General features: G+C 40.1%; 5 protein-coding genes across 6 annotated transcripts; 3 read left to right on the plus strand and 2 right to left on the minus strand.

Moving 5' to 3' along the window:
- Positions 1–20570: 20570 nt before the first annotated feature.
- LOC310998641 (2-oxoglutarate receptor 1-like) lies at positions 20571–21734 on the plus strand (the record flags this gene model as incomplete). Its single annotated transcript, XM_083988800.1, has 3 exons — positions 20571–20771; positions 20914–21101; positions 21218–21734. The coding sequence occupies 3 exons, from the start codon at positions 20571–20573 to the stop codon at positions 21732–21734; spliced, it is 906 nt and encodes a 301-aa protein (XP_083844926.1).
- Positions 21735–33811: 12077 nt separating this feature from the next.
- On the plus strand, positions 33812–34871 carry LOC310998642 (G-protein coupled receptor 4-like; the record flags this gene model as incomplete). The annotated part of the gene is made up of 4 exons (XM_083988801.1): positions 33812–34003; positions 34121–34308; positions 34389–34752; positions 34860–34871. 4 exons carry the CDS (start codon positions 33812–33814, stop codon positions 34869–34871), a joined length of 756 nt encoding a protein of 251 aa, XP_083844927.1.
- A 1294-nt stretch (positions 34872–36165) lies between these two features.
- Positions 36166–37366, minus strand: LOC310998644 (gonadotropin subunit beta-2-like; the record flags this gene model as incomplete). The annotated part of the gene is made up of 2 exons (XM_083988803.1): positions 36166–36399; positions 37166–37366. The coding sequence occupies 2 exons, from the start codon at positions 37364–37366 to the stop codon at positions 36166–36168; spliced, it is 435 nt and encodes a 144-aa protein (XP_083844929.1).
- A 4618-nt stretch (positions 37367–41984) lies between these two features.
- Positions 41985–45218, plus strand: cox20 (cytochrome c oxidase assembly factor COX20). Of its 2 annotated transcripts, XM_083988480.1 has the most exons (5): positions 41985–42020; positions 42118–42158; positions 43019–43133; positions 43784–43847; positions 43953–45218. In XM_083988480.1, the coding sequence occupies exons 2-5, from the start codon at positions 42126–42128 to the stop codon at positions 44095–44097; spliced, it is 357 nt and encodes a 118-aa protein (XP_083844606.1). In that variant the 5' UTR covers positions 41985–42020; positions 42118–42125; the 3' UTR covers positions 44098–45218. The 2 variants fall into 2 exon arrangements, with proteins under 2 accessions (XP_083844606.1, XP_083844605.1); XM_083988479.1 differs by having other exon boundaries at positions 41988–42158.
- Positions 45219–48314: 3096 nt separating this feature from the next.
- LOC310998061 (high-affinity choline transporter 1-like) lies at positions 48315–60202 on the minus strand. Its single transcript, XM_083987944.1, has 8 exons — positions 59937–60202; positions 58467–58580; positions 56819–56974; positions 55465–55613; positions 54971–55114; positions 53486–53639; positions 52677–52894; positions 48315–51559 (listed from the first exon to the last, which is right to left on the minus strand). The coding sequence occupies exons 1-8, from the start codon at positions 60118–60120 to the stop codon at positions 51017–51019; spliced, it is 1662 nt and encodes a 553-aa protein (XP_083844070.1). The 5' UTR covers positions 60121–60202; the 3' UTR covers positions 48315–51016.
- Between the last annotated feature and the right edge of the window lie 4367 nt (positions 60203–64569).

Raw genomic sequence — 64569 nt, forward strand, 5'->3', positions numbered from 1 at the left:
TTAATTAGTACGACTTAAATCTTCAGTTGATGTCCAAACTTAATTAACTAAGTTGTTGTTATATCTAATGGACAAATTAATTCTTTAGTCAGAACAACAGATAATGGACCTATGACATTTCCCTTTTCTTCATGTAACCACGGATCCAAATCTTGTAATTGCATATTCTCAAATTTATTTTCACTTTTTTCCAAGTTAGCAACCCTGTTAATTGTAATACATTACATTGTACTGTGATGGTATTATTATTACTACTTTACTTTTACTTATTTTTTTAAGGTACTGTGCCTAATAACATCTGGCAAGGGGACTACCAATGTAAACCAGCCCTGGCTGTAATTGGGTACAACCACATCCCTTCCTCCTTGTTAGAAAGAAATGCTGAACAAAAAAATAATCAATTGAAAAATTCAAATTGTACGACAGTATTAGGGCCACATTGACAAATAAAAAAAATCACAAACTTTGAGAATAAAGTCGTAAATTTACGACTTTATTCTCGTAATGTTATGATTTTTTTCTCGTAGGAAATGTATGACTTTATTCTTGTAAATTTACAACTTTATTCTCGTAAATTTATGACTTTATACTCGAAGTCCGGGTTTTTTCTTTTATCAATGTGGCCCTAATACTCCGTCATAAAATTAAGATTGAGATTTTGTTAAAGGGATAGTTCAACATTTTGGCAAATTGGCCCATTGCCATAATCCCTATAGTCATAGCAGTAGGTTCGTTACCTTTATTTGTCGGTGTAAGCTATTTTTAGAACGGAGGAGCGGAGCGGCAGGCTGTTCAGAGCTACACTATGGAGGCTAATGGAATTTCTTGGTTTCCCTCATCAAACTCATCAAATACAAAATCACAAAACTCCAAAACGCTTTCGTGGTTCAAGTTGTGAGCTGCACAATCACCACGCTATGAGATAATAACAGAACGTTACGAGACAGAGTTGTTTTAGAGGTAAATTCATGCATAACCGCTGATGCGCGTTGCGTTCAGGGACAGTTTTTCAGCAAGCAGACTCTGTATTTACCTCGAAAACGGCTCAGTTTCGTAACGTTCCATTATTATCTCATAGCGTGGTGATTGTGCAGGTCACAACTTGTCCACGAAAGCGTTTTGGAGTTTTGGGATTTTGTATTTGATGAGTTTGATGAGGGAAACCAAGAAATTCCATTAGCCTCCATAGTGTAGCTCTGAACAGCCTGCCGCTCCGCTCCTCCGTTCTAAAAATAGCTTACACCGACAAATAAAGGTAACGAACCTACTGCTATGACTATAGCGATTATGGCAATGGGCCAATTTGCCAAAATGTTGAACTATCCCTTTAAGATAGTTTTTCGTGTAACAGCCGGTGTCACTTTATGTTTGCATTAAAGGACAATTCCAGGCGAATTCAACTCGGGGGTGTATTTTCCTATCATTTTAGGTCTAAAAGAAGGAATCTGAAGATTTTCAGCTTAATCGTTCCTGTTTTGCGGTAGTTGCGTCTGTCCCCGCATCGCCATGGCAGCAATGAATGGGAGTGGATGTAAGTTCCGCTGCTTAGGCTGTTTACATCCCTCAAAGCCGCAATTTTTTTCCACAGACAGCGTCAGATGGCGACTCAAACATGCACCGAGAAGTTTATTTACTTCAAGCAAGCCGACATGTTTGTAAAACTAGATCTAATTCAAAGTCTCCCGGGGTCTCGCGCGAGACCCAGTTGCCGTGCGCGGTGTGTTCAGGTGCAGTGGGAAAGCTCCCGTTTGTGTCATAAACACAGGAATATCAACTCTTTACTTGCTTCAAGTACAAAAAACTTCTCGGCGCATATTTGAGTAGCCACCTGACGCTGTCTGTGGAAAAAAATGTACACTAGAAGCAAGTCAAGAGTTGATATTCCTGTGTTTATGACACAAACGGTAGCTCCCACTGCACCTGAACACACCAGCACTGCAACTTCGGGCCCGCGCGAGACTCCGGGAGACTATGAATTAGATCTAGTTTTACAAACATGTCGGCTTGCTTGAAGTAAATAAAGTTCTCGGTGCATGTTTGAGTCGCCATCTGACGCTGTCTGTGGAAAAAAAAAATGCGGGGACAGACGCAACTACCGCAAAACAGGAGCAATTAAACAGAAAATCTTCAGATTCCTTCTTTTAGACCTAAAATGATAGGAAAATACACCCCCAAGTTGAATTCGTCTGGAATTGTCCTTTAACTGAAGCATTTTTAGAGAAATTTATTTTTAAGGAGATTAATTCAAAGGAGTGAGGTACAGTGACAGCCTTTAACAGGGTAGGAGACAGACATGATTTTACATACACAGCCACACCGCCCCCTCTTCCAGCTCTGTCTATACAGGTTGTAGCTGGAGAGAAACCTCAGAGTCAGGTATGCTCTGCTTATGCTTAAGCTTAAGTTTCAGTGAGAACAAGGATATCAGGGTTGGTCTGTGAGACAAGAATTTTCAGTTGTTCTAACTTGAGCTCTTTACACAGACTTCTTTTTTTTATTTATTTTTTTATTTATACCAACAAGAAAATGACAACGACAACAAGAAAATGACAACGACATAACACAAAATACAAACTAGAAAAAGCAAAAAGAGAAAGGAGAGAAAAAGAGGGAGAGAAAAGAAGAAAAGTAAAAAATAAAAATGGTCTATTTGGATTGTGTGTGTGTGTGTGTGTGTGTGTGTGTGTGTGTGTGTGTGTGTGTGTGTGTGTGTGTGTGTGTGTGTGTGTGTGTGTGTGTGTGTGTGTGTGTGTGTGTGTGTGTGTGTGTGTGTACATGCATGTGTTTTTGGCAGGAAGTTCCACGCGGGTCTTTGCAAGAACTACATGCAAAGATACAGCAGGTTAAAGAAACAGCCAAGGAATTAGAGGCAGAGGCCAAGCAGGCACGAGAAGCAGCAGAAACAAAGGTAGCAGAAGCCACAAGAAAAGTTGCAGCAGCTGCAGAGGTGGTGGCATTTGCTGTTAAAGCAAATACCATGGTAGCAGTAGTAGAGTCGGCAGCAGAAGCAGCAGCAGCAGTAGCAGAGGCAGAAACAGCAGCAGCAGAGGCAGAAGTAGCAGAAGTAGTAGTAGCAGAAGTAGCAGCATCAACGCCTGGATCCTCTGTATGACTGAGATTATCTGGAGATCCAGTGTCCCCACAGTCATCAGCCTGACACTTCAGCCAAAGGAATCAGCACATGAATTGGACTCAATTGATATTGTGTATTATTATTTTTTGAGGTTTTTATTATTACTATGTACAGTGGCCAAATGGGCAAATGATTTCATCCCATAGAGAAACTATTTTGCTCTTTTTGTTTGCAAATATGATAAAGATGCAATAAAGTGATTCTGATTCTGAAGCTAGTCTTCAGAACAACAACACAGACTATGAACCTATGAGATTTATTTTATTTCATGTTACCATTGGATACAAATCAGTCTGTTGTTATGTAATTCTCTTTTTCAGATTTATTTTCTTTAATAGGTCAATAAGTAGCAACATTGTCTATGTACACAGGTAAATGGTTTCATTATCATGAGCAGAAATTGTCAAGATGAGTTTTCATGTAACAGGTCTCATTTAATGTTTGTGTATAAATGTTACTGGAGTCTTCAAGAGTTTTTTGTTTGTTTGTTTTTGCATATGTCTTTTTTGATGAGGCTCATTTCTACTTATCATACAACGTGCTTCTATATGATCATGTATTGTATGAATAAAAATTTCGGCATGCTCTTAAACAAAAATGAAAAAAAAAAAGTGATTTTTGAGCATGTTTGCAAAAGCGTCACCATTATATTATTATATTCTTTTTTGTCACGTCATCAGAATCGGCCTTTATTGTCACTATAGACGTACAGCGAAATTACAGCAATCAACCCGTCCGTAAATATGTCATGTCATGTGGTTTCATGCCATGTGATTTCATTTGAATGAAAAGTCAAAATGTGACCTGGAATTTCGGGAATGTTAAATTTACAATTTTAGCCTATGGAAAAGGAAAACACACCTGGACAGAGGTGACACTAAGTACTTGGAAAAGTGTGAAATAAACAGTTAATAATTTCCCTCTTGTGGTCAAATATATAACTGCAACACTAAACTGAAAAAAAAGAAAAACATCATAAAGCATAAATGTGTTTAATGATAACACACATTGGAGAACTAAATGTGGCTATAGGAACAATTATAGATGAAAAGTGCTCTGGTTCTGCTACTATGTGAATTTAAACCAATGCTGAAGTGTTAGGTAACTGTACTTTAATAAAATACAATATGGTTTCAGGTGTTGCTCACACTGCCATTTACTTTTTATACACCAATATAATATTGATGATGCATGACATAAAAAAAATACTTTTTTTCTTTTCCAGAGCTGATGTTGGTGTAAAAGTCCAAAGTAATCCACCAATCAGAATTTATGTGATGCGGAGTCAGACTGACTAAAACTGTATTCTTCAACCAATATGGCAATACATACATACTGTATATTATCTGTGATCACATGTATACTGTATGTACATATATTAGTTTGTGTTTGTGTGTGTGCAAGTTTCCTCTACACATGGATGTTGCATAATCATTATTCATCAGGTTATTTTTGTTGCTATGCACTGTAATAAAAGCAAAAGTGAAAGTAAAAGATGTTGTTCGACTGGTCTGATACCTGATCTTTCATCATCAGTGTATCAGTCAGCATATGAAGGCCATGTACTCAGGCCTGCAAGACAGCTGCTAGTAGCAGGTGTCATTATTATTTATAATAATATGGGTGACAGAAACCTCTGCTGGAGACTTTACAGATGCTTAAAAAGTTGTGGTTTCTGATACGAGACTGATAACAAAAATGGTAACTGACTGAAATTAGTGAGGAGGATCAGGAAGAATCAGGCACAGTGGTGGTTATGATGAGCAGCACAACTATTCAGAAACATCACAACGGCCAAATGCATCATTAATTAGAGAACAAGGGTAAGTTAAGAGTGAGATGAGCCAGTTGTGCTAGTGTGGGAAAAATGTTTTGCATCACAATATATTGTTAATGTGATCAAGAGGAATTCAGGACTTTCTACCCTTTCCTCATATCTCAGATGGGAGTTACCACATGCTTTTCATAGATCAACCAAAAGGCCAACAACATGCAGCTAAACAATAGGCAATACCATAATTTACAATTCTTACACATTTATATTGTTAACAAGCACTGGTCAAAACTCAAATAGTTACACTGTCACAACTCTTAACACGCGCAGTCACCAAAATTCATGAACTCTTTTCTCAGTTACTAGTCCATCACCTGCAAAACACAACTGGCTCTGAGGCCGCAACAAAACACTGAAAAACACAACGCGTAAAGTGAAATAATGAGGCAATAATATCTATTAGAAGGAATACAAATGAGTGTGTGAGGACGCTTGTGTGTTATATCAAATATGTGGTGCTGTGTGCATGTTGTCAAGTGCAAAACAAAAGCAAAACCACAAGTGGCAGGATGAAAGTCCCGGGAGGGGGGGGGGGTTACTGGCTGACAGGTTCTCCCAGTCAGCTATCAATTCCAGCAACCTGCAACTCACACACGTTTTACTGTATATGAACTTCCTCCAAGACATTCCAGTATTCCTGAAAGAACTTGAATCAACTTTGATCTTTTTTTGCAACACTTCTAAGATGAGTAGGGGAGAGTGGGGTAATTTGTGCCATGGGGCAAATAGTTCCACCCCTGTTATCTTGAAAACCATAGAAGAAGTTGGTCATGTGACCACATATTTTTGAAGGGGCATCCATTTCACTCATCCTATCAAGAAGGGAGACACATGGCTTGAGAGGAAAGCACACACATTTATGTTCAAAAAACAAGTTTTTGCCCTCCAAAGTAAAATTTCTATGATCAAGGTTTTTTGATTGCCGTGTTTGAACAATTATAGATAACTTTGAAAACAGTTCACACATGTTTTAGTGCTTTATTAAGCTACACCATGAGTCTATACAGCCCGACCGGAGATTCAATCGTGAGATTTGTAAACCTCCCTGGTGCAGTAACTTACTGTCTCTCTGGAGGTAAAACGGCTGACTTTATTGAACTAATCCCAGTACTCCTGGACTTTCATCCCTCAATTCACACAGTGATTTCACACTCTGGCACAAATGACGTCATGTCCAGGCATTCAAGTAAGCTTCACTATGACCTTGAGTCTCTGGCCATTACAGTTGAAAGCCTGGGGAGAAGGTTTATTTTGTCTGGCCCCATCCCCTCCCTGTCAAAAAGCTCTGAGTGTTTTAGCCGGCTCTTTAGCCTACACCAATGGATGGAACATTTTTCTACTGCCACTGGTCTCGGTTTTATCAGCCATTTTGACTCCTTTTGGACCAAGCGGGACTTGTTTAAACATGATGGGCTACATCTAAACAAGAGAGGAACTGGTGTACTTAGCCGGAACTTCATAAACTTCATTGCTTTTAACTTAAATTGATGGTCTCCCCAGCAGGCTCCTGCCCAGATCACTGGCGATTCATATAGCCTTGTCCCTGACAATGCGGGTCCTGCTGCTGCTGCTGCTGTTGCTGATGCCGATGCTGTCACAAATCCTGCTGTCCCGACTCAATCTTCAAACCTCTCAGTGTCATCTATTCCTGTTAGAATAACCAACAGGCGGCAGGCTATTTTAGGTTATACCTGTAATAGTCCACTAATAATAATAATAGTAATAATCTCATTACTGTTCAAACCATCGCTCCAACCCCAGGATTTAAACCAGCTAAATTCTGCCTATTAAATGTAAGATCCCTGGCAAACAAGTCTTTTATCTGCCAGGACTTTATTTCAACCAACAAAATTGACTTTTTTATTGTCACAGAGTCCTGGATTAACCCTGATGATTGTTTGCCTCTTATTGAGTCATCCCCCCCAGATTATTTGTTTTTCCACCAACCTAGGTTGACTGGCCGTGGAGGGGGGCTTGCGGTAGTTCATAGAAATGATTTTAGCTGTTCCCGACTCTCTCTAGGTCAATTTTCCACCTTTGAGAGCCTATAGGGTTCATCTTAAAAAATAAATTACCTATTTTATGTGTTTCAATTTACCGACCTCCCAAATGTATCTCTGGTTTTATACAGGAATTCTCAGACTTTTTATCAGACATTATTTTAAAGCATGACAGAGTTCTTATTGTAGGCGATTTTAATATACATGTGTGCTGTCCTACATCCTCATTTGCCTCTGAATTTATTAACCTTTTACAGTCTTTTAATTTAACTCAATCTGTGAAGCAGCCTAGTCATGTTAAAGGACACATACTTGATCTTGTGCTTTCTCATGGTTTCTCTGTGGACGATGTGAACATTGTTGATTTTGCAGTATCTGATCACAACGCAGTGTTCTTCACAGTTCTATCTCTCTGCCCTGATCCTAAACCCACCACTCTGGTTCGCTCACGTCCCCTAAATTCCAGCTGCACTCATCGCTTTTCGGAAGCCTTTACTGCTTCAAGCTCATTTTTAAATCTTGATCAACAAAATCTTACTGTTGAAGAACATCTCAGTGTTTTTAACAACTCCTGCCTTAACATTTTAGACTCCATAGCGCCTGTCAGACTCAAAAGGCCAAAACCCTCATTCATACCCTGGATGAGTGAGGACTTAAGGATTCTTAAAAGACAATCCAGAAAAGCAGAGAGGAAATGGAAGAAAGACAAGCTTGGGGCCTCCCTTGTCTCCCTGAAATATCTTATGGCTCAATATCAGCACTCAGTCAAAGTGGCAAGAAACAACTATTTTGCCAACCTTATTGCTGAGCAAAGAGGAAACCCCAGAATTCTATTCAAAACTATAAATGTTATTGCCCCCCCTCCCAACCAGCCAGATGACCCTTCTCCAGAGAGATGTGAAGAATTTTTAAACTACTTCAGTGACAAAATATCTACGATCCGGCAACAGTTCTGTACCGATGGCAGAAAGACTCCGGACGACTGCTGTCCAACCTCCACTCTCACACATTTCTCTGAAATCACTCTCTCAACCCTGGAGCATACTGTTGCACTTTCTAAATCCTCCACTTGCTCCTCTGACTGCATTCCTACCTGGTTTTTAAAATCAGTCTTTCAGACGGTTGGTCCAGATATTTTAGCTATTATTAATTTGTCTCTCACCTCAGGTATCTTCCCATTAAATTTTAAACATGCTATCATTCACCCCCTTTTAAAGAAGCCATCCCTTGATCCTTCTGTGTTAAGTAATTTTAGACCTATCTCAAAGCTCCCTTTCTTATCTAAGATTTTAGAAAAAACTGTTTTTACCCAACTAATTTCTTTTATGAACAATAATCAACTCTTTGAAAAATTTCAATCCGGCTTCCGCTCCCTACACAGTACCGAGACAGCTTTGGTCAAGGTTTCTAATGACCTACTGCTCACAAGTGATTCAGGCCAGTACTCGATTTTAATTCTCCTTGACCTCAGCTCAGCTTTCGATACGGTGGATCATGGTATCTTGATTAGCCGTCTGAAAAATTTGGTTGGAATCAGTGATGTGGCGCTCGACTGGCTTACTTCATACCTTTCTAATAGGTCCTTCTCCGTCATGCTTGGGGACTCCTCCTCCTCTAGGGCTCCTCTTGTTTGCGGGGTCCCGCAGGGGTCCACTTTAGGACCCCTCCTATTTACAATCTACATCCTACCCCTTGGGAAAATTATTGAGAAGTATGATGTCAATTTTCATTGTTATGCTGATGATACCCAGCTGTATGTACCTTTAGAACCTGGCTGTTCTGATATGTCTCGCATAACGTCTTGTCTTGCTGACATCAAAGAATGGATGTCTAGCAACTTTTTGCAGTTGAATGACACAAAGTCAGAAGTGCTCATTGTCTCCCCTGCTGGCTCCAGCACGAGCACTGTATTTCTCTCTTCTAGTCTGGGTGCTCTGTCCAACAGCGTTCACAAAGAGGCCCGTAACCTGGGTGTCATCTTCGATTCCGAACTCTCATTTGATACTCAGGTTACAAAGGTGCTGCAGTCCTGTTTCTCACAGCTAAGACAGTTGACCAAAATCAAACCCTTCCTTTCCCATACTGATTTAGAAAAGGTCATCCACGCCTTCATTTTTTTCCAGGCTAGATTATTGTAATGCTCTGTATTCTGGTATTAGTAAACACAACATTCAGAGACTACAGTCTATCCAAAATGCAGCTGCCAGGTTTTTAACAGGTACCAAAAGAAGCAACCATATCACACCAATCCTTGCTGTTCTTCACTGGTTACCTGTGAGTTTTAGAATTGATTTTAAGATTTTACTGCTTGTTTTTAAAGCCTTAAACGGTCTGGCTCCTGCCTTTATTGTAGACATGCTGACCCCCTATGAGCCAGACCGGAGCCTGAGGTCCTATAGGGCCCTCTTACATGTTCCCAAAACTCGCTTGATCACCAGAGGGGACCGGGCTTTTGCTGCCCGGGCCCCTCGGCTCTGGAATGCCCTGCCTGGGGATCTCAGGCAGGCAGACTCAGTGTCCTCTTTTAAATCACTTCTTAAAACTCACTTTTATCGTTTGGCCTTCTTAAACTGATTCTCTTTTACTATTGTTGTGACTCTTTTAGTTTTTATTTTGTATTCCTGTATTTTAATGTTGTTTTATTGTTATGTTTTTTAATCTGCACCAATCGTTTTATTGTTAAGCACCTTGTAACTTTGTTTTGAAAGGTGCTCTACAAATAAAATTATTATTATTATTATTATTATACAGTTAGCATGATGCCAGCTCAAAACAGCTGGGGAATCCTTTTTTTTCAAAATGCTGGGCTTGGGTTAATTTGTGCCAAAGGGCCTGGGTTAAGTTGTGCCAGTGGCAGTGCTGTCTGTGTATAGGAGAAACATGGCAGGCACTGATTTACTTGAAACTTAACATGTGTGATGAGGGACCGCCCCTGAACACACCTGCCAAGTCTGGTTGTGCTCGTAGCCTGGTGGATGAACAAAACATTGCGTTTCTTTGTGCCACAGCCCCCAGCGTGCCCCAGGCCTCTGCGACTGCATGGGGACAAGCGAAGGCCCGATCATCGCCGCTTCTGGCTTTAATTTTGTATTGAATGTCTTGCTTTTAAATAGCATTATCATTTGTGAGATTAAAATGATCTGTTTTACTTCAATTATCAATGGCACAATTTACCCCAGTGTATTCTCTCTAATGGCACAACTTACCCCGCACCGGGGGCAAGTTGTGCCACAAAACATTTTTTTTCAAATGCAAACATATTTCCTTGAAAACACAGTCGATACAAAATGCATTTGTTGAAGGAAGAACTTTTTGTTGCTCTCTATTGATAGTATTTTGTAGTTCAGTGTGTTAAAAGAGACACTTTGCTTCTAAGTGAGACTTTGTTGCCGGTGTTGTGGATAAAAAAAAGAGCTTATTTTGAGACATGTAAGAAGTGTTTTGCTGCATGTTGGTAGGCTAATGTAGACTTCGGAAAGGTAGCTTCAGTATTGATCAATGCTTGTTAGCAATTAGGGTTAGGGTTAGAGGAAAAAAGTAAATTAGGAGGGAAAGAAGCTTCGGTATGACTTTACTCACACACCTGAGGAAACATGATGAGCTTTTGAACAAGCTATTGTGCAGGCCAGGCCGGGGTGTGTTTTTGTCGCTTAGCAACAGACCAGTTTGGGAACTATTTGTACTATTTGTGATGTTACAGCCAAATAAATGACGATGAAATAACAAACAAACAAATAATCTGCTGTTGCTGTGAACTGCCCATGATTTATTCATCTTAGAAGTGTTGCAAAAAAAAGTTAGAATCGAAGTTATGATAGAAAGTCTCAAGTTTATTCAGGAAAACTGGAACGAATTGAAGTTCAAGAAAAAATGTATTTCTATGTTTGTGACTGCATGATAGTGTGTGTGTATGTGTGTGCACACCGTGTGTGTGTGTGTGTGTGTGTGTGTGTGTGTGTGTGTGTGTGTGTGTGTGTGTGTGTGTGTGTGTGTGTGTGTGTGTGTGTGTGTGTGTGTGTGTGTGTGTGTGTGTGTGTGTAAAAGACAAACAGCCTTTTGTGTGTCAGATTATTTTACGTTAATGTTTGTATTTTGTGTGAAAAGAACAAGAAATTTGTGGCTACTGAACTGACAAAAAGGATCTTTTGAGAGCGTTAGAAAAAACTGCTTCTACTACTTCTCTGTGATTAGAGCACTATATGTGAAGTGGACAGAAAAAGTACTTTAAAAAAAAGTCAACAACTGAGGATGAGGTACCTTAACTTCCTTTCACTCAGCAAACATAACAGCTGTACCAATAACACAAAGGAAATGACTGTAGGCTAGGCTATAAATATGACTTATTTCACATTGGTTCTTATAGTCCATGGTTATTTCAATTTAGACAAAAACACTTGAGAAACAACGTTGTGTGTACAAATATACTGTGTGTGTGTGTGTGTGTGTGTGCGTGCGTGCGTGCGTGCGTGCGTGTGTGTCTGTGTGTGTGTGGCAGAGGAGCCAACCCCTCCAATCTGTGAAAACGCCAACTGCACAACAACAGCAACAGAGTCAACAGCCGCAGCAGCAGCAACTGGATGTGTAAGACCTTCATGAGATCCTGTGTCGCCACAGCCATCAGCCTGACACCTCAGCCAAAGGAATCAGATCATGAATTGAACTCAGTTAATTGGTTTTGTCTGTTATTATTAATGATGTTGGTATTACTGAAACTAGTCAGAATATGGAGCTTGTCAGAGTCTCAGAACAACACAGACTAGGAACCTATGAGATTTCTCTTCTCTTCATGTAACCACTGAATCCAAATAGGTCAGTGTTGTGTTATGTAAATCTATTTTCACTTTTTTCAATATTTTGCAGCATTGTTAATATAATATTTTTTAGTTGAGATAAATGTTCATGTAACAGGTATGTTATGTTTGAGTAAAAGTTTTCAGGGTTTTCCTTTTCCATCTTTCTTTTTGGATGAAGTTTAATTGTATTTCTCAAACAATGTGCTGGATGGTCAATGGATTTCTTTTTCTTCTTTTTTAAATGTAAATATGCTAGTTGTTTATTTACAAGATGAAATAAAGAAAGCTGAAATGGACAATCTTAACAGAATCTCTGTTTGATGAGAACGGAGTGGGTGGTTAGAAATTGAAAATAAAACATTAAAAAAACAATTAAAAAACATTGTATTGATTGTTATGTTATGTTAATATTATGAATGTTAAATTAACATGAAACATTTACATGAAGCAGGACCTGGACACAGGTGACACTACTTGGAAAAATCAACAGTCAAACACTTCTCTCATAGTCAGATGTGTTTACATGAACTATCCGAGCAGTAAACTCCGTGAAACAGGTGATGGAAACGCGCACGGCCGTCTACAGGCGGCAGCGCGCATTGATAGTGAGGGAGAGAAAATAGCGCCAAGCGATTGTGAGGTCTGACTTTTTCATGGACAACGATTTTGTGATGCAAATGTATCACTCTTTTGAACGCATATTGTTTTGAGAAGCAAAATGCTTTATTTTCGTGACCTGAGCCAACTAGCTGGACTACATTCGTCACCAAAACCAGGCCGGAACTCCGCTCACAGGATGCAGTCCAGGGAAAGTCACTGTTGATGCACTTCACTGCTGATAGGGATAATATAATAATAATAATATAATAGATAATAATATATACCCTTCAAGTAACTCCTTAAATAAAGACATTATCTATATATCTTTTTTGTCTGACATTTGTTACAAACAAACCCCGTGAAAATAGCTTGACAAGTGAGCAAATTATGATCACTTATTGTGTAGACACATCATGCCTCTATAGACGTAATGCACTGTAGGAGTGAGTAGCCCTGGTCCAAGATGGCCGCCCTGTAGGCACGCTGCTCTATTGGGCAGAAGCAGTCAATGTGGCGTCTATGTACATGTCTATGGATTGAACAGTCTAGCCTGGTGTAACGGGTTGTGCTCCTTGGTGCTGGAGTGGTGCATGGTTAAATTGAGAGTAAATGTGCCAGTGCTAGTATGGCAAATGTTTTTTAACAGCTTATCAGATATAAAAATGTAAGCAAGACCTGTTTTTCCATCTCTTTCTCATAACTTAGTGGTGAGCTTTTGTAGGTCATTAAGATAGGAAGAGATGATGGACCATCTCATGGCTCTAGTGCCATGGATGAGATATAGTTTGGTATTAAGAATTTCACATCTACTACTAGAAAGGTGGACAGAGCCTGCAAGGGGAGATGTGCTAACATCCTATTGGTGTTGTGCATAGATCAAGATTCACACCTCCTAGATGATGGGAGAGCAACAATGGTTTCTCTCTCCTCACACAAATTGCTATCCAGTGACAACCGTTATAATCTAACCAGAGTGAGATTTAAATCTCACTCTGGCCTTGGCATGTTCCTGGGCAAGAATTTGGGGCAGATAACTGTCTCTAGCAGTATATCTAACACATTCTTAGCTTTCAAGTATAAACACAGAGGGTTTAACCTTTAACCACATAAACTACATAGGGAAGTGAAATTCTTCCCTAACACAAAGTTGGCAACACTGAAAGTAAAAACCCTCTAATAGAGTCTGTTTACACGAGAAACTCCAACTAGTATTAGAAGCTCCATCACTCAGTCAGTCAGGGAACTTTCAGACAACAGGGCTGTTCTCAAACAAACCTGAAACAAACTCTTTGAAGATTACAATATTTCTAGCAATACCATTTGAATTAAATAATGTTCCTCTTCCGAAGAGGATGAGGGGAAATAAAGAACCCTGGGTACTTTATTCACCCACATAAGGGTATTCCATAAAGCTGGGGAACGAGCCACAAAGGCTTTGTCATGACCTCATAAAACTACGATTTTCCAAGCAACGCTCAATCATTTCTAAAAGTTTTGATGATTTTGCAGGTGTGGAAGTGACTGCCTATTTTAGGAAAATAAGCAAAACTTTTCCGTAATCCCATTTGTGATGGTGTTGTTGCAGTTTGGGAACTATTTGTGTTGTGATGAAATAAACAAACAAAACGTAATCTGTTGTTGCTGTGACTACCATGGAACATCTAAGGCAAGTTTTTACAGGAATAGTACTGGAATGTCTCTTGTCTCAAGTTTGAACCAAACCTAAAAAAATGTATGTGTGTGTGTGTGTGTGTGTGTGTGTGTGTGTGTGTGTGTGTGTGTGTGTGTGTGTGTGTGTGTGTGTGTGTGTGTGTGTGTGTGTGCGTGCGTGCGTGCGTGCGTGCGTGCGTGCGTGTGTGTGTGTGTGCGCGCGCATGCGTGTATGTGTCTATATAAAAAGAGAAAGTCGGATTCATTCTTGTATTCCTGAAGATACTGGAAGATATTTGCAATGCATCGGTTTTCAGGTTGGTGTAATGTTCTTATCATTATATTACTGTTGTCATTTCTGATTAATTAAGCACAACATCAATAATAACATAGCTGTCCAAGAAATACCTAAATGTTTGCAATGTTTATTTTTTGTTTAGATCATGGAAAGATATTGTTTAGACTTTTCTTTAAGATTAAGTATCTTAAACTTTTCTTCAGACCATGTTTTTAGATTGCCCTACCTATGACTACTGCAACTTTATAAATGTATGCCTTCTCTCTGAGTTCCTGTCTTTATATTTCTTATGCAGATCTAAGTGGGACAGACACGACAGACAAATGGCTGTCAAGACTCAAAAACACACTTGAAAATGTTCCTTTTGTCTCAAACGTCGTGCTCACAGTCATGCTTGTTTATTTGGAACAGATGGTGGAGACTGACTTTTCATGTCCTTGTGAATTTGGACTGAATGTTGCAATTGTGGTTCTATACTTTCTCGTTCCTGCTCTTCTGACCATCATCTTGATGTGTTTCATACTAGAATTCCAGTTCTGTGACAAAAACAAACCTGGCTGTACCTTAAACTGTATGAGGGGCACATTGATATGCTTCATCCCTGCCTTAGTGTGGGTGACCCTGCTGTTTCTTGATGGCCGTTATGTAGCTTGTGCAGCAACAGACTGGTCAGGCAAGTATGTCACTATTGACAAAAATGTCCATAAGAAATGGTGCGAGCCAACAAACAGCACCTTATCAGAGAAGCTGTTGTTCGACACTCAGTGGTGGTTTGGTCTTTCTCAGGTGAGTGAAATTCTGATATATCTAATCTTTCATGGAGTTTGTACAAAAGTGTTGATGACCAACTCAATCCCATATGTATATACAAGCCTGATGAAGCCCACAGGGCGAAACGCGTTGCTGCGGTTTTAACAAATAAATTTATTGAATGTACCCCATTGAGTGCGGTGGAACTTTCTTTTTTCAATCCCATATGTCTTTGTTCTTGTTCTATTCTTCTCTGTGGTATAGATAATTGGACTTAGTGTGGTCCTAGGTGTTACCCTGGGAATCTACATATATAAATGCTGCTGTTCCTGTTCTTCCTGTTGCCAGGCTTCTAAAGAGGTACCTGATATTGATCCAACTCACCATACACAGCAGCTATACAAGTAACACAAAGAAAAATAAAGAAAAAAAGAAAATTATCTTTACGGCAGTGTTAGAAATGTTGAATATCCTAAATGTTTTTTCAGGTTATTTTTTCTTGCACAGCAGATATCTTGATCTTGATTTATTTATCATGGTTTCCAGTCGTCCATATGTATTTCCTTCTCGATCAACAACACATGAGAAAATGTGTGTGCATGCATTTGGCAGGACAGTCCACACAGGCCTCTGGAAACACTACGTGACAAGATACAGGGGGTTACGAAAGCAGCCGGAGAACTAGAAGCAGCAGCTCAATCAGCAGCAACAGCAGCAGCAGAGTCGACAGCAGCAGCAGCAACAGCAAGAGTCGCAGCTGCAGTTGCTGCAGCAATAGCAACAGTAGCAAGGTCTGCAGCAGCAGCAGCACAAGGGCCAGCAGCAGCAGCAGCAGCAGCAGAAGGGCAGCAGCCACAGCCGCAGCCACCGCAGCAGCAGCAGCAGCAGCAGCAGCCACCGCAGCAGCAGCAGCAGCAGCAGCAGCCGCAGCCGCAGCAGCAGCCGCAGCAGCAGCAGCAGCCGCAGCCGCAGCAGCAGCAGCAGCAGCCGCAGCAGCAGCAGCAGCAGCAGCAGCAGCAGCAGCAGCAGCAGCCGCAGCCGCAGCCGCAGCAGCAGCAGCAGCAGAAGGGCCAGTAGCAGCAGTAAAATTTGTCAAAAAGAGTTTTCATGTAATGTTTGTTTTTGCATATGTCTTTTTGGATGCGGTTAATTTCTACTACTCAAACAATGTGCTTCTATATGATCATGTATTGTCTGAATAAAATATGAATTTCGGCGCGCTCCAAAACAAATATAAAAAAAACAAAGAAACTAAAGAGCCCCAGAATATTAAGAATCCAATATGTCTCGTAAAAGTAGAGTGGATTTTGACAATAATTCAACACGTGATTTATGAGCATGTTTGAAAAAGTATCACTATAATATTCTTTTTTGTTGTGTTCAATGCCTTCTTCAATACCTGTTTTTAAAATCCTGTCTTTTACTGCCACCTACAGGCGACACATGTGTTAAACACTTTCATTATTAAGCAGGTTAAGTTACTTTTTTGGATACATATTTTTTTCAACATTGTTTCTCAATAAACTAAGTGACATACTGCTTGTTTACCTTTATTTAATGACAACATCCTGCTTACAACTTATTTCCTGGTCACACAGTTGTGAACCAACACAAACAAATTAATGTCAGCACCTAGAGAAGTCACGCACCTGCATCGTTTTCATAACTATTTGTATAGATAACCATCTCTGTTTTCCTCATCAGCAGAGATCTCATCATGAATAACCTCCTTCATAACGTATCATGCTACATTGCTGAATTACACATTATTAGTCTGTGTGGATTCAGAGGAGAAACAACAGACTCTGATAAAAGAAACTCATCCAGCTTGTGATCCAGCAGCTTTGAAGGGTCAAGTTTTTGTTACATTACTTTCTTCGCTTTATTTATAACTTTTTTAATCAGAGCTGTGAAGTTATTTATACATAGGGGACTGGACTGTTAGCCTGACTCTCGCCAGACCCTTGTAGTTCCGCAAAGCTACGCTGAGCTCCACACAAGGGTCTGGGACTGCTCCATAGGCGATTCATTTCAGAAGGCGGGGCCTTGTAAAAAAATCTTGTATGTGATTGGATAAACCACTTGTCCGTTATCTTGAATGACGTGCTACTTCAGCCACTCACTGCGAGCCGCCATTGTTGTTTGACTCAAACAGTCGCTTCAGCGCTACGTCACACCTCAGAAAGTCCCGCCCGGCGATCCTGATTAGGGTCCGGGCAGCTAAGCTGCCGGGAACCTATTGTATTCCTAGGAATTCTTCTTCTTCTTCTTCTTCTTCTTTCTTCTTCCAAGGAAGTCATACTTCCCATGGGTGAAAACTCACCAAACTTTGCACAAAGGTCCAGTCCCATGCCAGATTCACTCAACTCAAAGGACATGTGCCCCCCCCTCCTAGGGGGGGCACAATAAGCGTTTAAATTTAAAAACTTAAAAAATTCCTACCAAACCAACGGTAGATGCTACAGTGTTGAAACTTCACCACAATGTAGCCTCAATACTGCTGAAACTTTTGTCCACTTAAAGTCATTACAAATTATGAAGTCCATCACTCTGTTTTTTTCAATAACTGTCAAACTTTTAAAATGTATCTCCTCCCACAATTTTTGCTCAATTGTCACCAAACTTGCTACAGAGCATCTCCAGACCGTCCTCCACAAAACTTGTTTCTCGGATTTTTGATTAAGCAACAATTGAGCCTACAGTGCATGAAAACGTTTGACTGTAAACAGTACTGTAAACGTATACCATCAAATTCTTGATAAATACATTTTCAATCTTCCTGAAAAAAATTGAGAATATTCTGGAGTCATGGTTGATGAAGTTTGGCAAATATCAGAATTTTAATTCAAAAACTGAATTTTTGAGAACATTTTGAATTCTGCTCTCATGGGAACAACTGCAGTCAATGTGAGAGTGGAATTTTTAAACATCATATTTTCTCTTATGAAGCAAAACACTTATCATTAAAAACAAATCACCAACATTTCCATGCTGTCAAGATGCAATTTATGTATTATCAGATTTTTGTTTAGATGACTGAATTATTGACATTTTGACCATTTCATCACAACAGCTGCCCGGGCACTGACTCAGCTGAGTGAATAAATGAAGCTACACAGCAGGTCACACTACCAGCTAATTAGCTCAGCGAGTTAGGAGCTGGTTCTTGGTGTCAGAGATTGTGAGTTCGAGACCCAGCAAGGGTGATGATGTCGATGACAGATCTAAATGTCACATGTCCTCAAGCTGTTTTGCTGTCTAAATGCAATTTATGTATTAACAGATTTTTGTTTAGATAACAGAAATCTGCGTTCACAACTGCTGCCCGGACACTGACTCCCTGAGTCTATTTGAGAAGACACACACCATGTCTCACTTCCAGATAATTAGCTCACTGAGTTAAGCGCTGGTTCTTGGTGTCAGAGGTTGTGAGTTCGAGACCCAGCCAGGGTGATGATGATGATGACATATCCAAATGTCCTCAACACGAAACACAAGACAATTGTCCTAATGGTGGCATCACAGCAAGCTTCTAAATTTAAAAATCCAAATAGCTTGGACTGGACCATGTGCGAAGGCTCCTAACATCTTAGACTCATAGTAGATGTTCGACAAATACATATCATTATTTTACCTCAAAAACAGATTTTTCTTTTTCTGCCTACATGACAGTGAATGGCTTACTCAATTTGTGAAGCCACTGTTGAATGCCACTTGTCAATTAGCTCAGTGCGATAGACAACGGTCTTTGGTTCCAGAGGTTGTGGGTTCAATCCTCAACTGATGCAAATTGGACATTATAAGGACAACTCTCTTGTCTTCCTATTCTCCTGTTTGTTGCTCAGAATTGCCTAAATTTGCCCAAAAGTAGCCCGGACCCGACCCATCGCTGCGCAGCAGCTATAATTGGTTCATTATTTTTTGCTCCGGGGAAGAAGTTTGCATTGGCCTCGAGTCCAGACCCTTGTGTGAAGCTGAGCGTAGCGCCTCTGGTGGAGCTTTGCGGAACTACAAGGGTCTGGCGAGAGCCAGGCTACTGGACTGTAGCTGCACAGTCACTTACAGTTGTGAAAATAAGTATTTGATCCCCTCTATAGTCTATAGTTTGTAGTTTTTGGTTAGTTTATTTTAACAATGAGAGACAGAATGTCAACAAAAAAAATCCATAAACAATACCATCATATAAAGGTTATAAATTAATTTACATTTGATTAGGTGAGATAAGGGCAAAAACCAGAAGGCGATCAAATACTTATTTCCCCCACTGTACAGATATGTTTTTCTCTCTCTCTTGTCTTTGGTGAGCTGAGTTTGGTGTAAGATGCTCCATCACACTTACATTTATCCTGTATTATATCTTATATTTTATATTTGTGTGAACAGCATTTAACAGGTTTAGTATTAACATTGAATCATTTTAAGTGGGTATAAAAAAACCTGTTCTTGTCTCACATTGAAGACTATACAGAAGCTGTAGTTAAAAAAAAAACCAAAAACATTTATTTATGTAGCAGCTCTGACAGATGAAAAACAATCAAAAAGTGTTTCGTATAAATGTTCAAATCCTAAAAACTAAATAAAGCAGTGATGTGAATAAAGAACAATAAAATTAAAGGGGGAGATATTGAGTCAGACTGGCCAAAAGCTTAAAGGGATAGTTCAACATTGTGGCAAATTGGCCCATTGTCATAATCCCTATAGTCATAGCAGTAGGTTCGTCACCTTTAATTGTCGGTGTAAACTACTGCTTCTTGGTTTCCCTCATCAAACTCATCAAATACACAATCCCACAACTCCAAAACGCTCCGGTGGACAAGTTGTGACCTGCACATTCACCACGCTATGAGATAATAACAGAACGTTACCAGACAGAGTTGTTTTAGAGGTAAATGCAGAGACTGCTTGCCGAAAAACAAAATGCTCATCAGCGGTTTTGCATGAATTTCCATCTAAAACAACTCTGTCTCGTACTGTAACGTTGTGTTATTATCTCATAGCGTGGTGAATGTGCAGGTTACAACTTGTCCATTTGAGTGTTTTGGAGTTGTTGGATTGTGTATTTGATGAGTTTGATGAGGGAAACCAAGAAATCCCATGAGCCTCCGTAGCGTAGCTCTGAGCAGCTCACGGCTCTGCTCCGCCGTTCTAAAAATAGCTTTCACCGACAATTAAAGGTAACAAACCTACTCCTAAAACTATAGGGATTATGACAATGGGCCAATTTGCCAAAATGTTGAACTATCCCTTTAACTGAATATAAATGTTTCCAGTTGTTTCCTGAAGTCATCACAGGATGGATCACAGACACATGAGGAGAGAGCTCCATAGATTTGGAAGCCATCATGCCTTGAAGGCCACAGATCTCGTTGTAGGTTTGAGGAATGACCTCACAGTTTTACTCAATAGACCCGAGGACCAGATTCACCTCACAGCTTTAGTATTATCAATGAACGATGTGAGGTCTACATTAAAATACATGCGCTTCTCTCTTAACAACAAATTTTATAGGAAGATGGAAGATTTCTACATTAACAACTCCTCAATGGACAAAAGCTACAATAACAGCAATCTGGAGTACGACAATGGAAGAAACATCACCAACAACACCAGCATCATTATAGAAGGTTTCTCCATCAAGGAAGTGGCGATGTGCATCATCATCAGTATCGGCCTCCCACTGACCCTAGTGGCCATCTATGGACTTTACTCTCTGGTGAGGACTCAGTTACTGACTGAGGAAGAGTTTGATGACAAATTCATGAGTGCAATTTTCAGCAGAACAAGATAAAAACATGTCATCAGCTCACAACATGTTTCTAGCCACTGTGTTTACTCTTCTCAATGTTTTCCTGCAGGTCAGAAACGGTCAAGTGGCTCCGATCTACATCATCAACCTTCTCATTTCTGACCTCATTCAACTCTGCTCCATGATCGTGTTTGTGACAAAACCTGAGAATTTGATCATCGATGAAATCGCTGGATTTACATACGATTTTGGTGTGATGACCAGCATTGGCTTCATGGTGTGTGTTTCCCTGGAAAGGTAGCTACAGTATCAGTCTAGTCAGTGTGTGTGTGTAACTTTCCCCTGTCTGAACATTTTATTTCATCATAATTCAGATGCTCCACGAAGACGATGTGTGTGTCTGTATATTACAGGTATTCGGTCATCGCCTGGCCGCTGTGGTACCGCTTCAGACAAAACATCAAGACCTCTGTTGTGGTTTGTGTTGTGGTCTGGACTGTTATTCTTTTCTTTCGGGTCTCACTCATTTTCTGGATTGATTATGAGCTCTCAGGGGTCATCCTCGCTGCATCCCTCCTCCTTCCCTTCCCTCTGTTCATATTCTTCCTGTTTGGGACCATTAAAGCTCTGTCTTCAGTCACCAGTGTCCCTCCTGATGAAAAACGCAGAATTGTGGCCATTTTGGTTTTGGTGCTACTTATTTACACACTGTTGTTCCTGCCCACCATCATTAGGTTCCTTGCAGAAAAAGCAAGGAGTCATGATTCCTTCAGGATTGTTTCTCAAGCTATTGTGAGGCTCAGTCCTTTTGCAGACTTGTTTCTGTATGTTTTCAGTAGGAAAGGAGCTGTAGACAAGTTTTTGGCCTTTGTGTGTCGTTGCAGGGTGAACAGTGACAGTGACAATGACATCAGCAGAACAACAGCATAAATGATGACACAATTATAAACAGTTGCTCCAGTTAGAAACAAGGACATAGAAAATAGAAGAGGAAATGTAGGCAAATGGAGACAAGACAGACATTGTCATATTCTGACTTTGATTTCCAACCAGACGTTTAATTGTGGCTTCGTCTGTTGTGCTGCACTGTGAGAGCTTCAGGAAATGTACATAAAAAGTTCATATTGTAATTTTCTGTCCTTTCAATACCTGCGATGATTGGCAGTTTGATCACTGTGCTATTACAACCATATCTCTCTCATACTTCAACATTTATTTATGTCTGTTTGCAGCATTTTTAATCTTCTCCTGCTTATAAATAATGCCCAACTGGCGTTTTTCAATAGTTTTAAGGTGTTGTTTGTAATTTATTGCTCTTGCCTTCCAGCTAGAAGAGATTGAGAAAGATAAAATTATTGTTTTTATTTAAATCATTTTATCCACCTTCTGTATGGTATGAGTTACATTTTGAAAACTTTATTTGTTTCTTTTTTTTTTCTTTCTGTAAGTTGATAGTAGTTTTGGTGAAAGTCGTTGATTGATTGTGTCTTGTTTAGCCTGCATAGAGAACGTGTTGCTAACATGGAAAAATACAACAGTTGACTTGTGGGAAGCTACAGCGTTGTCCATGTGTTCTTCTTCTCTTCCTTCCTGTTACCAGGGCCTAACAAAGACTGAGAGAAGCAGTTTATAACAAGTTTATGTGATAGATTGATTTTATTCAGAAGCTTATCAATCATTCATTAAAATTCAACATGCGACAAGAACAGTCATAGCACAAAAAGAGAAGTCATGATTAAGTGGGTGTCTGGCTCAAGAGGTATGCAGATCGTTTACTAACCAGAGGTGGTTTGATTCCCTGCCCCTCCTATACAAGTGCACGTCCATTACTGTTACTATAAATAATTGAGTCCTGTTAAAATGTTTAATTTAAATGAAAGATGTTAAAATCATTAAAATGGAGTTGAAAACATTATGAAGTTAAAAAATGACCAACCTGACAAAAGAATTGATCTATGATCTAATTGTTGAGCCTGTTCTGAAGGATGGTGCTTGTGATTGATTAGTCATGTCTGCAAATACCAGCAGGGGGAGCTCTTGCTGCTGTGCTCAAAGATTGTATATTCTTAGTGAAATGAGGTATTGTGTCCAGTATTTTATTAATGTCTCAACTTTTGAAAGTTCAACATTTATAGTTTATAGCAAGAATGTCACTCTTAGCAATTAATTCCCTAGAAAACTTTGTCTGTATTCATTAGTGGTGAAGATTAGATAAAGCAAGACATGTAACTCAATAGTCACTGAAAACAAAACGCTTCTCTCCCCCCCCCCCCCCCCCCCCCTTCCCTTCCCTCTGTTCATATTCTTCCTGTCTAGGACCATTAAAGCTCTGTCTGCAGCCATCAGTGTCCCTCTTGATGAAAAACGACGAATTGTGGCCATTTTGGTTTTAGTTCTACTTAATTACGCAGTGTTGTTCCTGCCCAGCATCATTAGGTATCTTGCAGAAGAGATTAGTGATACCTTCTTGTTTGTCTCTGACCTTTTGCTAAAGCTCAGTCCTCTTGCAGACTTGTTTCTGTATGTTTTCAGTAGGAAAGGGGTTGCAGACAAGTTTTTGGCCTGTGTGTGTCATTGCAGGATGAATAGTAACAGTGATATCAGCATGAATGATATCAATTTATAGGCAGAGAATGAAGGAGAAAAAGAAAAATTGAAGAAAAAAGGTATAGAGACATATCAGATACTGTTGTCCTCTGAGATGATTTACAACATCGTGTCTCACTACATATTCACTGTAACACAAAGGTTTTTTCTGTCTTTTTGTCAATTAAAGGTTCATCATTATTATATTACCAAGTAATCTCTTTTATAGATATAGACAAAATCTGCAGCACGATCACTTTTACTTATGAAGAGTTTCCAACTGTAGATTTGTTGTAAGTTTTTTTAACATTAAAAAAACTCAGCCAGTAAATTGGACACCCAGCTGCCAAGAAGCCTTTGAATACCTTAAAGCAAAGATGGTGAGCTCCCCAATTCTGGCGTATGCAGATTTTAAACTACCTTTTAAACTATACACTGATGCCAGTTTGAAGGCCTGGGTGCTGTGTTGTCTCAGGTACAGGGGGACAAAGAAAGCGTTATAGCATACGCAAGTCGAGCCTTAAGCCCGAATGAGCGCAATGATAAAAAATATAGCTCATTCAAACTTGAACTCCTCGCGTTAAAGTGGGCTAACTGAGAAATTCAAAGATTACCTTTGGGGGACGCAGTTGACAGTCTTTACTGATAATAGTCCATTGGTTCACTTAGACTCTGCAAACCTAGGTGCCACCGAACAAAGGTGGGTGGCACAGCTTGCTAACTTTTAATTTGTGATTAAATACCGCCCAGGGAAAGACAACAGAAATGCTGACGCTTTGTCTCGGAGACCCCGGACGCTCCCAAGAAGTGCGATGGCAGTTCAGGCTAGTGGAGAAGCCTGAATGGATAGCAAGCCAGCGAGAAGACCCCACCCTGCGGTTGGTTATTACCATGCTACAACAAGGTAATCGACCACAACATACTGGGAGATCAACCAGGGCTTTATGGCAGCCCTATGTAACATGTTGGCCACAGTTAACAGTCAAAGATGATCTTCTTTTGAGACTTTGTGATGAGGCTGATTCAATCGAACAGCTGGAACAGATTGTTGTCCCCCCAGGATGGAGGAGAATGGTGTGGAAAAAGTATCACGAGGCAGCTGGCCATATGGCGGGAGCAAAAACATTTGAGTTGGGGGGAGTGTCACAAAGTGACTCTGGAGATTTTATTATTATTTGCATGTGCTTAAAATTGCAGTGCTCTTGTTTTGGATGTGTGCTGTGTCTCTTTTCCCCTTTCTCCGAGTCTCTCTAACAGAGGTGTGGACTTGGACTTGAGACTTGAGACTTGACTTGGACTCGAGTCCCGATTTTGATGACTTAAGACTTGCTTGATCAAATCAAAAAAAGACTTGGACTCGCTTGGGACTTGATGCCAAAGACTTGATACTCTACTTGGACTTGAGAGCAAAGACTTGAGACTCTACTTGGACTTGAGAGCAAAGACTTGAGACTCTACTTGGACTTAACCCTCTTGACTTGAATTCAAGTCAAGTCACAAGCAGCAAGCACAAATATTAAAATATTTTAAAAAGTGTCACATCAATGTTATGCTGTAGCAGCCAGCCAGAGACGTTCTATGGAACCCACTCCTTATCAGTCTTGGCTGTGTAGGCTATAATTAATGCCAACACACTAAAGCCTACCACACACATAAAGATAATCTGGCTGGTTTTGCCCCGATTTTCCCCCTTCGGACCAAAGACAAAAATCGCCCGATTATCTTGGCTCTTAAGAGTATTTTATGAGATTCTCCTGTGGTGTGTGGTGTGTTAAGATTTAAATTCTCCCAACGATCGGCTCATAAAATGGTCGGCGGCGACAATCGTAAATATTGAACATGTCCAGTACGATTGTTGGTCGCAATAATCGTGACCGTTTGGATCAAAAGTCGGCTTGTGTGGGGGGGAAGCCGACAATCTCGAGTCACCGGCTCTGCGGAATGTGACGTGAAATTGAATGTAACCAATAAAGAAGCAGCTGACTGCAGCACACATAGCATAACAAAGCAGTGTGGCTAACGGCTCCATGGCATGGATCTATATAATACATTCATGCACCATGGCTACCATCAACAGAGTAGCCTATGTCAGATCACGTTTGATCACACAAGATTTCTGGTGTGTTACTGTACGTCAATTTTAAATAGCTTTATTGGCATGAGAAGGCAGTGCTTATATTGACAAAGCATATCACAATAGAATATTAATAAAAATAAATAGATGAATAAGTGGCAGAACATAAACAATAAAATATAAACAATTGAGGCGTGGTCATGATCTTTACTTATCATTAATTATAATCGATTTGTTTGGGACTCGAAACAAAAATCTTAGGACTTGGTTGGGACTTGAAAAAAAATCTTAGGACTTGGTTGGGACTCGAAACAAAAATCTTAGGACTTGGACTTGACTTGGGACTTGAGAGCAAAGACTTGAGACTCTACTTGGACTTGCAACAAAGGGACTTTCTCCCACCTCTGCTCTCTAAGGACCTCCCCGAATGAGCATACACACCCGCAGCTGGTTGGCAATCAGGACAGAAAGGAAGAGACAAAAAGCAGGAACAGGTTCACTGATGGCGCTTCGGACAGACGCCGAACCAACAGTGAGCAGAACAGTTTAATAAACGTTTAGCCGACAGCAACATTACCTGCTCACCTTTTCTCGTCTCGACCTACTTCCGTTTTACTTCGACTTTTTTCTCATAAAATTATGACTTTATTCTCATAAATTACGACTTTATTCTCATAAATTACGACTTTATTCTCGTAATATTATGACTTTATTCTCGTAAATTACGACTTTATTCTCGTAATATTATGACTTTATTCTCATAAATTACGACTTTATTCTCATAAATTACGACTTTATTCTCATAAATTACGACTTTATTCTCGTAATATTATGACTTTATTCTCGTAAATTACGACTTTATTCTTGAAGTTTGTGATTTATTTTTTCCTCAATGTGGCCCTAATACTCAGTTGTAGAAAAATTATAAGGCTACGAAAAACAAACAAATTTTATTTTATAGCATTCAAACAAATGTATTCATGGGTAGTATATTCAGATTTTGCCAATAAACCTTGCCAAATGAATAATTTGGCTATGGAGACTGAGGGGCAGAGGTTTCTGTTACCTTTAATAACTTCAATATAATGTATAACAATTTATGCTTGCACTGTCCGACATGAAAACCTGCATGGTCTACCTCCCACGTACAGTAGGGGCTTCTCAGCACATGTTTCCAAGGCAAACAGAAACAGATACTCCAACTGAGGGTGGAGGCACTTGACTAACAAAGGTGGAGACTTTATAACTCAGTCAAGAGAAACAGCCGTCATAAGAGTTTCATATTCAATCTTGTATCCCTGAGGATTACTGAAATATAATAATAATGGATCAGTTGGCAGGTTGGTGTAACTATGTTCTCATCTCTATATTAATAGTTGTGATTGGTGATTAATTTAGGACATTATCCTTTAAACATTTTTGTTTTGTTTAGTTGAAGTTATGTAGTTTTGTGTAATTGTCAGGACTTCTCATTTTGACGACACTGACAGTTTCATTGACATGAATACTTGCTTTTGATGGATGAACAATCGATTTTGGGCAAGTGACATGCTTTTGCAGGTTATCCACTAGGTTTTGCAGTTTGTACTAACTGTTTTTGAGAAATGCATTAACTGTTGTTTATTCCTATTTAATAAACTTTTCTGTTGGTGTTTAGTTTACAATGTGTGATTAACAGTTTCGAAAAAGTGTTGAAAAACGGGTCATAGCCTTCGTTAAAAACAAAAAACAAACTGTAAATAATGTGTAACATGAAGAAATTCAGAATTGCTTAATGAGGCACTTGACTTTGATATGATGTAATATAAGGATTTTTACTATTTACTAAAGTCATGCTTCCAGAGGCTTTAAAGATGTAATTTATAGGAGATTGTTACTTTATAAATGTCAACCTGCTCTCTGACTAACTGTCTTTATATCTGTCTTCTTATACAGGGGTATGCCTGCCAAAAATCAAAAATGGACTTGGAAATGTTCCTTTTGTGTCAAATGTTGTACTTGTTTGTTTGGAAAAGTTGGTGGAGACTGAGTTTTCATGTCCTTGTGATCCTCAACTGAACTGTTGCATTGTGGTTTTATACTTTGTTGTTCCTGCTGCTTTCACCTTCATCTTGATGTGTTTCGTGCAAGAGTTGTTCTGTGACAAATGTTGCTCCCGCTGTCACTGTAACTTTAACTGTTGGAGGGGCCTGTTTATAAGCTCCATCCCTGCCTTAGTGTGGGTGAGCCTGCTGTTTTTCAATGGCCATTTCCTCACCTGTGCAGCGACAGACTGGCCAGGCAAATATGTAGCTATTGCCAAAAATGGTAATCAAAAATGGTGTGAGCCAACAAACACAACAACAAACAGCACCTCAACAGAGGACAAGTTGTTCAAGACTGAGTGGTGGTTTGGTGTTTCTGAGGTGAGTTAAACTGTGATATCTAAACTGGAGTTTGTACAACAGTGTTGATACACAACTTAATCTCATATGTTCTTTGTTCTTCTCATATTATTGTCTGTGGTTTAGGGAGCTGGACTTGGTGTGCTCGGACTTGGTATCGTGGGAATCGTGGGAATCGTGGTGTATAACGGCTGCAGAAAGTGTTGTTGTCGTTCCTGTTGCCAAGAGGTAACACAAGAAAATGACCATGTTACGTAATCCAGTTTCACATAATTATCTTCACATTAATGTTATAAAGGTTGAAGCAACTTCCATTAATGACCTTGTTACACATATCATATTATTTGTAGTCCATGTGCCCTATTCATTTAGCATTTGTGTTATTTATGTGTGTGTGTGTGTGTGTGTGTGTGTGTGTGTGTGTGTGTGTGTGTGTGTGTGTGTGTGTGTGTGTGTGTGTGTGTGTGTGTGTGTGTGTGTGTGTGTGTGTGTGTGTGTATAGACACAGCAGGAAGAAGCAGCCAGAAGACCTGAAGCAGCAGAAGCGGGCGAAAGAACACCTTTAATTAGTACGACTTAAATCTTCAGTTGATGTCCAAAGTTCCAAACAACAGATAATGGACCTATGAGATTTCCCTTTTCTTCATGTAACCACGGATCCAAATCTTGTAACTGCATTTTCTCAAATTTATTTTCACTTTTTTCCAAGTAACCCTGTTAATTGTAATACATTACATTGTACTGTGATGGTATTATCAAATATGTGTTGCTGCATGCGTGTGCATGTTTTGTCAAGTGCAAAACAAAAGCAAAACCACAAGTCGTGTCCTGTCTCCAGGTTCTACTCCTCCCCCTTTCCTGCAGTGGATGGCAGCTGTTGTGTAATTTTGGAGGGTTTTGTTTGTGTCAAATTTTTTCCTCCCTCCTTTTTATCCTGTTTTTTTTTTATTATTATTATGCTACGTCCCACATATCCTGGGCTACAACTCAAGATTTCTTATATGTAAATGAGTGTGTGAAGTTAAATGACAGTGTGAACTACACCTTAAAAGCGCATGTGTATATTGTGTATTCTTATATTTTGTATACACATTCATTAGAGTACAGCTACCTGATGCTCATATGAAACACATGGTAAGGATCAGAAGAAGAGGATCCAAACATTCAATAAAAATTCACAAAGCATAAAGTCAGTTTGCAACACCTGTGCCATCACACAGCTGCGTGTAATTAATGTGTGTGTGTGTGTGCGTTGGATCGGATCAAGGAGCCATGACAAAAGACAGTGAGACAGGGATAAACGTAAAGATTAACAATATTTAATCAAGGAAAGTGATCTAATAGATCTAATAGTTAATTAATACATTTTATTGTTTGAATTTTAACAGTCATGGTGGGAGAGAAGTAATATAACTAAAATCTTAAAATATAAAACCATTAAAAAGTAACATCTTCAGCCATCATGACCTCTCACAGTTGTAATTCTTTTTTAAAAATCACTCTCTAACTAGAGAATATTTCATTTTTGGGCTGTTTTTTGAATGAAAATTAGTGGTACATCACAGAAACGGGCCTGTAAAGGGTTAACTTTTTTTGTTTGAATTTTAACAGTCATGGTGAGAGAGAAGTTAAATAACACAACAACAAAAAAATGATCTGAAAAGATAAAACCGTTAAGAAGTTCTGACTTCAACCATCACAAGGACTGAATGAGTCTTTAGTGAATAGATGGAATTTAAAACCGTCTGTAAGGGTTAATCCTATGTTCTTATCTGTTGTTTTTAGAGGTAATCTAGATGTATAAATGCTGCAGTATGTGTTGTTGTTCCTGTTGCCAGACCAGCGTATTGTCTTGAAGCTTGAATTAGCACAAACTCTGCAAGCCCCGACCCGTTCCATCAAGTGAGATCAGCTGTCTCCACTTGATGCTAATTCATGCCTCACCTGAGCCTCACCTCATCCAAGCATGCACCGAAGCTTCTCCACAGCGGAGTAAAGGCTCTGTAACGCCCGCCAATGTAATAATGTTCACAAACACAATAAACCACAGACGTTATAGAAATATGCAGCTTTTAATGTAATAATCCTGCTAAGCCGCTGCCTACTACAAACGTAACACGCGATTTCAATGTTGCAATAACTTCCCACAGATTTAATGACGCAATGAATAATGGTCGTTGTGTTGGTTGTTGTTTGATTGTTGTTGTTTATACCTACTAATAGCAGTGGGTGCAAAATCCAGCTGCTGACTCTCCGCTCCACGATTACGTTACTCTGCTTGTGGAGTAATAAGGCAGGTATGAAAAGAAAGTAACCATTCATAAGAAATGGTGTGAGCCAACAAACAGCACCTTGAAGGACCCGGACCTGTGATCAACACTCAGTAGTGGTTTGGTAATTCTTAGGTGAGTGGAACTTTAAAGGGATAGTAGCATTTTTTAAAGTGGGGTTGTATGATCTACAAATAGCCCCTAAGTACTTTAATTGCAGTAGAAGACTCTCTGCACTCCTCCCGTTAGCAACGCCAGCCCATAGCTCTGCCCAGAGATGTACAACATACATTGTTGTGAATGGACCCAAAAAAATGGCCTATTTTCGTGGCCTAAAAGAGGTTTTTCCTGAAAAAAAAAACACAGTTCCATTGTTCGCTATAATATAATTTTTTCCAGCCCCTCAAAGTGCAGGAAAAACGCTGTTTTTATTTGGACCTAACCAACTGCTGATCGGCGGGCGCTAACCCTGGGCGGAGGGATACGTGAGTTGGTTAAGTCCAAATAAAAACTGCGTTTTTCCTGCACTTTGAAGGGCTGGAAAAAATTATATTATAGCGAACAATGGAACTGTGTAATTTTTTTCACGTAAAACCTCTTTTAGGCCGCAAAAATAGGCCGTATCTTTGGGTCCATTCACAACAATGTATGTTGTAAATCTCTGAGCAGGGCTATGGGCTGGCGTTGCTAACGGGAGGAGTGCAGAGAGTCTTCTACTGCAATTAAAGTACTTAGGGGCTATTTGTAGATCATACAACCCCACTTTTAAATAAAATGCTACTAACCCTTTAATATTTCAAGTGGAGGTTGTACAACTTCATCCTATATGTCTCTGTTCTTATTCTGCTCTTATCTGTGGTTTAGGTAATTGGACTTTGTGTGGTCCTAGGTGTTATCCTGTTCATCCTGGCATATAAAGGCTGCAGAAAGTGTTGTCCCTGTTTCCAGGCTTCTGGAGAGGAGGTACCTGATATTAATCCAGAAATGTTGAATATCATAAATAATTTTTCATGGACCAGCAGAAATCTTGAAAAGCTATGTGCATGAATTAAATTATAAATATTACTTAAATTTTACACATTGATTCTTGTCATCCATGTTAATTTCAGTTTAGATAAAAACACACGAGGAACAACATTTTGTGCAAAAGTATAAATGTGTGTGTGCGTGTGTTTGGCAGGAATCTCCACTCCTCAACAACTCTGTGAGAACGCTACAAGAAAAGATTCAGCGGGTCAAAGAAGCAGTCAGAGAACTAGAAGCAGCAGCAGCAGCATCAACGTCTCTAGATGACTGAGACCTTCAGGAGATCTCTGGTCCCTGCAGCCATCAGTCTGACACCTCAGTGAAAGGAATCAGCTCAGGAATTAGACTCAGATATTATCAGACTGTACACTTATCAAATGTGTACAATGTGTTTTTCGTGTGTAGCTCACTGTCATTCACGTTTTATTTGACATACTAAAATGAACTGCTCATTATTTCCTGACTAAAACTGTGCTGAAAGTTATTTTTACCAATAGCCTACAGTAGGCTACTATAAATGACCTGTAATGATTTTCAGTTGTATGCCCATATCTATACTCCATATACAGTAGATATATTTAGTGAGTGTTTTTGCAAGTATAAGTTGCATGCTCATTCTTTATTGGGCTGTTTTGCATTGTAAAAGTTAAACTAAAAATTGTAGTTCAACTGGTCTAAAACCTGTACTTTGATCACAGTGTATCAGTGCATCAGTCAGTGAGGGCCATGTACTCAGACCTGCAAGGCAGCTGCTGTATTACAGTATTATATCATGGGGTGATAGCGACCTCTGCTGGAGACTTTATAGAGGCTCTTTATTTGGATGGAGCTTGTAGTGAACTTTTAACTTGTGAGCACCACACGGCCACGCATGGCAGCTTGCGGGCCGGCTCACTTGAGTTTATTGGCCGCCGGCCGACCGGGAAATCTCCCGGTCCTCCCGGTGGCCACTCCGCCCCTGGAAACATGCAGCTCACAACATGCTTCCAACCATTGTGTTTACTCTTAATGTTTTCCTGCAGGTCAGAAATGATCACATGGCTCCGATCTACATCATCAACCTTCTCATTTCTGTTACATGATCGTTGAAAACCTGGGAATTCCATGATAATAGCATTCAGTACTTTGATTTAGATAGATATAGATATACTTTATTGATCCCAAGCTGGGAAATTACAAATTACACTGATGATCAGCTTTTTCTACATGGTGTGTGTCACCCTGGAGAAGGTTTTCATCATGCTAATGTTTTCCAAGGCAGGTTGTGTTCAGGAAACCACAAAAATAAAAATAAAGATAAAGCTGTGGTAATACATATCTTCAACGGAAATTTTTCACCAACAATGACGTCAGTGATATAAGGAGAAAAACCACCTCTAAGAAAGAAGAAGCAGAAATTTGATGACGAAACCACCTTCATTATATATAAAGCAAATTGTTGCATTGCTTAAGACCAAAGTGACACAGACGAGAAGACAGTAAAGAGAAATATGCAGGTTGTTTTCCACAAGCTTTCAAAGGTAAAGTCACAATATTTCTCTCAATCTTAATCTATCTATAACGTCATTCATAAAAACTGTTAATTTATTGATGACTACTGACTGTACTGAACAGTAATCTATAGTAAGTGTCTTTTTCTTTCTTCTTTCTATTTGATTTGTCAAAGGCTTTCGACAATATAGAGTATAATATATGGAACTAACTCTTCATACAACCACATATAGTTTGGTGTTCCACAAGGTTCAATATTGGGTCCTCTTTTATTTCTTATATAGCCTACATCAACAACTTAAATTTGTTATCAAATGAACCGCTTTTAATTTTATATGCTGATGACACTCATGTCTTTCTTAGGCCTTGTCCACAGGGGGTCCAGGGTGAAGTTTTCAGCCCGATTGGGTTTCAGCGGTTGCGTGTGGAAATGACAACCACGATTATTTCTGTCAGAACTGAGCTCAGCTCCTCTACGCCCCTTTATGTAGAGGTTGTTAGCTAGATTTAACGTTAGCTTGCTAGCTAAAATGTATTACGCGTACATTGCATCACTTGGTAGCGGATTTTACGGTTGCGTGTGTATGGAGTATTTTTATAACACCACTTGTGTGGATGCAGAATTTTATTTAACAAAACTTTGGTTTCAAAAATACAGAGGCTGGTGTGGACAAGGCCTTACAAAGATGAACTTAGCTTGGTTTATGAATAGAATGCTAGATAGGATGGACATCTGGTTTAGATACAACCAAGTATCCCGTATTGTCAAAAAGAGTGCTCATATGATCTTCAAGCCTAAAAATAGGACCCTATCACATCATCTTCAGCCTATACATATACAGTAGCTAATAATAACACTAGATATCACGCTTTCCCCCCATTTTACACACAGGACCTTTAATTAAAGGAATAGTTCACCAAAAAATGAGATTTGATACTGATGAATACTCCGGAGTACTTATGCCAAGAAATGTTTGTGTGCAAAGACATATATTACTTAATCTGTTGATATGTTGTTGCTTTCTCTCTTACCTTTAATTTGGGGTTTTTATTCTGGTTTTTATTTATATATGCTTACATGCATAATTGTAAGTAAGTTCTGAAAATAAAATAAAATCTCTTTATCAAAAACAAAAAAAACATGCTCTTCTCTTTAACGACAGATTTTATAGGAAGATGGAAGATTTCCCCATTAACACCTCAGTGGACAAATACTACAGCAACATTGAGCCCGAATACAAATGCAAAATCACCGACATCATCAGCAAAATTGTGAAAGGTTTATTCATCAGGGACGTGGTGTTGTGCATCATCATCAGTATCGGCCTGCCACTGATACTAGTGGCCATCTATCAACTTTACTCTCTGGTGAGAACTCAGTTCATGACTGAGGAAGAGTTTGATGACAAATTCATACGAGAGCAGTTTTCAGCAGAACATGTTTCCAACCACTGTGTTTATACTCTTCTCAATGTTTTCCTGCAGGTCAGAAAGGATCACGTGGCTCCGATCTACATCATCAACCTTCTCATTTCTGACATCATTCAGTTCTGCACCATGATCGTTGATGTGGCAAAACCTGGGAATGACATCATCATGAAAACCTTAATTTCAATTTACCTTTATGGTCTGATGACCAGCATTTCCTTCATGGTGTGCATCGCCCTGGAAAGGTAGCTATCAGTCGACTCTATCTATCAGTGTGTGTGTAGCTTTTCTTTGTCTGACCATTTTCTGTGTCTGTGTATTACAGGTATTTGGTCATCGCCTGCCCGCTGTGGTACCACTTCAGACGAAACATCAAGACCTCTGTTGTGGTCTGTGTCGTGGCCTGGGTCCTTCCTCTTCTCTTTGTTTTACCCTTCAGTTTTGTGACTCATCCTGAGGCCATGGAAATCATCCTTGTTGGCTTCTTCCTTCTTCCCTTCCCTCTGTTGACATGTTCTCTGTTTGGGACCTTTAAAGCTCTGTGTGCAGCCATCAGTGTCCCCCCTGATGAAAAACGCCGAATTGTGGCCATTCTGGTTTTGGTGCTACTTATTTACACAGTGTTGTCCCTGCCTGTCATCATTTTGATACTTGCAGAAGAAGCAAGGCATAGTGATACCTTCAGTAAGGTGACTGTCACTTTAATAAGGTTCAGTCCTCTTGCAGACTTGTTTCTGATTGTTTTCAGTAGGAAAGGAGCTGTAGACAAGTTTTTGGCCTTTGTGTGTTGTTGCAGGATGAACAGTGACAGAGATATCATTTGACTTACAAGCAAAAATAAACAATAAAAATCCTCAACTGCTGCAGCAATTCTGCAAGTTAAAATCCACATTAGTTTTTATGTGTATATTTTTTTAAGCCACTGTTCTAAAGTTAAGATTTACCCAAAATATCCAAATTGTGCTCCCACAGAAAACATCTGTGTTGCATTATAGGCTACTAAACAAGGAAATTGTTGATAAACCCTTTGTCTCTTCCTGTTTTTCTAAAAAAAAATAATCTTATTTCTCAGAACATAGAGAGAATTTGTCATGTCTCAGGTCAGACTTTGACTTGTCACCAGAGTGAGTCATTGTCTGGAAGTGGTACAAGATTTCGTGACAAATATCCTCCCCATTGAGCAAGGGAAAATTCAGGGGAAGGAAGTTAAGCTGACTGAGTTTGTTTTTTTTGCAGCTTTTATCAGCGTGAAACTGTTTTAACTTCTAATCTAGACACAGACAAGAGTCAAGACATGTACAGATCCCAACACTGCATTTTCCCAGAGAGACTTAAAGGGATAGTTCACCCAAAATTCAAATTTCACTCATTATCTACTCACCCTCATGTCGACTAAGAGCTGTGAGAATTTTCAGAGTCCTCCGTACCTTCTCTGAGTTATGGGGGGGTCCACGCAGCAGTATTTGTCCATATAATGGTTGTGAATGGATACCAACTTTCTTCGTCCAAAAAGACACACCAAAAAACATCCAAATACCTCCATAGTGCTCGTCTGTAATGTCCCTCTTGTATTGAAGCCCCGACATGAGAAATTGTTCCGAAAAAAATTAAATAAGTCTATATTTTAAGCTTGTTTGTAATGGAAGCTCCCAGTGTCTCAGTTCACTGCTCTTCCTGTGTCAGTGCTAATCTCTCGTGATTTGCACTGACCGGCGGAACAATTTCTCATGTCGGGGCTTCAATACAAGAGGGACATTACAGACGAGCAGAATGGAGGTATTTGGATGTTTTTTTGGTGTGTCTTTTTGGACAAAGAAAGTTGGTATCCATTGACAACCATTATATGGACAAGAAGGGACGGAGGACTCTGAAAATTCTCACAGCTCTTAGTCGACATGAGGGTGAGTAGATAATGAGTGAAATTTGAATTTTGGGTGAACTATCCCTTTAAACGATTCTTCTACTTGTTTTGTCTTTGGCGCATGGTGCACATTCAGCCACAAATCAAACAGAAACATAATTGCCCTGGTAATTGTGATGATCTTTATTTACTCTGGACAGTTCTACACTATGTTCTGGTCGATCGTGCTGTCTTGTGTTGACTAGTAGTAGGAAGGTATGTTATTCATGCAGAAGTCCGGTTGCAGGCTCTCAAAGGTGCAGTCAGATGTGTCCATCGCACACCGGCCGCAGTGGCAGCTCAAAGCCACGGGGTAGGTGACGATGGGGTTCACGTCGGGAGGACAGTCGGGAAGTTCAAACGCTCTGTAATAGACGTCCTGGTACGTGCACACATGCTGGTACACGTTACTGAACAGTGTCTTGATGACAGGGTCCTGGAGAGAAACAAAAATGATAAGGATCGCATTTCACATTTGGAATAGTCCCTACAAATGTGTTATTCCTGCTAAAAAAAAAAAAAAACTGCAGTAATTGGCTGTTTTAAGGAATTATTGAGACTTTTAAAATGAGAACATATGACAGACCCCTAAAGATGACGTGTCTGTCACTCCACTTGATGATTTAACACCGTGATATCAGCACTTCCTCTTAAAACAGTGAAGCTTAATGTCTGTATAAAGCCACAGAGAAGGTACTGCATGTACACTATATGTCATTGTTTCCATGAGCTATTGTTTTTCACCATTAATCCATCATCCAATTACCTTTATAATTGATTGATTGTTCACATTGGGTTGAATTAACAAAACATATTAAACCATCAGTTTAATGAAAGAAGCTGAATTCATAAAAGGTCATATTTTTAATATGAAAACACATATTTTCAACCTGCCAGTGCTTTTTATTTACAGAATAATTATTAATAATCTGTTTTTTTTTATCAATCTTTTTCTTGCATTTTTTTTTTCATTTATCAATTTACCATCTTTTCATGACACTCTGATATTTCTATGTTTTCACTTCATCTAAATTAAAAACAAGACTTGTAATAATGTGTAATTGTAATGAATTGAAACTCAATATTATTATATCCAATAAATATTGCTTTATCAGAATTTGTAGCCATTTTTGTTTTGTTTTGTTGTTATTTTTTCTTTGGCTGTCCATCCTTTCCTTTTCACTCCAATATACCCAGAATACCTTGGTGATGCAGTGACCACTGCAGATTGTCGTTTCCACGGCGTGACACTTGGGGCAGCCCTCCTTCTCCAGAGACACCGTCTGGTTGATCAGCTGGCAGGGCGGCAGCTGGAAGGCCACTGCTGACAGAAATCCATTACAGTTTGGTTGAAATATGTCACACACTGAAACTCTGTGGGGATCCCATGGGCAGTATCCCATGTCAAGGACAATTTAGTAGGCCTATGTGTAACGTTAATATGTAGTTTTCCTTTTTTATCAACACACTTCTTTTTGAGTTGTTGAGTGTCCCAGTCTCTCCCACTACATTAACTTTAATGCACTGACAGTACATGATAACAAATAGCTAACCATTAATTATTATTACAGAGAGAGCTGCTGCAGAGTCTTAGAAATATTCCTATTTTCTTTAACACTTTAAAATTAATTAACTTTTTTTTTTTTTTGATCATGTACTTATTTCATTTGCATGTACTCCTGAGGAGACACTCATTCTAAAAGTACGACTAGCCTACTTCATGTGCATTTGCACGATGACCATGAAAGCATTCAATTTCCATTTTAAATAAACCTGGGGAAAACATCAGGATTATTAAAGCAGAAGTAAGCGATCCGGTCATTTTGGCTAATGCTGCGTTCCAGGCAGGCTTTTGAAACCGTAAATTACAGCTTCAAGTCACAACTTAAAGGTAAAAAGTAAAGGTAAAGGTACTTTATTGGTCACATATACAGCTAGTACAGTGAAATTCTTTTTCTGCATTTAACCCATCCCTGAGGAGCAGTGGGCAGCCACGGTGCGGCGCCCGGGGACCAACTCCAGATTATGAGCCAGTGCCTTTGGTCAGTGGCGCTGACTGGAGGATTAACCTAGCCGACATGTTTTTAGTGGTGGGGGAAACCGGAGCACCCGGAGGAAAACCCACGCAGACACAGGGAGAACATGCAAACTCCACACACAACTTACGACTTTGTAGCGTTCCAGGCAACCCACTCGTGTTTTTCCGACCTGTTTTACCTGTGAAAGTCACTATAACGGCCACTCGTAACTTCCGACCCGTGAACTCGTACCAGATCGAACTGGTACGACTTCACAGGTCGGAAAAACACGAGTTACGGGCTGCCCTGAACGCACCATAACTTCTTGTCAGCCGATGGAGTTAGCAGCCCCCGCCCTCGTCATGGATCTATTGGTCCTCGTCCCTACGTCACCACATTCAGGCGCATTCCTTGGCTGCACACACAGCCCTTCATGCCGTTCTCTCTCCTCATTGGATAAAACTTGTAGGATACGAGAAAAGTTTTCTCCTCGGCTCAGAGCAGAGCAGAGTGACTGACAGACCCGTGTTTCAGACCAAACACTCTATGTAAGTGATTGCTGTTGGAAGATATAACTATTTAAGACTTATATTAACACAAAAATATTGCTTACTTCTGCTTTAAGAGAAACATCAAGATGAAAATGGAGACGTTATGGAATGTGAAGTCTCTGCACAGAGCATATAAACAACCTGCAACATATGTTTATATTAAAGCAGAAGTAAGTGATATATTTGTGTTAATATAAGTCTTAAATAGTTATATCTTCCGACAGCAATCACTTACATAGAGTGTTTGGACTGAAACACGGGTCTGTCAGTCACTCTGCTCTGCTCTGAGCCGAAGAGAAAACATTTATCGTATCCTACAGTTTTTATCCAATGAGGAGAGAGAACGGCATGCAGGGCTGTGTGTGCAGCCAAGGGACGCCGTGAATGTGGCGACGTAGGGACGAGGACTGTTATGGTGCGTTCAAGGAAACTCGTAGACTCGTGTTTTTCCGTCCTGTGAAGTTGTATCAGTTTGATCTGGTACGAGTTCACGGGTCGGAAGTTACGAGTGGCCGTTATAGTGACTTTCACAGGTAAAACAGGTCGGAAAAACACGAGTGGGTTGCCTGGAACGCTACAAAGTCGTAAGTTGTGACTTGAAGCTGTAATTTACGATTTCAAAAGCCTGCCTGGAACGCAGCATTAGCGAAAACGACCGGATCGCTTACTTCTGCTTTAAATAAACCTGGTGAAAACATCAGGATTATTAAGAGAAACATCAAGATGAAAATGGAGACGTTATGGAATGTGAAGTCTCTGCACAGAGCATATAAACAACCTGCACCATATGTTTATATTAACAGATGAGTTTCTTGACAATAAAAAATGTTTTGTTGTTGTTTATAGCTGAAGGCCATTATTGGTCAAAAGAAATGTTGATAAAGGTTAAATGTTACTTGATCTTTGTGTGAAATCACAAGCAGCTGAATTTGGAGGACTTTTTCTTTTTGATGAATATGAACTTTCATCTGATTATCTTGTCTCATTTACCTGCGGGAGCCAGGGGCCAAAGGGAGGAAGGGGCTCCCAGTAACATCAGGGGAAGAATCACTCTGCTGACCTGTACAGTCATCATCCTGCAAGAGAGGAAAAATGAACAATGAGGTGTCTTTGCAACAACAACAATGACCAAAAGACGGTGTCACGTTGGTTATTTCACATTCTCCATGGTTTCCTGCATGTCATTCACTTAGTTGTAACAGAAGTTGTGGTCATGTCTGCCCAACCATGTTGATAAAATCTTATCGATTTCAAATCAATTCTTATCAGCTTTAGTCACACAGAAAACAATGATGGAGTGTTTGTGCTAAAGGCTGCTATAGCTGATAGTGACTTACTAACATGGACAACTGCAGTCTCACTGTTTGCTGTAAACACAACCCAGAGACCACAAACCACACTGCAGCTGAGCTAATACACGCAAAATTCACACGAAAAACAGAAATAACTCGGATAAATCAAACAAATGACCAGGTTGTTGGTGTGTCTGAGCCGGACTGGACCTACCTCTCTGGTGTCTGCAGCAGGTGTGCTGAGGTCGACCGCTCTGCTCCGGCTTTTATACAGCACAGAGGAGAGAGGAGCTCTGGTATCCAGGATGATACTGGCTCATATTGGATGTCACGGTGCTTCGACCTTGATTACCTTTTTTTTGTTTGAAGGATGGATCATAGGACCTTTTTAACCTTCATCTCTACCCAGGAGATTAATCTGTCTCTGAGTCACTTACAGAGCAAGTTTTACAAGGACGGAGGAGGAATTAAACTCATGATCCACACTGGTCTGTAATTTTACAAAATCAAGTGATAGATATTAGTCATAGTAATAATTAGCTACATGAATATGTTTTTTTCATATCTCTAACATTATGTTGTAGATGCTACATTTGTCCACTACTGAGGCTGCTGGTGCTGGGGGGCGCCAAAGATCTAGGGGGGGTCGCGAAGCTCTCTTGATTTTAAGGGGTTTAATAATTTTAATGTAATTAAAATGTTAAATAAATGAGTAGGCTAAGCATTTAATTCATATATGTGACAAAATCAACTAAATTCAAGGGCCACATTAAACATTTATTCGTGTATTTAAATAGATAAACAAATAAATTATAGGCATATATCAATAGATGATTGAATATCAACAGTTTTAAAACATGAAATACATAATATACAGCAGGGCAATATCAGTCATAATGAATTTGAAAAACAGCATGGAACAATGAGAAAAAACCTGTGTAAAATTACAAAAACACAATGATGTTTTTAAAAGTACAAGTTCTGAAGAAATATGTTGTAATCACCAAAGTTTTCAATGGTAAAAATATGGGTCCCTTAAGAAAAAGGTTGGGAACCACTGCTCTAATACGACCACCAGATGGCGTCGTCACAGCCCTCACTGCCTGGTCATTGTAAACGATACCTAACTAAACCTGTTTTATCTGTATTGATGCAGAGGTTGAGTGTCTGGTGTCACTGTATTGATGGATGGCTTCCTACGCGTGACTTCGATTGAATATGTCCCATATGGTCTAGCGGTTAGGATTCCTGGTTTTCACCCAGGCGGCCCGGGTTCGACTCCCGGTATGGGAACAGAAGTTTTCCCCTTAATGCTTGAAAGATGTTCCTACAAACTGCATTGTAGCCTAGCTTATTTAAAATGATTAGTAAAAGTGTGAGAAGGCTGAAGAGAAGCGTTATTCCGCCTTGAAATGAAGCAGCAATTTACTAAGAATTAAATTATAATTCCCTAGGCTATTAAAAATCCCACACTTATAAGGAAACTGTATAAGATCCTAGCCTACATGTTAGTTTTATGTTAATACATTCTGTTCATTATAATATGTGACAGTCCAACCTATTAGCCACAAAAATAGGCTATATTCGGAAATAATTTCCATCATGTAAACAGGATGAGGGTTTGTCAGCTACTAATCTGCTGCTGCCCAGGAAGTAATCCTGTTTTATCAGTGTGGGATCACTGTGACACACTGGCTTCCTGTTTGATGTGGTTTGTTTTATATACTTTGATCCCGAGAGGATGCGGTTTATCAATGGGATAAGATGACGCTGTAACAATTCAGTTCACGTGCACGTAACTTAAAACATAGATCCCGTAGCGGAAATGTTTGTTATAATAGAAGCAGAAATACGCACATAGGCTGAAAGTTAATCTGCAACCTGTATTTAAAATGAATAAAATAAACAAATTTAACAACAGCTGCAGCACTGTAGATTGCAATATTCCTGTTTTACTCTGCTGAAGCTGAGTAAACTGAAACACAGGCTATTAATCTAACAAAAAAGAGAGAGAAATACTCGAATGCCATGATTATTATATAACAATAATAAATGAATTAACAGAAATCGATTTATTATTTAATTTGTCTGTGAGCGATAAATACACGTAGGCCTATTGGCAATGTTGGTCGGAACTATACAGCTGTGAACGCTGTTTCCGGTCGGCGGTCTAAAGCGAACGGACCCGAACCCAATGTGATTACGAAAATTCTTCAAGATGTGTATTTTTGAGGTGAACTGGTCCTAAACTGAATATTTTTGTATTTAATTTTATTTATTTATTTCCACATAGGTGATAAAATGGCGGAAGAAGAGCAGGAGAACAAAAACAAGGTAAGAACCTAAACTAAACTCAACCAGGAAACGTGTTTTTTAACAGAAGGAGGGTCCAGTTGTGTTTTTTTAGAAGGTCAACAGCAGCTAGCGACTTCCACAAACTGTTGCTGTGATGTTAATGTTGATTTATTTATAGATTTTACCGTGTAAAGACGATCGAGGTAACTAAACGTCCGTGTTGTAGCTAAGCAGAGAGACTAGAAAGTTGAATCCTTTATGGTTTGACTTTGATCCCGTTCAAAAAACTGACGATTAAAATGGTATCATGAGCCAAAGAAACGGAAATGATGCCACAGCAGGTTTTTAAAAGGCTTTTCCAAAACATCTAGTCTCAAAGAAAAATTCGGCTCACATATTATTCACTAAATATCACTAATTTTCCAGTAAAACAGTCACAAGTCAGTGTATTACAGTCAGGGCCGTAGCTAGGAATTCTGGGGCCCCTGAAAGAATACTAAAGTGGGCCCCTGACTTTTCCACTTTTTTTCTTAGACTACGTATGTATTATCATTTTTTATTCAGCCTACTTTATTTTGATGCTAATGCGGCATTACTATGAGTATTAGTCAGGGTCTTATGCAGAATAATTCAGTCAAAGATTAGACTACTGGGGTTTTTTGTGGGCCCTACTGGGTGCTGGGCCCCTAGAATTATCATCACCTTTCCCCCCTATACAACGGCCCTGATTACAGTTTTCCTAATGCAAGTCCTCCCTCCTTCTGCGCTTCATAAAAATTCGGCTCACATATTATGCATATTACTCACAAAATATCACACATTTTCCAGTAAAACAGTCACAACTCAGTGTATTACAGTTTTCCTAATGCAAGTCCTCACTCTTCACTTCTGCGCCTCAGGGTTTCAGGCTGCTGGGGATCCTGGACGTCCAGAAGACTCCCTGTGCCAGAGAGGCCATCCTGCACGGAGCTGGAGGCTCACTGGCTGTTGGCCTGCTCCACTTTCTGGCCACCAGTGAGTTTTCTAATTGAATCTGAACACTATGTGCGTGTGTGTGTGTTTATGTGGGTCATTTTCACTGCTCCTTTTTGTGATTGTGGTTTTTTACCTGTCCCATATTGAATCTTTAACATCCATTGAAATGAATTATGCTGCAACCATCACTGGAAGTCTGTCCTGTCCACAGTATGAGAGGGTGAGGTGAGCCTCTATAATAAACACAGCAAACACAGCACCGTCCGTGCTCAAGATGGCTGAGATTGAAGCAAAAGCACAGGTTTAAATAAATGGTAATTGTGTGCACAACCTGCAGCTACAACCTGGATATGAAATCTGTTGATGCACTATTCCTCACTGACCCATATAGAGCCTGATGACACATGGGATGTTCAGACATGATGCAGTCTTGATTTTGACTTCAATTTAGCATCAAGTAAAACTCATGGATTAGTTTTATTATACATTTGTTGCAGATAAAATTAAACTCAGAGGTTCATCTTTGAGTTCTGAAACACTAGCCTATAGATACGTTACCTACGGTACCTATTGTGAAAAATACAAACTTTTTAAAGCTATAATTTTGGAATAAAAGACAAAAAACAATGACAGGTAGAAGTTGTTTTACTCAGCAGTTTCTCAGCAGCAGTCTGTGCTTTCGTCTGCAGGTCGGGTGAAGCGGTCTTTTGACGTCGGATTCGCAGGCTTCATGTTCACCACGCTCGGGTCCTGGTAGGTCTTCACACACTGACCATCACTTCTTTCTTCTTTTTTTTTTATTAATCTACTTTTATTTCTAATAGAAACCTGTGTCCTTCTATCGTCCTGTGTCTCCAGGTTTTACTGCAGGATGAACAACGCCAAGATTCGCGTGCAGCAGAGGATAATCCAGGACGGCATCAAGAACAAGGTTGTGTACGAAGGATCTCTTCTCGACCCCACAAACAAACCTGGAGCGCAAACACCGTCAGGACCCTCGTGATCTCCAGCGCTGGATGGACCTTCTCCTCGTCTTCTATAAGAGCTTGGAGAAGAAAAGAGGACAGTGTCAGGGTAAACTGACAAAAATCCACCATTTAATGGATTTTTTTGTTGTTTTGCTTTGATCTAGCAACTCCTAAAGCAGGTTTGCAGTGTTAAAGAAAAAAAAAAAAGCCTGGTCTGTTGATCAAGTGATGGGACAGATTAAGTCTTTTATCAAATGTAAACACCAAACCTACAACCTCCTTTGATTTTCAATGCTTTTAAAATCAATCGGGTTAATTTCCTGCTCCCCCAAACCTTGTGATGCTTGAATTCATGTAATTTCAGTCACTATCAAACTCAAACTGCTAAAGGGTATAAACAAACAAGTCTGTACATGTGCTCTGCTGTGCAGCTGACTCGCCTCTCTGGCGTTGATGTGACGATGTGGATATTCAAAACCATACAAGCCTCTGTACTGATGATAAGTCGTATCATATAGTCCAACAGGACAACACATTGTGCATGGACAACAAGCACACAGCTGTATGAGTGACTGAAAGCAGCAACATTTAAACAGCTTCTTCTTGTATCTGCTCAAACGTCAGAGACGGCGTGTAGCTGCAGGTCAGACCGCACACACGTCCTCACAGGGCTCCAAACTGCACCTTTATTATTGAAAACTTCATTGGGAGCCGTGTTAAATCACATGTTTTGAGGGAAATATGTACAAGTGCTCATGTTTTCTTTTTCGTGTGTGTGACAACCAAGATCTCTGCTGTTTTATTTCTTTATTTAAGAATCATGTGGTGCAGCTTGGAAAGGTAATTCAGCTCCGGATCATCGTGATGATAAACTTAATTTATGTTTCACTCGTGTTGGATGTAACTGGTCAGAGCCCAGTGGGTGTTTCTGGAGAACCCGGGGAAAGGTGAAATACAAACTGGACTTTACAGTTACTTGGTATGTTTTCTGTCTAAAACACCTGCTGTGGTCTAACTGATTCAGGTTTGATCTGATATTTAATACACTTAACTGTTGTCAACTTTAACTCCACCTCAAACCCTGGCTGTTAATATGTTAATGTTAATATTTAAAACTTGACATGTGGAAAATAAATTGTGTGATGATGTAAAAATGTATTCGAGGATGTGTCGTCATTCTTGAAATTGCTAATAACTGTTGCATCACAATCTTCACGTGTCAGACCTATGATAGATAGGCAACGCTGTGTGATTCAACCATATATGCTGTCCCTGTGTATTATGAATGAATGTTTTTAGATATGAAATAATGTTAAATGTGCTGTTTGCTTGATATTATCATATTTGCTGCTTCTTCTTTCTTTTTTTTGGATGGTTATCATATTAAAATGAAAAAAGGGAGACACCCGGGAAAAGCAATTGTAAGTTGAACATCATGTTTGTTAATCGAGGGAGAATATTCATTAGTGTGAGCCTCACTGAACATGCACTGTCCCGTTTTAGAGGATGAAGCTGAGCTGAGTGATGAGCAAAGTACACTGTCTGATCCACAGAGGAAGTGAAGTGCCCATGACAGGGATGCAAACAGCGCGCCGAAAAGCGAAACTCGCTTTTTTCATGACCAATTAGGTGACTTGTGTGAATCGTTCAGATCCGAAGAGGGGGGGGGGGGGGGGGGGGGGGGTCTCAGCTGGGGTCAGTAAAATGTTTTTCTAACAGGCTGACAGTGACAATCACGTGAAACTGAGGCGAACTCATTCATGGTTGTCTCTGGTTATAGCACATTATATAGGCCTATATGTCCATTACACACTTTTAGGCCTTAAAATGTCTTAAATTTGTTGAATTATTGTGTTCAAGACTTAAATAAGACAGCTCTTAAATTTTCGTATGCCCACCATGGGCGAGCATTTCGCTCGCATTTGCCCCTAAAAAAAACAAACATGTGTGAACCAGGAAAATCACAAAAAAGAAAGAGCACAACCTGCGATTGGTCAAAAACTACAAATCCCACAATCCTCTGGCCTCAACAATAACAGTAGTTAGTGTAAGTAAGGGAGAGTGGAGCTGTCGGTGAAAAGAGGAAACAACGCCACGTCTGGTCCTGTTCTATGTTGTTCGTTCACACCGTCACCGTTTATTCGTTACGTCCGCGGTGTAAAAGGCCGTGACGCAAAGACGCGATTAGGCGCGAGACGCGGTAGACGCGACTTTTTTTTTTTGCGACGCTACACCCGATTCTTTTATGGCGACGGGACCCTCGCGTCTTCGTCTATTTCATCGTGTTTGGTGGGAAGACCCAAAGGGGCTTCCCACTCAAACACGAGGAACGCTTTTTTTTCGCGCGAGCTTTTACGCGCAACCAAACGCGAGATACGCGAGATACGCGAATTAGCGCTCGTTTTCACTCGTTTCAAAAAAAAATTTCACTACAACAATTTTTTTTTTTTTTTTTTTTTTTTCAAAGGAGGTTAAATCGAAAGCAACTGGACTTAGTTATTTACTTATTATAACTAAGTCCAGTTGCTTTCGATTTAACCTCCTTTGAAAAAAAAAAAGTATAGGAAGACGTTTCACCTCTCATCCAAGAGGCTTCATCAGTTCATGTAGCATCTGACCAGGCTGGGACTGGTCCAACTATCTGGTGTGGAGACTCAGTATAAGTCCAGTTGCTTTCGATTTAACCTCCTTTGAAATACTATGACCTGGACAAATGAGAATATGCACAGGCCTACAACAACATTTCTGCTCTCACCAACCATGGTTGAGGTCACAACGCTGCTGTAGCTGCTCTGGAAGTCCGAGACGTCTGAGGCCAAACGCCGTCGCTTCTGGTCCATGAGGCGAGTTCCGGGCTGATAACGTGACGCACAGTATACTGTTATGAGACACATTATGCATCCCAACTGTCTTTTTTTTAGAGGATTTTTTTTTTTTTTTACCAAGAATGCGCCCAAAAAAATCATGATCCAGGGGCCAAAATTCGAAACAAATATATATATTTTTTAATCATAATTCTCATTATTCTCCTGATGTTGGTTTAATGTAAACAGATTGCGCTGATATGCGTCATGTGACAGCGGGGCAGTGCTGCAGCTGCTGTGCTGTGATGGACCTGATCAGACTGGTGGTGGTCCACAGTCAATCAGTCCCAGAGCCTTCCTATTCACCTCCAATGTAGACGCGACGTGCGCGCTCGTTACCCAAAGCGGCGCGTATCCGCGTGCATTCGGTGCGACGGCGCCGCCGTTTTCCCCCCCGTGCATGTCCGTTGCTGTGTCAGGCAGGTGTCTCCACGGAGCTCTGCCCCGTTTCAGAGGTGAAGGAGAGACGTCGCCTCCGCGATGTAGAATGTGTTCAATTAAAGTGAAACTAACACATTATATCGGCCTATATGTCCATTACACACTGAATGGGATGTTAAATCCCATGTCTTTATTTCTTCAGTTTATTTTAATAGTAATAATTATGACTAACATTCAGTGAAGACCTAAAAATCTGTATCTCCAAAATTGAAATATTGCAATGGTTTTTATTTTTTTAAAGCATTTTTAATATAGAAATGTTGGCTTTCTGAAAACTGTCCATCTATATGCACTCAATACTTGGTTGGGGTTGAACTACTGGAAATAGACTTTTCTGTGATATTGTTAATGGTGAGCCCCCCCCCCCCCCCCCCAGACAATTCCTTTCTTTTTTGGTCCTGACCCGTTTGCATCCCTGCCATGAGCAAGACACCAAATCCCCACAACCTCATGGTAAGTTGTGCAGTTGTCTCCTATACTGAACTTAAAGTGTTTTTTTTTTGTTTTTTATGCCCTTCCTCCTCCTCCTCTGCTGTCTAAACTAAAACGTGAGTCACACTAGTTGTTAAAAACGCTGCTGTAGCTACAACCTATTGACCAGCAGGTGTCACTAGATCCACGCGCTGTGATTTGTCTGTGAACAAACCTCCCATCCACTCCCACACTTCCTGCCCCTGACAACATGTGACATACAAGTAATCCGACAGCAGAAGAGAATTATAACAGATAACATCAGCATGTAAGTTGCGAACTGTTCGTTTCCCTCCAGAACAAAAACAAAAGTCACCGCTCATGAAGTGCATCCGTTTTTTACTGACAGAATAAGCCAAATCATTTCTTTCCTGTTTGACATTTCATCTCCTTTTACAACCTTTTTTTTTGTATTGTTTTGTTTTGTTTAGTTTTTTTTGTTTATTGCTTCAAGCAAAATTCTTCGGACTTGTCTTTATTTACCTCAGTTACAGAGAACAAAGACAACAGATTTTACAAATGCTGGAAAAGAAAAATTTTTTAAGCATCACGATGCACAAACCTTTTCTTAGGCGGTGCATCTAATGCAGACACAACAGTAGGCACAGGGCTTGTGCAGTTAGTAGCTGTAATGTCACTGTTCATTCTGTTTTGAAATTGAATGGATGTAAGTGTTATGTTTTCCACAGCAACTCAAAGATTAAATAGGAAAATACTCATTATTGTTTTCAATACACTGTTGTGCCAAAATACATACAGGGCTATAAAATCCCCCTGAAACTGTATTTTAACAATCATGAAACTCTCCACTGAAATCTGATCTGGTGGCAGAGCAACATGAGTGAAATTTAAGGCATTTACCAGAATAATTTCCAAAAACAAACGTCAATTAATTAAACATGCAAAGAAAACAACAACAACAACATCAACAACAACAAAAAGAAAAAAAATCATAGAGAAGATCATATAACTAATGTCATTCTGATGCTTTGCAACTCAAATAATAGCAAATTGATTTATTAATCCAACACTACACATTCACTAGCTTGTTAGTGCACATTTAGACTTTGCATTCTGAACCTCATCGTCGACTTAACCATCAACTATCAAACGAAGGACACAGGAAGCAGCCGGAGCAGCGTCCTCTTGTGTGGTCTTATTATAGAAGACCTTTATCTCGGGCCTGCGTCGCTGTGTCCTGTGGGACGATTGTTCCACTAGAGCTGTTGGCACGAGTCAGCAGCGAGATGCCACCTCATATAATACCACACTGATATATTGTTGCTCTACTTAGACTGACATAGACATAGGGGGAGGGGGAAAAGAGAGAGGGAGAGGGAGAGGGGGAGGGGGAGGGGGAGGGAGAGGGGGAGGGAGGGAAGGAGGGATTGTCCAGACATCTGTCACTACCGGACATGCCACAGAGTCCCATGCTGAATTATGTAACAGAGGGTGGTTATTTTTATGTGTCATCATAAGCTCATAGGACACATGAAGTCAGGTTAAGTCCTATGGACTTGAAGCAAATTAAGGGTTTAATTCTAACACTGATTATATCCATGTTTAGCCATATATCCATGCAGATTTAGATATTTTAAAACACAAAGATCTCTGTCTTCACTAAATTAACTGAATCTATTATTTAATCTAAAGTCATTAAGCCATTAACTGCTTAATTATGCCAACAGTTGATACCTTTTTTTTTTTTTTTTTTTTTAAATAGATGGAAATAAGGTATCTGTATCTTAAAAGCAGTGCAAGAAAGCATGTTTTAAACATATATTTCTGGTCACTTTGCCCTTTTTGCTTCCATGTTATCTGTTTAACTCAGCTCTGGGTACAACATAATTTAATCAAATGGGCCCTCAAGGCACAAAACAGCCTGTTAAATTAGTCCAGCTGGTGTTTCTCTGTATTTATTCACCAATTGTTGAGCAGCATGTCGGCAGCATTAATCAAACCACAGGTGAGGTTCCTGGTTTTTTAACATTAGCAATACTTTACTGTTGACAACCGCTGTTTTATTTTAAATACTGAAGCTGCAATAAAACCAGGACCAAACGAACCAAAAGAAGAATGGTGTGCAATCAAATATAAAATTACTTTTGAAGCATGGATGGATCATCCCATGAGCCAACCAGGCACAGGCACGGGTGCAGCCAGGGGCCCCTAAACCAGACTCTCTGTAGTAAATGGCAGTGATTGAGTTTAAATTCAAAAAGCTTGGTCAAAAGAAGGGATGTCTCTTAATCATTTCATTCATTTTGCCCCTGATCCAATTGCATATTCTTTAATTTTCCTATCTGAGTGCTGCAGGGTTGAGTCCTACAATCTTGGAAATAAATTAGCATTGTAGCATTTTAGCACTTTTGGTTCCCTCCTGTCAAACTAATGCGTCTTTTTGTTTTAGATGACTGAAATAAGGTCTATGGTAACACAAACCCAAGACATTTTAACTTTTTTATTCCATGACTACATTCTACGTCAATGAATGCACCAGCATTGTTTATTCAAGCTTTCACATCTCTTAAAAAAGCCCTGTTACATTTTTGGGGTCATTTAAAGGTTGTCACATCGAACCTAAAAACAAATCTACTTAGTCCCGTTATGTTTATACTGGCACTCTCCCAAACTGTTACTAACTCTGTAAGAGGAAAATCTTTTGTCAAAAAGGTAAGAGCCTAGTTAGAAGTTTAGTGGTAGTAACATTGAAGTCCTGTGACTGTGGTGTAGCAGACTAACATTGGCTCCAAATATCATGAAGTTAGTGTTCTTTGGTGAACAAACGGCTCTATTAAACTGTTAATTTTCTGAACCAATCCAAAAGTCAATGTAATAATCCGAGGGAACCAGTGTGAGGCTAACCCTCCAAAAATTTGTCAACCCTGCGTCACTCTAATTCTAATATATTTGTCGTGTGTCTGTGCCCTGGGGTCCATTGTTTTATAATCCGTCAATGCTTGAAAGTATCAATGCTGCATAAAATTGCAGAAAACATTCTGAGCTCTTATAACAAAGAGCATATGTGTGATGTTTTTTCCATTTATGCTGCATATAAAAGTATACAAAACCAAAATATACTGTACTATAATTAAAAGTGTGCCATTACACAATACATACATTTGTTCTCAAACCAGTCAAAACAGATGAAACATGTACTTCAAATAATTTTTCCTACTTAACACGTCGACTCTAACATCGGTTCACACGCTTCACTGTTCTCGTTTTGTTCTTTCGACTTCTGGTTCGATTTGGCAACACCTTGTGTTTGTGATGAATGCTCGGCTTTCACATTAAAAATATCCCATTTCTCAGGAAGCAGGCCTCTGTTAAAGAGCACGGACGCCAGGTAGGAGAACAGCAAGATGGCCACCATTGCAGACAGCATGCAGATGGTTCTGATCGGAGACTGCTGGATGTAGACGCCATCCACCAGAGTGCATCCCGGGAATTTGAGCACGGGGTCGAGGCCGAGCACCGGTTCCCCGCACAGCACCCGCAGCACTATCCCCACCACGCAGCCCAGGATGGCGCCGTAAGCGTTGGAGATGTTGAAGAAGAGGACGCAGACGAGCTGCGGCAGCATGAGGGTGTAGGTGAGGTCGGAGCGGAGCAACCAGATCATCAGGACGCTGTTGTCCAGGAAGGTGAGAGATGTGCCGGCCAGGCCCACCACCACCACCGAGGCGCGGATCACCCACTGGATCTCCTGCTCTGACGCCTGAAGACAAAGAAAAAAAAGGCAAACAGAATCAAAAACTCTTCTATTTTATTTTCCCAAAGTCTACACTGCAAAAACTCAAAATATTACCAAGAGTATTTGTCTTATTTCTAGTCAAAATGTCATTTCTAGTAAAAAAAAAAATCTAATTATACTCAAAATAAGACTCGTCACATGAAAATTAGCTTGTTTTTAGATACTTTTTTACTTCTTTCAAGCATATTTTCACTTGAAATAAGTAGAAAAATCTGGAGCAAGTTTTTCTTTCTTATTACAAGCACAAAAAACCTACTTTCACTGGCAGATTTTTCTGCTTATTTCAAGTGAAAATTCATTTGAAACAAGTGAAAATGATCTAAAAACAAGTTATTTTTTATAGGTTATTTTAAGTGGAAAGAGATTAGTTTTTACAAGAAAAGAGACATTTTGACAAGAAAGAAGACAAATATTCTTGGAAAGATTTTGAGTTTTTGCAGTGCAGCCCTTTACAATAATCCTTTCGGTGTACCAAAGTGCTTTACAGCAGGTGATAATAAAAAAGAAGAATAAATAAAAACAATAAAAACAGTGAAAGCAATAAAATACAGCAAAGTCAAATAAGTTAAAATAAAATAAAATAAGATAAAAGTGTCATCGCGCTACTGGGTATTAAAAGCCATCCTAAATAAATCGTTTTTTAGCCTGGATTTGAAAAGGCCCGGGTCAGAGATGAGACGCATCTGGGTGGGGAGCTTGTTCCAGAGCTCGGATAAATACAATGGGGCGAGGCCGTTAAGAGATTTAAAAACAAACATTATAAGTTTAAAATCAATTCTAAAAAGGACAGGAAGCCAGTGAAGGGAGTTAAGAACAGGAGTAATGTGCACACGTCTGTTGAGTGTTGGTTAAAAGACGGGCCGCAGCATTTTGCACAAGGCGACTAAGGGAAGACTAAGGGAAGACTGGGAGACGCCAACATAAAGTGCATTGCAATAGTCTAACCGTGAACTAATGGTTGGCTTTCTCAAGGTCGTGGCGGCTTAAAAACATTTTAACTTTAGCTAAAAGATTTGCTGATTTTGTTTGTCGAACTTAAAGCCTATTTATTTCCTGCTGCTCATCCTCTCCTATTTCTCACCTGTGTCCTCAGGATGGCCCTGTAAATGTTGGAGGTGAAGATGGAGGCTGCGGACAGTAACGCTGAGTCAGTGGATGACATCACAGCAGCTGCCACCGCACCGATACCCACAATGGAGATGTAGGTCGGGGTGAGGTGCTGCAGGACGATGGGCAGGACGAGTCCCGTCTCTCCACGATCGAGCGGAGACGGGGATCCGTAAGAGGTCATGTTCCAATCTGGGGAGGGAGCGAGGGCAAAAGCTTTATAAATATGCTTCTGACTAGGGATGTCACGATTACTTGTTTTCACAATTTATCGCGGTATTAAACGCCACAATTAATTGATCGTAAAGATTCCTAAATACCGTCACTTTCTGAAAAAGATTATGTTGGAACCGTATCGGCAGATGTGCACCAAAGTAAAGGAGAATGCACAGATACTGATCCATTTACTAACGTTACTAGCGTGTCATTTATTATTGTAAAAAAATATATTAAAATAAACTTAAACATTTGGTATAGATGACAATTAATGACTTAAATATTTCAAACACTTCCCCCGGGGGATTAAAAACTGGTCCTATATTAAGAGATTAGTAATGAAATTATATTTTGACTATATTTGATTTTACACATTCATAGTGTTGTGAAATTTATTGATGCATAATAATCGTAGTAACCGTAATACCGTGATTATTTCTCTGACAATAATCGTACTAAGAAAATCTGTAATCGTGACATCCACTTCTGACATTTTTCAACCAACCGATGTGAAGTGTCAATTCAAATAAGCTAAAATAAGATTCAAAAGTTCAGATTTGTTCTTACTTGTTGATGCAGCGACTGCACCGAGGAGTATGGGAGGGATGCCTAACGTGGGAACGATGAACGCTGCGGCAAAGCAGGTGATCTTGGCTGTGGACGAGGAGGCCGCGGACAGCGTCCTCTGGTGGAAGTTCTGAAGACCCAAGTTTCCCAAACCCTTGGAAGGTGAAAAAAAAAAAAAAACTCTTTTCAAGATAACAAGTAGAGGGGAGAGACATATCCAGCTCCAGCCTGAGTCTGTCATGAATAAACAGATCTTGGTACTATCTGTTTTCTCTGAGATACAGATATTACCATATGTGTGCAGAGTCTGTGCAAGAATCGCCAAAGAGTCTCTTTAGGGATTCAATTCCCCAACCAAACTTCCCAGCTGCACGTCTTTGTAGCTCAAAAAAAAAAAAAAAAAGAGAGAGAAGTTTCCCGGATTTTTAAAAGGGTTGTTTTGATTTTTTTTCTCTCTCGTCATATATGGTTTTGTGCCAAGAGTAGGTGGTGGTATTTACAAGGCAAAAGGTCATGATACGCCCTCTGAGCAGCTCTACATCTTCTGGACAGACTGCAGCGTACAGTGAGCTAGCTGGTTAGCATGCTAACCTCAACAGAAAAGACATATTAGACACCAGAGTTAACATAAGCTTTGCTCTGGAAACAGCTCTTGAAGAGTGAAGGCATGATGTTTGATACTATACTTGCACACACTTCTTCTAGACAAGTAGCCTAAGCAAAAATAAGTAAGCTTTAAATGCAAACATGAGGCAGTGAGTGATAGCAAATCTAGTCAAATGGTTCCTTCACTGCAAAAACTCCAAATCTTACCAAGAATATTTGTCTTATTTCTAGTCAAAATGTCATTTCTAGTCAAAACAAATCTCATTATAATTAAAATAAGACTAATCACATTAAAAAGTAGCTTGTTTTAAGACATTTTTTTACTTCTTTCAAGCCTATTTTCACTTGAAATAAGTAGAAAAATCTGAAGGTGGATCAAGTTTTTCTTTCTTATTACAAGCAGAAAAAACTTGCTTTCACTGGCAGATTTTTCTACTTATTTCAAGTGAAAATTTGTTTGAAACAAATTAAAATTATCTAAAAACAAGTAAATTTTTAGGTGATGAGTCTTATTTTAAGTGAAAAGAGTTTAGTTTTGACTAGAAATTTAGACATTTTGACAAGAAATAAGACAAATATTCTTGGAAGGATTTTGAGATTTTGCAGTGTTTAAATCAGATGTGTGATGCAAACATGAAACCTATGGGAGGCTGTTTGTGTAACAGCTGCAGTGCAGTCAATTTCACAGCACAAGTTAGATCACAAAGTATATATAATCATAAGAAAAAAAGAACAGAGATCCCAGTGACCTCATACTGTAGCTGGATATAAAAAAAAAACACAGTAAGGTGGGCGAGAGACATATCGCGCAAGCTTCACCTCCTTCAAACCTTCGAATCTAGCTGTGATAAAGCGTTTCTATTTTCCACCCATCCCTACCAGCAGCAGAAAGTTGTCGATCCACCTCCACGCTCTGTCTGCCTCCAGAGTACCGACCCACGGGGATTGGAAGGTGTTGTTGTAGGCCGTCTCTGTTATGTCCATCACAGCGGGACTCATTAGGGCAAAGGGGACGCACAGCCACTAAGAACAGACAATGATGACATTGAGTAAACAACAGCAGGTCGACCGCTAATCCTTCACACCGCATCAACAAAGTGATGATGCCGCTCGAGTCTGAAGCAAGACCCTAAGATTAGCTTAGCCTGGCATAGTACAGATTGGAAACGTAGGGCAGCTAGGCTTTATGCTAGCTAGGCTAACTAACTGCCCGGCATAGAAAAACAAGCACTGTGTAATCTCCTCATCTGACTCGAAGCAAATGAGCTTGTTGCTATAATGTTGAACCATTCCCTTGATGTTTTTTTTTTTAATAGCTGCCCTCGGGACAGTCAGGAAGTAAATTGGGCAACAGGAAGAGAGCGCCATCTCACCAAGCTAATGAAGATGAGAATGAGCTGTATGATGTCAGTGTAGGCCACAGAGTAGAGGCCGCCCAGCAGAGTGTAGGTGATGGCCACGGCCGCAGAGATCCAGATGCTCACGGTGTAGGACAGATCCAGGATCACACTCATGGTTACGCCTGTGTACACACACACACACACACACACACACACACACACACACATGAGTGTTTTAGACCGAATATCTATATATATTTTGCAGTTTAAAAATAGACTTGTCACTGCTCTCTGGTGGACAAACTCCAGTATATAATGGGGGCACTCTTTCTAAATTACCTCCAGCATGAAAGTATTGACATTTCTACAGCCAATATGTATCAGCCGCGGCTACTGGAAACAGCACAGTATTGGCAAGTATAGCCTACTTTAATGGTCTCATATTGTATAAAAGTAAAGATTTCTATGTGTTCTCTCTTAACAGATCAGGTCTAAGTTGTATTTTAATACTATGTAAGTAAGTACCAAAGCCACTCAACCTTCTCAGTCCCCAGAGAAATGCACACACAGCCTGTATTCAGAAACTGAGCCTTTAAAAAAAAAGCTCTCTGTCATGACTTCTGTGACTTTGTGATGTCACAACAAAGCAATAACTGCCCCGAGCCCTAAACCCCACCCAGCTTGACCCACCGTCCAACTTTGCAGGATTCGGTTTCTCCAAGTGTTTACTGGAACTATTAGACTTTATTTTTATTGGATCACTCAGAAAACAGTCAGCCAATCAGAGGAGAGGCTCAGATCCTCCTCTCTTCTGATTGGCTCCCCATCCTGCTGTTACTAGAGCTCCAGCAGAGAGAAGCCCTGACAGAGGACATGTAAAACTACACTGTGATGGTTTTTTTGGTTCTTTAAACCACAAATATATCTTTTTATGGATCAACACTTAAAAATACAAATCAAACACAGGAAAAGTATAAAATATGAGACCATTGATTGAAACTGCAGGAGTCGCTTCCACCAGAAATTCCTACATTTTCATTGCACATAAATCTAGTGCAAAGGTCAACGTCTCAGCATCTTTAACAGTGGATTTAAGACTTGACTTGCTGCAGACATAAGAACCTTGACGGTTGGTTTAATTATAAAGCAGTTTGTTTATGTGCTGCCACCACACACTGTATCATTCCCATGTGGTTACTGGTGTGATTTAAAGTCTTGTGCCCTCGGTGGAGTTATTTCAGACCAACCGTACAATTAGGGAAAGGCTTGTGTTTCACTCAGCACCTCTGCAAAGAGCTGCGATCGACAGCTGCTGCCCTGCCAGGGTCAACATGCATGGATCAAATGCATTGCACACACTCACATGTACATATAGAAACATTCTTACCTAATCCTATGAGTGTCCCTGTCACCCACATAATCTCTGATACGAGCGAAGCCAGTGACAGAGCGGCCGTCGTCACTTTTCCATATTTGATCTGGAAAGGGTCCATCATGGTCATGTACTTATTGTCTCTCATCGGCTCGGCGAAGAACAGGCCACCTCAATGATGAAACAGAGAAACAGGTTGATCGTCACTTCGGTGTATGACACATTTACCAAAGTGAAAGAGATCTGATGATGACTTTAAAAATGCTTTCAGTTCGGTTGATTTACCGTTTTCCTGTAATGGGTTCAACTTTCCTTACATAACCCCTTTTAGCCCCAGCAACAAGCACGCTCCTTACATACATGTGATTTGCTCTTTTCCTTTTCATTTTATAAAGCAGGGTGGAAAAAAAAACTCAGCAATAAAAGCACTTTGTTCATTTAAAACAGAAAACCCCTGCGGTCAAATGCCACCGGGAACCACATTTAGTCATTGTACGTTCATCAGGGTTTAAGAGGATAAATCTTTCTTTTCTCATGTGATTTTCACGTGGAGCAGGAATGTTGGTTTTTTTTTTCCCACTAATCTCCACACACAAGGGAAAGCCGTGTAACCTGTTGTGTTTCTTTGATATTTTCACTTAACAAAGAAAATAAAGGTATCAAGTTGCTGTTTTGTGATTGACCACATACTGTAATTCTCCAATTCTCAGGAGCTTTCCAGAGAAAGGGTGGATGTGAAATTAAGAGGAAATACAACAATGGCCCACGCTGAATAACAGATTATTCGTTGATGAATTTTTTATGTCGTAGTACTACCTGTAAAAGCGACATATGAAATCCTGTCAGTACAACAGAAGTTAAAACAAAGCCAAGCCAAGTCTAATGACATGTACAGAACCAGCCTCAGTGCAGAGTACATAAGCTCTTTTCATTCACGCCACGTGGGTTTGTTCATCATTGCTCCCTGAAACCATCCGGTTTTTACTGATAAGAAGAGTGTTTCTGTTTTTTCACTTCTGTTTTTATATTCTAAGTTCAATTCACGTTTAGGCAGCTGAAACTACTTGGCTGATGTGAGATAAAAGTTTGTCTTTGAAGCGAGAGTATGTGCCACTCAACCGCCCACTTTGACATCCTGTGCTGCTGCAGAAGCGTTACTACTGCTGCAAGTGGGCCTCCACGTCGAGTCTCATCTGTTGTAGTCTTTAGTTTCGATTTAGCTGACTGCTTCTGTGGCAAACTTCAGAGGCCGCTCTGCTGTCAGTTTCCCATTGTGTCTTAGCCACGTAATGACTAAGCATCCTCGTTTTTTTTGAGATGGGCACAGCCAGAGACACGAATGTGAGGGAAAGTTATCACTGACTCAGACCGAGACCCTGTTTCAACTCGATGTTTTAAACAGAGGACAGTTATTACTCACAGGCTCACATGAGGCTGCCCAGGCCATTAGTATGATTATTTTAACAATCTGCAGAAATGCTGGGTTCTGTCCTCGGGACAAAAATTTACATTTCTTCCCCCGCTGGGTCTAAGAATAACAAGAGTTTTCTGTCTCATTTTTTGCTTTAGTAGGACAAGATCCAGGTGAAAATGAAAACCACTGACCCTGAAGCGCCCCGGCTCTACTGGTTCTGTTTTCAGTTACTTTAAAAGGAAGTCTTACCGATGACGAAACACAAGGTTGCTGTGATTGGCATGACGGCCCAGATCAGTCCCATGGTGGGGTTGTACACCGCCTCCGCTGTGCCCACAATGAATCCACCTCCAACCCATGTAGCTGTAAGACGCACGCACACACACACAGACACACACAGAGACACACAGAGACACAGATTCACACACAGGCAGAGGACAGGACCAGACAGGCTGGCTGCTATACTCTTGCACCTGCCTGTAACCCGATAACAGAAACCAGCCTCTTGTCTACTGTAACTTTGATAAGGAATTAAATTTAAATAGGAATTTACTGTAAATTTAATGACCAATTACCTTAAAAACACTGAGCGTGCCAGAGGAGGCACACTGTCAGCTGACACACGTGGTTAGGGCGGACAGACACAATGTACAGGAAATGAAAGCATAAGGATAAAAACACCTCTCTATATTATAAATGCTGTATCAGCCTAAAATCATATGACTTCCTCTAATTTCATAAGGCTTCCTGTTTTTTTTAACCGTTTGTGCTGTTTTCTGTTCCCGAAAAAAAAAACAATTTATATGTCAAATATTTGTTCTCCTTTCTTTGGTTTCACTTGATGGATGAATAATAGATGCCTTATTGTAGCCTATCCAGGTGGGGGATTTTAGATCTACATACACATCATTGTGCTGTTAAAAAGAACATTGAAGTAAATGGGTAAAGGAAGTTTTCTATCACATTTGTATTTGTGGTGATCAAAGGCTTCGAGACCGGTTTGAAGCCACCGTTGTTTTATCTCCGCATCTTGTCTGTGAGCAGTCTGAGCTCATCTGAAGACAACGTGTAATGTCACGCCTGTGACAGGTGTGCTTAAATTCAAGGAAATGAACAACTGCTGTAGCTCAGCTCGCTGTAGCTAGTTCATTTCTAATGTATTCACGAGTTCATTCATTTGAAAGTCTGTTTCTTATCAGTATATCAGATTTGATCTCTTTTGTTGTGCAGCATTGAGCCATCCGTCTAAAACCACTCTTCCGCTATCTCTTATTGTCGCTCAATCTATTATAGCCTAGCCTATACATACAACCCTATATATGGATATGTATATTTTATATAATGTCTAATTGCGTGAAATCGTGTTTTGTATTAATAGGATTTGTAATGTAATCTCCTTATAGCTATAAAAACGATCGTTCAAACCGAGCTACATCGTGTTTTATTTCATGTTTGTTTTATTTCATTATTTATTTATTTTTCTTTTACCATAACGCGAATTAAGGCTCGACACAGGAAATCGATTTATCGTTATGTAATTTCAGCAGAGCGCGGGGGACACGAGGACAAACTGTACGCCGGCAGAAAAAAATAAACCTTTGTCTCAACGCAGGTGATCGTATTTACAGAAAACAGCAGCGCCGCAGATGTAAAGAGATACTAGTCCCCCCGTCGGCTGCGCCTCTACCGCCGCCGCCGCATGTTATAGCCTATACTCGCCTGTCATGGTGAAGATGCCGACAACCAGGTTGATGCCCCGGTTACCCAGAAGAGCCATCTCCGTCTTATCCCCCTGGCAATTCTTGGCTTCCTTTTTGGACTTGATGGAAGCCCAGATGCCGATGCCGAGGACCAGCAGGTAGAAGAACATCATCACGGCCACGCCGGGGATGTTGAGAGCCATGATGGAGCTGTAGGATTCCCACTGAAGGACGGAGCGTCTGCCGGGCTGCCTGGATGATACAGCACATCCCTCCGCGCTGCTGCTGCTGCTGCATGAGCATAGTCATGGCAGATCTGCTCTGAAAGCTCCAGCGGAGGCGCGCGGAACTGCACCTAAAACAACCCCCACACACACACACACACCACCACCACCACCAGACACCCGTCAAGGTGAAACACACACATGCATAAACCAGACAACCCTAGGCTAATGGGCTGCGTTTGTGTGTGTGTGTAAAAAGCAGCAATTAGGCCTAGTGTGTGCGTATGGGAGGGCATCCATTAGTTTGTATTGATTTGACCAAGACCATTGTGCATAGGCTACATATTGTTATGTTAATGTATGAGCACTATATAGCCTTGTCTTTCCATCCACCCGGCCTCACTTCACTTGATGCCATATGGTTATTGCAGTGTGTATTTACAATCTATACATAGGCTGCTGGGAGTATTGCAACCAGGATTCGAGTTGCCTTCACATGCTGAAGGGATTCATAGGAATTAGGCTGCATGTAATACAGTGTTACTGTTTCTAATTATATCCCTGCATCAACCTCTGTCATCACCCGGCTTTTTTACTGCGGCTTCACATTAAAAGCGCTCCGTGCTGACGACACGTGGGGTGGCTTTTATTGTGAAGCGTTTTTAGGGAAAGCGGAAGCTGCTCTTCACCGGGGTTACTTTAGGACAGAGACTGTGATCGTTCATGTAAAACTGCGGTTACTAAACAAGGCGGCAGCGGTTGATGCTGGATTTTTTTTCTTCCAAAGGGGGAATGCTTGGATAATAAAGGGGTTGAGATCAATTGCCTACCCAAGATACAGTTTAAAGCTAAAAAACATGCATCCTACTTAGAGGACCAGAGTAATAGCCTAATTATAAGGAAAAAAAGAAGAAGAAAAGAGGATGAAGAGGGGAAAATGCTTCAGTATAATGAGATGGAATAATCCATGACCACATCTCTATTTTAGAGACTTTACACTGGCCCCCTTGTTTGTTTTTTAGGACTGATATTACTCATTACTTTTAAGGCTTTGCTCACTCAGCTGCCCCCCCAGACTTTATCTCTGACCCTTTAACCTCAGGCAGACGTCTTCTGTTCGCTCCAGAGTCCAGGGATGAATATTATTAAAGGGGACAGAGCTTTTGCTCTTCGGGCCCCAACAGACTCTGGAACAATCCGCCCGAGAGAATAAGACGGTCTGAGTCAGGGTCTATTTTTGCGTCTCGTCTCAAAACTTATTTTCTATCATTTTAATATGGAAAGGCATTTCCTGATTTGACTTCCTGATTTGACTCTACTTAATAATTATTTGCTTTTAATTTACAATGTTTTTCTATTGTTTATTATTATTATCTGTTGGGGATATTTTCTTATCATCAAAGTTTGAGGGGTCAGTGAAGAAGTTATCTGGCTTATTATATATTTATTGAAGCTAAGTATTTTTTGAAGATGTCACCTCAGTTCTGCCAGTCTGGCCTCCGATGGTGGTATATAAACATTTTCACACCATCTTTTAGCTTCCTCTTATTTAGTCACATGCAAGAAAAACATGATTTACACCACCAGGCACCAGAAAGGCACAGTTCCTTATGTTAACCATCCTCAGAGGGCCTCCATTATTATTATTATAAATCATATATGTTATATTTCACCATCATAGTTAGAGTACCATGATCTGAGGCATCTGATCTGAGATCATAAGTTAAAACGATCGAGGAATATCAGACAACATATGGTTTGTACAATCGCTTTAAGGTCTATTAAGATTAGTAAAACGGTGCAAATTATTTTCTCATCACATCATTAACCAAGAAGATTCATTTGTTGACAAAGGGAGGAGCACACGGTCGATTAATACAAACGAATTAAGGTGTGGCTGCTGACGTTTCGCCACTGGGTCTTCTTCAGAACAATCAGTCAGCAGCCACACCTTAATACATTTGTATTAATCGCACGCATGCTCCAGCGTCCTCCCTTTGTCTCCACCGCCGCTCATCTGTCTCCAGCCCTGAGGCGCACCTGTCCACAGTTCGTCAAGCTGAAGCGCGTCTTTTTGTTTAAGATTTATTTGTTACCTGATGATGATCTGACACTCAAAAGAGGTCATGTTAACTCTGACAATCTGTGACAGGAAGGAAAAGTGGTTGTGGCTTGAACATTGACACACATTTAAGACTATTGAGACAGAAATCAGATAAGATTATGATGTTGATATGATATGATATTTTTTATCCTGCCTTTTTGTCTGTGTGTAAAAACCACCAGTATATTATTTCAAAGAAGCAGCAGCAGCAGCAGCAGCAGCACGATGTGTGTAGGTCATTTGCCTGTGAAGTCTGTCCTTCATGCTTATCCACACGATCTTGTTTGTGTACACTATCCCAAAGGCGTGACAAATGCTGGCAGTGGCACCTTAATAGTCTGGATCCGGTTTGGATGAGGCCCTTTTACAGTTACAGAACATATTGATATTGTCAATAGACGACGTTATCCTATGGTGAGGCGTGCTGTTGTCAGTCATGTGTTCAGACTCAAGACAAAGGAGTTCATTGAAGTATGTTGAGAGAAAGCTTCCCTATGTTCCCTATATACAGTATGTGATGATTAGCCACATTAGCATTCCTTAGCATTAGTTTTTTCAAGCTATTTTTCAAGTTTTGATATCCTTAATGCTAATGCGATCAGCTTCTCTTAGTTCAGGATTGTTGGCATTGATCAGAGGACTGTACCAGTTGTGTAGTAAATCGTCTACTAGGCGTATGTGCTGTTTTATTTGATGTCCTGCTGCAATTTGCCTTTGTCATGGATAATATGAGATCTCCGGTCTTGACGCTTTCGGCCTAGTTCCTCAGTGTGGTTCCAGGAAAGAAGAAAAAACACAAAGAAATAATATGATAAGATGAATACACCAACCTACATACACACACATACATACATACATTTAAAAAAAAGAGATATAAACAGAGTGCATGAAAAAGCATGAGAACTCAGAGTGAGTTCTTTTGCTTCACTTCAATGAATAAGTGCTATTTAAACCATTTCTCACAGTCATCATGCCCTCTGTGAATAAACCTGAAGTAATACGACCTCAGTCTTTCTACAGTCCTGGCTGTGATCCTGCTTATAATCTTACCACGATCAAACAAGGCACATGGCTAACATAAGAAATATGACCAAAGGAAAAACATAACAGGACACAGACTCTGCATGGTTTATTTTATTTTATCAGCAGATTATTCTAAAAAACCACCACCACCAAAATCATGCTGTCTTTCTCATAATGCAAAGCAACATGCCCGCGGCCGGCCGGCCCTTCTCACAGAAACAATAGCTCTGTTCACAGCGTCCTGCCGGCCACAGGTCAATCGTAACACGACCTGAGCACATCATGTGTAAAAAAGATGGACTGAAAAGAGCCAAGGGGAGCCCAACGGATTTTAACCTTTGTCTCAGAGCTCGACGACGACGAGCGAACGACGGAGCAGAGCAGAGGGTCGACGATTCTCTGATGCGTTTGTACTCGGCTGACAGAACGAGTGGCGGCCGATGACCCCAGTATGAGCGCTGTCAGAGTGATTGTTACAGTCTCGCTTGATTTACATTCATTAACCTATAGCTGCTATATACTCTGCACCGGGATCACAGTGACACGTTAGACTGATGTGGGGGCTCATTATGTGTCCACTCCGGCAGCAGCCCTTTGTTGTTTTCAGCTCGTTTATGTCTGTCTGTCCCATTTTCATGGATGTAATATCTCTGTGACACCTTCAGGGAATCTCTTCAATTTTCTTAAACCAACCAACGCTGACAATAATTAGGTGGTCAAAGGTCAAGGTCACCGTGTCTTCACAAAACATGTTTTTGGCCATAACTCGCATATAATTTACACCATGTGATAGAACAGTACAAGTACTATTTTGTGCTGTTCTTACTTTTTCATTTCTTTTACATTATATGAATATATTCGTGCTTAGACACCAGTGCTGTTAATAATTATAATGTATAGTATGTGCTTGCAAACCAGCAGCGTTTTCTTTCTTTCTTTCTTTCCTTGCAACAATACTTCTGTGTAATCTTATGATGTTAAAAGTGTTTGTTTTCCATTTTTATGTGCTCGGCCCCATGAAGATTAGATTAGATTGTCGCCAAGGCGTCAACTAATGCAGATCCATATTAAACAATAAACCCTGATAATCTATTTAATAGCATACAATATTGAAGTGATAACAGCTCCCTATGACAATTATTCAATGCTTGAATTCAGGATAGAGAGATTGTGACCATGCATTTAACTTGGCTGGTTTTCAGAGGAATACAACCACACAATTGTTAACTATACTTACGTATCAGACTGTGGTGACAGTATAAGAAAATCAAATTAAAACGTAAGTAAATATTTCACAAGTG

The sequence above is a fragment of the Trachurus trachurus genome, assembly GCF_905171665.1.
Source record: "Trachurus trachurus genome assembly, chromosome: 15".
Classification (NCBI taxonomy): domain Eukaryota; kingdom Metazoa; phylum Chordata; class Actinopteri; order Carangiformes; family Carangidae; genus Trachurus; species Trachurus trachurus.

Coding starts and splice junctions, on each gene's coding strand:
- cox20 (XM_083988480.1), top strand. CDS start 42,126: ATGGCGGAAGAAGAGCAGGAGAACAAAAACAAG. Junction 42,159..43,018: donor AGCAGGAGAACAAAAACAAG/GTAAGAACCTAA, acceptor TCTGCGCCTCAG/GGTTTCAGGCTGCTGGGGAT. Junction 43,134..43,783: donor GCTCCACTTTCTGGCCACCA/GTGAGTTTTCTA, acceptor TTTCGTCTGCAG/GTCGGGTGAAGCGGTCTTTT.
- LOC310998061 (XM_083987944.1), bottom strand. CDS start 60,120: ATGGCTCTCAACATCCCCGGCGTGGCCGTGATGATGTTCTTCTACCTG. Junction 56,975..58,466: donor AACCTTGTGTTTCGTCATCG/GTAAGACTTCCT, acceptor TTCATCATTGAG/GTGGCCTGTTCTTCGCCGAG. Junction 52,895..53,485: donor TGCAGTCGCTGCATCAACAA/GTAAGAACAAAT, acceptor CTCCCTCCCCAG/ATTGGAACATGACCTCTTAC.